Source organism: Lynx rufus, unplaced genomic scaffold (genome assembly GCF_022079265.1).
Source record: "Lynx rufus isolate CCGP_SWC_20201006 ecotype Redwood Valley unplaced genomic scaffold, mLynRuf1.p SCAF_13, whole genome shotgun sequence".
NCBI lineage: Eukaryota > Metazoa > Chordata > Mammalia > Carnivora > Felidae > Lynx > Lynx rufus.
The window spans coordinates 41,345,835-41,417,923 of NW_025814827.1; the positions used below are offsets into that span (position 1 = coordinate 41,345,835).

The following is a 72,089-nucleotide window of genomic DNA, read 5'->3' on the forward strand; positions in this document are numbered from 1 at the left end:
TTATTGAACCAGCAGATGGAAAAGAGCTTACTTTTGACATTTGTGGGGACAGGAGAAAAAATGGAAGCCTGTAAGCCATATGTTAAAATATTTGAGAGTTATAAATCAAGGTAACAAGATCTTGAACACAGTATGTTCTATACTTCTATATTGATAAATATATTTTTTCTTCTTCTTTGGTATCTTATTACAAATTTTTAGAAACTTTGGTTGCTTTGGCCAAACCCAAAGGTCCCTAGGGGTAAAGTCCCTTGATCCATGGGCTCCTTCTAAATTCCTGCCTGCAGTGCCACTTGCTCACTGTTGTCTGGAACTATTAATTAGCTTTATTTCTACACATGGCAGGATTTTGTGTCATTTTGTGTTAAAGAATGAAGGAAAATCTAAGACTCCATGAAAATGCTCTTTTATATATACAGGTAAAATGGAAAGATGATAATAAATTTAATAATAAGGAGAGCTCTAGTGTCAGACATGATTATGTTGTTGGAATTGCTATGAAAATGAGTCATATCCTCGAGTACATGAGTGTTATCCTAAAGCAGAGTAGATGGCATCTGGGGTAACTAATTGGCTAGTAGTGGAGGATAATTGTGACAAAGGGTATTGACATGTTGGAGGTTAGCTGACCTTAACTTTTAACTAGAATCACACAGTGATATGATCATGTGAAAGATATTAGAAAAAGTTAAATGGCTTTATAATGTTTAGGATTCAGCTCTCTGTTATCAGTGATGATTATATAAATGATTCTTATCCCATGCAATTTGACAAACAGGTAAGAAATACTGGTGACACACATAACTAAGAAAACAAGGGTTGTTGTGCTATCCATTAGCTTTTCAAATAAGATGAAGTATAAACTTATTTTCTGTGAAAAGGGAAGCAAATTTATAAGGTACTTGAAACATTCGTAAGATGGAAAAGAGTCTCATAAATCACTAAATAGAGGAGACACCCAAAGACCCAAAGCTAAACAAATTATTTCCAATGTAAATATCATCTTAAAATATGCTGTGAAAAATTTAAAAACAAAATGAAAACTACCAGGAGATCAAATTAGTTCTGCTGTCCTCTGTGCTTTAGAATTTTAGAGTGTTTTACATTAATTTTATAAACTGTAAGTAGAATGTGGAAGGGTTTAGAGAAAGTTGAGAAATGTGATTTTTTGTTTTTTGAGTGGGGAGTAGATGAGAAAGATTATAAAGGGAAATATGAAAGGATTTAAGTTTTTAAAAATTAATTTTTTTTTCAAGTGTAACTAATATACATTGTTTTTTTTAATGTTTATTTGAGACAGAGAGAGAGAGAGAGAGAGGGAGAGAGAGAGAGAAAGAGAGATACAGAATTTGAAACAGGCTCCAGGCTCTGAGCTGTCAGCACAGAGCACGATGTGGGCATCGAACTCAACAGCTGTGAGATCGTGACCTGAGCCGAAGACAGACGCTTAACCAACTGAGCCACTCAGGTGCCCCTACAGTGTTATATTTATTAGCCTTAGGGATACAATATAATAATTCAAACTTTCTATGTATTACTCAGGGATCATCATGATAAATGCACTCTTAATCCTGTTCACCTATTTCACCCATCCCTCCATCCCCCTCTCCTCTGGCAACTACCAGTTTGGTTTTTTTTGTTTGTTTGTTTGTTTGTCTCTTTTTTGTTTCATTTCTTAAATTCCACATCTGAGTGAAATCATATGGTATTTGTCTTTTTCTGACTGGCTTGTTTAACATTCAGAAAGCTAACAGGTGACTTAGCTTGTTGAAGTTATGTATATAAAAAGTTAATTGGCAGGAATAAAAAGCATAGCATAAGGAATACAAAAAAGTTAAAGGGACACAAAAAACTATTCATATTGCACACAGTTATAAAAAGTAAAAGAAATTGTTTTAAGTTAGGAGAAGCATACTTTTACTTAGATATTAAAAAGGATTTTGTGGTAATTTGAAAAATGAAGTGCAGGATATTTTAGCTGATGGAGGTTTTAACCTCTCAATATTTTTAGATTGGAAAGGAAATTTATATGAATGATGGTTTTGATTTTCAAACCTAGGAGATGTGGCTACCTTTAAGCTGGATAATTCTATCATTTGGAACCCCAGCTGCCAACATTTCTTTCATCTATAAAGGATTCAATATCTGGGAAACTGTTTCTGGATGATTGATAAATTCTGTATGGGTCAAGAAAAAGGGTTAATCACAATAAAAGGCAAAGAGTTATGCCTTTTCTTTTTTATCATGGATATTTAATTAATTAAAACAGATGGTTATAATTAATGTATTTGAGAAAAACAATTTAGAAACTTTCCCTTTTGAGCACAGCCACTTTATGAGAAGCTGGTTTCAGAATATAATCAACCTGGAGGTTGATTGTAGGTATCTGATGACTTCTAAGTGAATAAATATCATATGCTGGTGTTTCCATCTAGAATCCTGTCTATGACTATTGCTCAGGGTGGAAAACTGGATCCTGACTATGCCTCAAGTGGATATAAAACTTTGATGTGTGAATTTCTATATTCTCTGATATTTGTTTATGCATTTCTCTTCCTTTTAGTACATCCGGTAAAAACTAACTTTTGACTTCTATTTTTTCCCCCCAGTACACATTTGAGGGTAACTAAAGAATACTCAGAGTTGTCCTATTAGGTCCCATATTTATAACTCCTTCCCCTTTAAATTCACGTTTCCTCAAATTCCTAGTTCTTGTGTAGTGGAAGGGGATTGGAGAGCCGAAAGGCAAATAAATTCACTGCTAGGTGTATGTAACTGATATAACTCATGGAGAAAGTCTTCTAAGAGACTAAGCACTTAAAAGACACCTACAGACTGGGTGGCTCGGTCAGTTAAAAGTCCAACTCTTGATTTCGGCCCAGGTCATGATCTCATGGTGGTGAGATCAAGCTCTGTTATCAGGACTCATGCTCAGTGTGAAGCCTGCTTGGGATTCTCTCTCTCTCTCTCTCTCTCTCTCTCTCTCTCTCTGTTCCTCCCTCCTCACGCTCAAAATAAATAAATAAAACATTTAAAAAAGACAGTTGCACACATAATGCTATAAGGCATTTATAATTACAGAATTTTTGGAGAGTGGGTTGAGAAAGTAATATAAATCATATCTGGTAATCTACCTCTTAAAGTGTGCCTTGTGTTCTCTTTGTCATTATATACTTTTTTTTTTAAATTTATTTTTGAGAGAGAGAGAGAGAGCGAGAGCGTGAGAGAGAGAGTGAGCATGACCTGGGTAGGGGCAGAGAGGGAGGGAGAGAGAGAGAGAATCCCAAGCAGGCTCCACGCTCTTAGCATGAAGCCTGATGCAGAGCTCAATCCCATGAACCATAAGCTCATGATCTGAGCTGAATTCAGGAGTGGGAAGCTCAACTGACTGAGCCACTCAGGTGCCCCTACGCTTTTTTTCTTCATTCTTCTTCCATTTTAGTGTTAAGTTTGATATCATTTTTTATTTTTCCTTAATTCTTTTTCAACCTTTATAATCTATTTTCTATTTTCTTCTGTCTCTTCAGAACTCTTCCCAGTCTTTTCATCAGGCATATTTTCATGTTTTTAAAATCATCCAGTTTTATCCTTTCTATGTTTGTTGAATCGTGATATTACAAATATAAAGCTTGCTATACCTATTACTATTTCAATTGCAATCTGATTTTCCCATGTTGAAGGCCACCTTTATTATGTCTAGGTCATATTTTCACATCATTGGAACCATTAACCAATTTTGACAGAGGCAATATCTTTGGTATTTCTCTCCATCTTTTTTTATTTTAACATGTGTTAGCAGTTGAGATTACAAAAAAGGATAAACACAATTCCTCCCCTCAATCCATTTACATATAAAACTAACTGTAATGTAAGGTGGTGAATGATGCTTAGGGGCCTGAATAAAGTGCTATGAGTGGGAACATGGACAAGAATGGTATATATCTGCTTAATGTGTGAAGAGGTGATGGGGAAAGGAGTATAAATAAACATTATAGCATGGTTTACTTTGAAGTATGGATTGTGTTCTTCCAGAAAGAAGAGCAGTGGGTGGAAATGGTGGAAGGTAAGTTAAAGAAGAACCAGTATATTTGAAGGCATGGGGGCATATGTATTATGTGGCATTGTCAGATAATAAATAGATATTGCTGGATCATAGGGTACAAGAATGGATGTAAGAAAATGACATAGAAAATGAGGTTGGAAAGGCCCAGACTCCAGACTAGTTTGAATGCTTTATTAGGAGTCTGTGGTTCACCCAGAGGCAAAAGAGGACTCATGAAATACTATTAGTACTATGACCAGGGTTGAGAGCAGATAGATTTTTATTGGAGGAGCAGAAACATTTGAAGGAGAGGATCTTGATGAGGCAGTGTGGTAGATCTAGTGATAACTGTTGAAAGGAGGGGCAGTGAGAACAGAAAGAAGCAAATACATGGCAGATGTATTAAATTAAAAATGAAATTGTGAAACATACTTCAACCCTTTGAAAAGTACTCAAAACGGTATGATTGGCATATAACTTCAAGATTTAGCAAGAAACATCTGTTGTTTTATCAGATTTCTTTTGAGTAGTAAATCATTACAAAAGCAACTGAAATCACTCACGTTGTCAGATTTCTCCCTTTCCCTCCCCAGAGAAAAACACTATTCTGAAGTTGTTAGGTAGATATCCTTCTTTTTCAAACTTTTACACTTCTACTACCTATATATTTATATTTAATATGTAATAATTATTGAGGGGTTTTGGAATTAAAAAATTATTTCATTTTATATATATGATTTTATAATTTTATTTTTTCATTCAATGTTATATTTTTGAGATTTTTCCATGGTGACAAATATATAGCTGATTCATTCACTTATTTTCCAAATAATTCATTCAATTGTATTAATTTACAAGAATTTACTTATATATGACCTCACTATGGACATATAGGTTATTTCCATTACCACAGACATTAAAGAGAAAGAATTAACTAGATTTGGTGACATGTATTTTCTCATATGCTCAGTTCTTTTTTTTTAAATATTTTTTTTTCAACATTTATTTATTTTTGGGACACAGAGAGACAGAGCATGAACGGGCGAGGGGCAGAGAGAGAGGGAGACACAGAATCGGAAACAGGCTCCAGGCTCTGAGCCATCAGCCCAGAGCCTGACGCGGGGCTCGAACTCACGGACTGCAAGACCGTGACCTGGCTGAAGTCGGACGCTTAACCGACTGCGCCACCCAGGCGCCCCTCTCATATGCTCAGTTCTATAAGATATTAATTTTCTCCATTTTGCAGATGGGAAAGGGCTCAGATGAAATGTTATTCAAGGTCACCAAGTTATTAGGTGACAGAATGTGAAATATTGTTTTTCAGATATTGTGGCCTATTTCATTATCCCATGTAGCTTCTTTAAAAAGTAATAGAGGGGCGCCTGGGTGGCTCAGTCGGTTGAGCGGCCGACTTCGGCTCAGGTCATGATCTTGCGGTCTGTGAGTTCTAGCCCCGCGTGGGGCTCTGTGCTGACAGCTCAGAGCCTGGAGCCTGCTTCAGATTCTGTGTCTCCCTCTCTCTGACCCTCCCCTGTTCATGCTCTGTCTCTCCCTGTCTCAAAAATAAATAAACGTTAAAAAATTTTTTTTTAAAGTAATAGAAATAATCCTTATAAAATTTAAGAGCTAAAACAGAGATGAATTCAAAGAATGATGCAATCATAAACAGAGCCTATACCTGGGGTGCCTGGGTGGCTGAGTGGATTAAGTGTCCAACTCTTGCTTTGGCTCAGGTCATGATCTCACAGTTGGTGAGATTGAGCCCCACATTGAGTGCCGAGCCTGCTTGGGATTCTCTCTTTCTCTCTCTGCCCCTCCCCACTTGTGTGCACACACTCTCTCTCAGAATAAATAATTAAATATTAAAACAAACAAAAAACCCAGAGCCTACATTTAACATGAAGTCGCAGATGAAGTCTGGAGTCCCAACATCTACATTGAGATTAATGATCAACTTTAATCACTTGGACTCAACTTTAATCACACTTGGACTCAAAAGAGACACTGAAGCTTTTTACAGAAGACCTATTATGTCCCCAAGCATTATTGTAGGTACTGTGGGTTTGTGAAGAAATATTATAGGTAGAGTGGTCCTATAGTTCATTTGTGAAGTTAAAATGAAACCCTATGAACAGAAAGCTACCCAGGTTGGAGGAGTCAAGAGTGATTTCATGAAGGAGGTAAAACTTGAATACAGACAACATTATGGCAACTTCTAAGTAGTTCACTCATGATGGACCCTGTTCAAGGGTCTCAGCCCCTCCAGGGAAGAAAAGGTTGAGTGGAACAGGTTAAACTAGCATTTTATATCATGAGTTCATCCAAAAAACATTTGTTCCAAGTAAGAGTATTTGCCTGAACAATTAGAATAAGAACAAATGCTTTAGAAAACAGCCAAGCTTTCCAAGACACTGAGGTACATTAATTTGTTGATAGACAGTTGTCAGGGATGATTAATCATGGAGACTGAGGTATCACTTACCAGCACGACAATAAAGGGAAGTCATCAGCTACGAAGGGCTCATCTTTCCTCCAACAATATCTACCATCACCCTGCCACATGTTTTTGCTCGGGCTGTATCCTCAGTAAGTCACAGATAAATGAAAGAAAGCAGGGAATTGGAAAAAGGGGTGATCTTGGAGTCAGTAGACCTAGGTTCTAATACAGGCTCTAACACTAGGTAAATTTATGGTTTTGGTCAAGTAATTTAACATATTGGGGTATTTATTTTCTGATCTATAATGACTAGAGACTTTTCTAAATTGGAAATATTCACTTTATCAGTATGTCCCAAAGTTGACTTCACTGGTTTCAGTCTCTTTGACTTCACTGAATGTTTCCTTTTAGTTATATTCCTACTTTGTTTTTTTTCTTCAGACAAAATTTTCACTTTCCTGAATTTCTTTCTTTACTCTTACGGTCAGTCTCTAACCCAAACAAGTACATTTTATTCACCCTTTCAGCAAATATTTATTTGCCTTTGTTATGTATCTGGAGTGGTTCTGAATTTTTCATACATTGGGTTGAGGGTTGAATAAGACAGATGTGATCCATAACTTCATGGGGCTTGCAGCCCAGTTTGGAAGGATAAATTAAACAAATAATAATTTACCTTCATGGTAAGTACTATTAAGAAACAGTGTTGAGAGCAAATCAACTGCATTTGTATAAGATAGTTTATTTTTTGCCACTAAGAGAATGTGATTACTATATTAATAATTATTGAAATATAATATATTTTATGATATGGAAGTTTGATGCTCCCTATTGGTCAACAGTATTTTATTTTCTCATTCATTCATTCATTCATTCATTCATTCATCATGTCTCAGGCGTTCGTTGAGTGCTGTTATGAGCAAGTGAAATAAAGAGAAGTAAACTTAGCATTGCTGAATACTTAACATAGCCATATGATTAAGATACATTAATTATTTTACTAATTGCTGTTTCATAAATGAATACTGAAGCTCAAAGACTTTAAGTAACTTGCCCAAGATCAACCTATTAGTCGTGAGCATGTTTTTTTTGTTTGTTTGTTTGTTTGTTTGTTTTTTGAGAGAGTGCAAGCAGGAGAGAGGGGCAGAGGGCTTGAGAGAGGGAGAGAGAGAGAGAGCATGGAGTCCATTGCAGGGCTTGATCCCATTACCCTGGGATAATGACTTGAGTTGAAATCAAGAGTTGAACTCCTAAACTGAGCACCCAGGTGCCCCCAGTTGTTGAACATTTGTATAAATTTTCAAAATCAAAATCCAAAACCCACATTCTTTCTACTAAGCCATGCTGTATCTCTAAATAAAATAATTATACTATAATGTAATTAGTTTTTTAGAGATTTCATAAAATTATTTCCATTACATTATGATCCATTTCATAGTTTTAAGCTTTTCACATCAAGTATAAAGTATACTAAGGCAGTGTTGCTTGAATTACTTGTGTTGAAGTTTAAACTTTTATCTTTTTTCTATAAAAAATATTTATTTAAGTAATCTCTACACCCAATAATCTCAGGGTCATGAGATCAAGAATCACATGCTCCGCTGAATGTACCAGCCAGGCGCCCCTCAATTTTTGTCTTTAATGGACTAACACTTTTATAAAATACACAATTAGAAACTTGGGTATCACTCTAATATCAAATATCTAGAGAAATTTCTAAATACTCAAAAATTTTGGAATATGATATTAATTGATAACATACAGTTCATAGACCAGCCCCACTCTGCGGACATTTTCCACTGCTTCAGGAAGTCCAACTATGAATAAGTCATAATTCCTTCTGTCAAGAAGCTCATAGTTGAATGGGTGAATTAGGATTGTTCTCAGTTCACTATAAACAAGGGACAGTAAACTAAGTGCTACGACTAATAAAGGAAGATTCTGTGGATGTGGTTAACATTTCAGTAATATTAAAGATGAATATATTCCCAGAGGTGGGGACTGGGATGGAAGAGAAGAAGGGTCTGTGTGTCAGATGAAGTTTTACAGACTTGGAAGGGATTGCAATAGTGATTAGTTCTGTGTGACTGGAGCCAGATTGTATTACTTTGGGACCCAAAATCAAAAGCTTTGGCTCATGTTGACTATCTTATATCTCATGAGTAATTGCAGCACCAACCATGGAAGGAAGCAGAGAGTATCAAATGCAGAGACAACTTAGTGGTAGAGAGCAGCTCCACATGACAGTCACTGATTTTTCTGGGTAATCACATTCGAGAGGCCATGAGCATATTAGGTCAGTTCTAATGCTAAAGTAGAAACAGGCTTTCATAATTGTGGCCATCTCTCCTAATATATTAACGTAATTATCATCATTTACATTTTCTCCTATTGTCCTTCTTCAGGTAGCTGTGCCAACAACGCCAATGGATGCAGCGAATCACTCTGTGGTGTCAGAGTTTGTGTTCCTGGGACTCACCGATTCCTGGGAGATCCAACTTCTCCTCTTTGTGTTCTCCTCCACGTTTTATGTGGCAAGCATGATGGGAAACTCCCTCATTATGCTCACTGTGACCTCTGACCCTCACTTACACTCCCCCATGTACTTTCTGCTGGCCAACCTCTCCTTCATTGACCTGGGAGTTTCTTCTGTCACTTCTCCCAAGATGATTTATGATCTTTTTAGAAAGCGTAAAGTCATCTCCTTTGGAGGCTGCATCGCCCAGATCTTCTTTATCCACGTCATTGGTGGTGTGGAGATGGTGCTGCTTATCGCCATGGCCTTTGACAGATACGTTGCCATATGTAAGCCTCTCCACTATCTGACCATCATGAGCCCAAGAATGTGCCTCTTCTTTTTAGTGGCTGCCTGGATGACTGGCCTCATCCACTCCATGGTTCAACTGGCGTTTGTGGTAAACTTACCCTTCTGTGGTCCTAATGTGTTGGACAGCTTTTACTGTGACCTTCCTCGGTTCATCAAACTTGCCTGCACGGACACCGACCGACTAGAGTTTATGGTCACAGCCAACAGTGGATTCATCTCTGTTGGCTCCTTCCTCATGTTGATCATTTCCTACATCATCATCATTCTCGCTGTTCAGAAACACTCTTCAGCTGGTTCATCCAAGGCTCTGTCCACACTGTCAGCTCACATCACTGTGGTATTCTTGTTCTTTGGTCCTTTGATTTTTTTTTATACATGGCCGTCTCCCTCCATACACCTGGATAAGTTTCTGGCCATCTTTGATGCTATTCTCACTCCTTTCCTAAATCCGGTCATCTATACATTCAGGAACCAAGAGATGCAGGTGGCAATGAGGAGAGTATGCAGACAGCTAGTGAATTACAGGAAGATCTCTTAAGGAATGTCTGATGTTGTGAAGAGCCCTTGTTGATTACTGATGTCCATTATTGATGGTCAAACTCAGTGAGAAGCTCTTGTTTGTCTTACCTTGCTTTGATTATACACACTGGTACTGAGTCTATTTTTCTCTTTCACTCAGGAGGGAGGGACATTTACTTTTGAAAAAGAGATAGTTACACAGGAAGTATTTTTAAAACAATGATTATAGTAATCTCAAATCTAAATTCCTAAGGAATAACATTTATATGAAGTAATTTTTAGAAATATAAGGAGGCATACTTCCTTAAGGCCTTCACAACAGGGGGAGTTATTTCCCAATCCACCTTAATTTAGTATGACTTCATCTTAACTATATCTGCAGGGAATATTTCCAAACACAGTCACATTCACAGGTATTGGTGGTTAGGCTTTCAACTTACATATTTGGTAAACACAAAACAACCCATAATAGCGGGATAGGTAGGAGAGGTTCTGAGAATGAGAATGGTTATAGCATAGCCACTTATTAATCAGAACAAAAATATATTTAAAATAAACAGTAGAAAGAATTTAAGCTCTTTCATTGGCAACTATGTTTTTAAAAATGATGGAGCATATAAAGTCAGTGTAAGATACAAAAATCAGAGAAAGACTAATACCAGATGATTTCACTCATTTATGGAATTTAAGAAATAAAACACATGAATATAGGGGAAAGAACAAAAAAGGAGAGAAGGAAGGAAACCATAAGAGACTCTTAACTTTAGAAAACAAACTGAGGGTTGATGGAGGAAAGTGGGTGGGGAATGGGCTAAATGGGTGATGGGTATCAATGAGGACCCTTGTCATGTTGAGCACTTGGTGTTATATGTAAGCGATGAATCACTAAATCCTACTCCTAAAACCAATTTTACCATTCATGTTAACTAACTAGAATTTAAATAAAAACTTGAAAAAAACCCAAAAGACAACACACAAAAAGTTATTATTATGAGCTAAAGGATCTCTGCTAAATTGGAAGATTACACAGAAGGTAAAGAATAACATTTACTGCCTTTAGTCAAGAGTAGAATGAATATACCAAAAGAAATTTCTCAGGTCCATGTAACAGAGAGAAACCAAGTCTAGCTGTGTTTCAATATAGTACTTGGTCATAAAGCATTCCTGTTTTAAAAAACAAACCATTTAAAGCTGAGCTTTGCAAGTTGCCAAAATATTAACATATATCATTGTTTATTTTCAGTCTCATTATTTAAAAAATATATGAAACCAAGGCAAATAGAATTTACTTCCTGAATCTTCTACTTTTTTTTTTTTTTAATCTACATTGGTTGTGTCTTCCTCTTTCAGATTCTGGAATAACCAGACATTCTATCTTAGAATAAATTTATCCATTTCCCCCACTGGATAAACAAAACCAGATCCTATTACCTTGCAAATCAACCATATTTTTTGGCTATTATTACTTCTCATACAAGTCTTTTAAAAAATGTTTACTTATTTTGAGGGAGAGGGTGTGTGCAAGCAGGGTAGGGGCAGAGAGAGAGAGAGAGAGAGAGAGGGAGAGAGAGAGAGAGACAGAGAATCGCAAGCAGGTTTCGCGTTGTCAGTGCAGAGCCCGATGTGAGGTTCATTCTTATGAATCATGAGATCATGTCCTGAGCCAAAATCAAGAGTTAGATGCTTATCCAACTGAGCCATCCAGACATCCCATACTTCTCATACAGTCTTAATCATCTATTTTATGACTTTAAGTAATTAACTTTGGTTTCACAGACAGTATTCTACTAAAAAAAACCAGAGCCTGACAGTAGTTTAAGTGGGAAAAACTGGTTTTAACAAGAAACATTTAAAATAGGGGAAAAGAGACCTCAGTATAGAACTAGACTTACCTTCCAAAACAATTAGAACAAGTGGGGATTTATAGCCGAAGAACAGATGCGGAGGGGTGGTTGGTGGACAGAAATTACTAAGAGGAGATATTAAGCATAGGGAGACTTCTTGTTAAACTGACCTAACAGGATTCTTGCTAGAGGCAAGTCAGAGTGATCAGATATTTAGAGTAGGGGTTTAGAAATTTGACTAGCTATCAAAGGTGAGGAGTTTTCTCTAAACTGACTTACCAGGATTCTAGTTATAATTGGCCTGTGCAAGCCCAGCAAGGATGGGCTCCAGGTTGAAGCTTAATGGAGAAGAGTGCTCCGAGGAGCCTGACTAAAATTTGATCAATGAGATGAGTCTGTTAACTTGTGGGTAACTGACAATTGTCTGTCATATATTATTATTTTAGTAGACTAATAAGGCTCAGGAATGCTCAAAATCTAATCTCCTATTGTCCCAAGCATCCAGTTACAAATTGTTAAAGGTAATAAACATTATTCTTAGGGTAGTAAAAATGAACACATTTACTAACATGATCCAAAGATATACCCTTATAAAGGTATAAGCAACACACACACACACACACACACACACATTCCATGACAAATGTTTTAATACTCAATCTCATTTAAAAATTGCCCAATGAATACCCACTAATTACTTTACTAACACTAAACCAAAATCTTAAAACAACTAAGGATCTTAGAAATTATATTTCAGGGGCGCCTGGGTGGCTCAGTCGGTTGAGCGTCCGACTTCAGCTCAGGTCATGATCTCGCGGTCCGTGGGTTCGAGCCCTGCGTCGGGCTCTGTGTTGACAGCTCAGAGCCTGGAGCCTGTTTCAGATTCTGTGTCTCCCTCTTTCTCTGACTCTCCCCTGTTCACGCTCTCTCTCTCTCTGTCTCAAAAGTAAATAAACGTTAAAAAAAATAAAAAACAAATTATATTTCAGTAGACTCATTATAAAACTGTATTCCCAAATGACTGAACACCTGATTTTACATTTCCAATAATTTTAAATGGTTCCTTTATGCTTCATTCTGATAAAATCACAAAAGACTGCAGCTATTTAAAAAGCATCTTATCAAACCAGTATGTGTTCAAAAATTTATTTTGATTATTTGTATTTGGATTCTCATATAAAAATGGTCTGAGATACAAAAAAGTGTTCAGAGCCATAATTTCTATGAGAATTTTTCTCTGAAAAACATGGCATATATGAAACAGTAGAAATTCAGCTGTCTTTATCTTTTTGGGACTTAAGTACTTAAGTAGACTTAAGACACCACTTACTAATCTCCACAAGCAAGGCTAACATAACTCCTTTGGAAGGCATTTATATTTAACTAATTAACATATCCTTCAAGTAGAAAAATATTTCACAATCATAAAATGAGAGGAAAAGGCTCCTCAATTACAGAAACATAGTCACATATAAAACTACTGGGTCAGTTCTATAATTTCAGCTACTGATCAAGGCTCAGGTTTACTAAAAAATTAAAAGCATAGATGGATACACAAAATCTCATACTATATATCTAATGGAACTTTTTTTCTATTTCTACTGGAAATGAGAAAAATTCTACATCCAATGGAAACAAGACTAACAGATTGAAAAAAAAATGAAGATAAACAAATTAAAAAAAAAAAGCCAACTAACCAAATTTTATCTTTCATCTCTCATCTGGTAGAGAATAGGTCCTTACTATCCCAATAGAGATTACCAGATGATCAGATCATGAAACTAAATTCCCATTCTCTGTTGCAACCAATGAAAAATAATCTATCAACCCTCTACAAACAAGGATTGGAACCAAATTTGGCCAAGAAACAACAATAAACAAATAAAAACTACCAAAGCAGAAAAGCAAAATAAAGATCAGAGTGTCAGTGAAGGTAATGTTTCAGTGCTGGTTGGGATTCATTATACAAATCAAGAAGAGATATACCTGGCTTAACATCCCATGAGGAGCATTCCTTGGGAACCACTTTATTGGTTCCAGAAAGTGAGTCCACTTGGATGTCTTGATGGAACCTTGAGAGTGGTCAAAGTACAATTTTTAAAAAGTTAAAAACATAACTCATATAAAGTGATGTGTGTCAATTATTTATAGAAGTTACTAATGAGGGAACCACAAGGGGGTAAACTGGTTCCAATCAGGTTTTGATAGAATCCATTTCTGACAGACTGCATCCACTGTCAATGATCCTTAAGGTCTTGATTTCATCAGTTCCATGATTCTGATTTGTGCTGGTGTTATATAAATGAGCTGAGGCACTGTGACCACTTCAGCTCTTTTAAGAGACAAACCCGAGGGAAAAAGCTAGAGTCAGATTATCTCTTATTTACAAAACATTTTTAAGTTACATTTTCCTCATTTACTCCATTTTAATATGGAATTTTCTCCTGGTGAGACCCTAACTGATGTAAGTATTTGATATACAAGACATAGAAGCAGTTTACATTTTAAAATATTTTAAAAGTTTAAAATAAAGTAACATTATGAATAATACTGAACTTCATTATTAATTAGGGAAATTAAAATTAAACAGATTCTCTAGGCTGAAAGCCCATATGTGTTGTGGTACATATGTAGAAATTTCCCCAGCTTTGTGGCACAAAGATTCCAGTCTTAAAATCTGGAAACAAGGTCCAAGTGATAGGGAAATTAGAATGTAGGCTTACTGGCTAAGATGTTGGTACATTTTTCTGGGTTCATAAAGGATTCAAGCCCTATAATGATAACACCCAATGCTTCTCTGATCTGGTATTTCCACTCCTTATGGGTCATGAGTCCACCAACCCAGCAGAAAGGATGGCATCAATAAACTCTGTGCATTATTAATATAATTTATCCTTTTCCTAATTGATAAGTCTCTCATATTACTAAATATCTGAACGTATTCTTTCTGTTCATCAATTAAATAGTTGTGGTCTTAGGACTTCCACGTGGTCAAGGAACACAACAGTATATATTAAAAGTGAAACTGTGCATAAAATATTTCCTTGAAACTCCATTTCTCATTACCTATACTTTGGAACCACTTGGACACATACATAAGAACATACATAACAATATTTGTTATTACTTTATAAAAACAAACATTTGGTAAAACCCAGATGTTCACATATGTGAAAATGTTAAACTGTGTGATAGCTATTCTCTAATTGTCTTTGCGTATCTAATTTTCACTCTGTCAACTCTGCTCTGTGCCCTGTAAAACTGAACTTTAGGGACTGCATTAACCAGTGGCCCTGCCCTTTGGCTTCTGCTAATGGAGGCTATTGCCAGGATGCTAATAGCTAATGGAGGCTACTGCCAGGATGTGGAGGACATGAAGAGTGAAACCAGGGTTTCCCTCAGCTTCCTCCCTTCTGAACTTTGTGTCGACAATTACTGCATTCCTCCACCAAAGCTCTCAGCTCTTGTTGGTGGCCTTATTCTATTGCTATAGCTCTTTCTTTGGTTTATGGTAGTGTTCCCGCCCATTGCCTATCAGCTTTAGGGATAGCAATGGCATCCTAGAGTTACAAGTCCTGGATACTTTAACATTTTTTGCTGGTTTTCATTAATACTGCTGACTCCCTTGTACATTATATTTTCCCCATTTATTCCATTTGAGTGAGACATTTTTTTCTTGGTTGTATAAAGAGAAGTCCCAGGAAACAGCCCCTCACAGTGGGATATGGGGAATGGTTGGCTCACATAGAGGACTACCTGTATATCTTGTCAGGGGGATATGGGACTTTTTTATTAATTTTTTTTAATGTTTATTTTTGAGAGAGAGAGAGAGTGAGCGAGCAGGGAAGGGGCAGAGAGAGGGAGAAACAGAATCAGAAACAGAAACCGAGATGTCAGCACAGAGCCTAACATGGGGCCCGACACATGAAATTAGGAGATCATGACCTGAGCTAAAGTCAGATACTTAACCGACTGAGCTACCCAGCCTCCCCTATCGGATTTTGATCATATGTGACATATACCCCCAGACAAGGAAGATATATTTACTCAATTTATCAATTACATATTTACTCAAATTATCACTTGTGCTTGAATGAAATGAAGTTAAGTGAAAGGCAAAGCTATAATCCATATACAAGCAAATGTCACAGTCACTTGAAATTTCACAGTCACTTGATTTCCCAACTCCTTACCCTTTTTCCTCAAAGAGAAATATCTTCATTGAAGATTGAGTGAACAGTATTTCCTTGAATAAAAATAAATTTTTGGCTTTACCTGGAACTGTTGTGTCTAAGACCATTACAAGAGTTAGGTTCCAAAATATTCTCAGAGACAAATACAAGGACTGTTCTGATAATATATAGTTTTGCACTAAAAGAATTGTAGGATCTTGCCAATATTGGCAAAAGTCTGGGGAACATGTATGTGAGTGAATTCTAAGATTATTAGGCTGAAAAAGACAAAATGTGAGACAAAATCAGGTAGGGTTTATTTATAGATGTACTCTCTTAGTATTCAGATATTAATGTATTGACCTACCTGGAGTGTTGTAAATGGACTGCTAGATTTGGTTGATTAAATCCTATATGTAATGAAGACACTTTCACATAAAAGCCAGTAGAGGATATCCATTTTAGTGAAGACTCTTAATTATTAGTTGGATTAGATACCCATCCAGTGGATTTCAGCTAGCCTCTGCCTCTAACCATTCCAGTGCCCGCTCACTGGGCTCATGTGCAAAATGGTTATGATAACAGAAATGGAGGCTATGCATGGATTCACTTCCACGGACCTCCCTTCAACAAAGCGATCTATCTTACTACCATTGTTGGGTCCCAACCTGCCAATGGCTGATATCAATTTGGCACCATTCCTTGGGGGGATTAGCTAGTTGCCTGGTGGCACACTGAATACATTGGATTTCTTTTTATCGTGGACGCAGTGATTTATCCTAGCAGGAATAGATACATATTTCACAATGGATTTGACTTATTAGTCTGTTGGCATGGCTTCATACTCTGTCAACTTAGCTAAAGCAGAACTGTGTTTCCAGAATTCCCTTCCATGTATGTTTCCATGTTAGAGTTCACCACAAGAAAACTTTGAGATTTGCAAAGTGGAAGCGAAATAGTAGACATCTTTGGTCTAAAGGACAGTATAGGATGAGTAAAATTATAGCTCACACATGTTGCTGGCTTACCTTGCTAGTGTGGGACAATAACCTAGGCCTGTGGCTCCTTTAGCTCCTACTGGATCTCCATCTTTAGTTTCTCCAAGTCCTGAGCCATATGAAAATGAATCTTTATAATGAAGGGCATCAGTTTATTCAGGTCACCTGCATCATCAAAATTGGAAACAGTGAGAGACAGGGTTCAAGTTTGTCCTTGATATTCCTCACATCCTGTTCATTTTCCCTTTCAGACTGCTGTTTCTGCCGGCTTCAGGCCCAGCATGACATTCAGTGGCAACAAATTTCCCTTAACAGTAAATTAAGACTGCTTAGCAGTTTTCACATTGCACAAATGTCTAATCCCCATAGAAAATCCCCTATTGTATTTTTGAGAGACAGAGAGAAAGAGCATGAGTGGGGGAAGGGTAGAGAGAGATAGAATGAGAGTCCCAAGCAGGCTCTGTGCTGTCAGGGCAGAGCCCCATGTGGGGTTTAATCCCATGAACTGTGAGATCATGACCTGACCTGAAATCAAGAGTCAGGCACTTATGCGACTGAACCACCCAGGCACCCCAAGAAACCCCTTATTTTAAATCACTCATAGTGGTTCCACTGCTCTGATCAAACTCTTGAGTGATACATTCTCAACATGTCTGACAGCCTAGTCATTTGCAGATTTATAGGATGCCTTATTATTACTATATCTATACAACACTGCATCTTAACCCGGGAACACATGTTAGAGCAAATGAAGTGTAATACTAAACTCACATACATATGGAACTCATCAGTCTACCTACAAGCTCCATCACTGCTAGAGGAGTGGAATGACCTGCTGTGGTGCAGTTACCATGCTGGTTGGGGCACCACTCCTTTGATAACACTGCTGAACTACAGGATGTGTCATCAGCCTGTGGTAAGTGACAGAAGCAGTTATTTCCACAGCTGCTTTTGGGTCACCCTCTTCTCCAGCTACAGATTTTAGTTGTAGTCTTAGAAACCATTTCTTTCCTATCTTCTGTAGCCCCAGGGATGATAAGAGCTCACTGCTCTTGCCAGCCCTGGGTGCCTTTAGAGTGTTGGTTCTTCTAACTCTGCCTTGTATAGAATCCTGTAGTCAACTCGCTTCAACAATCAATTTTAATGTGACATCTCTTCCTGTCTGGACTTTGATCAATACCCTGAAATAGATATAAAACACTGAGAAGAAATGAACTAGAACCTATGTATTTACATGGGTAAATAGATATAAATGTAGAGCATAGAAAAAGTCTGGAAGTATCATTTGCTTATAAGACAAATTACTATCTTATTAACTAATATACACTTTTTTCCTAGCTAAATTAAGTAGACAATTACATTGTTTAGGACTGTTCTGTTTCAGACTACTCTAGGACTTAACGATCATGTTTATAGGCTGATTACAGGCTCATTGCATAAAGCATATGCTATCTGTCTTCCTAGATACTTAAAAGGGAGTTTGTGGGTCATGGACATGAATGGCCTTTGGTGAGACACTGAAAGAGAGGTTAATATTTCAGCTTTTGTCTAATTTTATCCCTAATGGTTTAGTTTTGCTCAATTCAACATATTCTTAAACTCGCTAAGCACCAGAGAGTATACAAGGCACTGGAGATAAAGAGAAAAATAGGGAAGCATCCCCGCCAGTGAGGAGCTTCTCTTCTGTGGGACACAGAGAAAGAGTTTCGATGTTATGAGGTAAGTACAGTGATGAAGGGATGTCTTCCCAGGTGGCCTCAACCCCTACCACCCATTCGCTCCTTTCTTAGTCTCTCCCCAAATGGTACATTGCCTGGGAAATCTGCTCAGATTCCCCCAGGTAGATTTAGGGCTTCTTTCTTCTAGGTTAGTATCCACTGCATTGAATGTACATTAGTATAGCTATTATCCAGATTAGATTAAATTGCCTTGTTTGCATGTGTGTGTCTCCTCATTGGGCTCCAAGCACCTTGTTGAGGAATTGGCACATGAGTAGTTGTGAAAAAATAGGCTGAATGAATAAAAATGCTTAAATCCTGGCATTCAAGAGACTTGGAATCTAATGCAATTTTTTCTCCCTCAAATAGCTTTAGATGTTCATTTTGGAATGGCACCTGTTTGGCTCTGTGGGTTAAGTGCCTGACTTTGGCTCAGGGCATGATCTCACAGTTTGTGGGTTCGAGGCCCACATCAGGCTCTGTGCTGACAGTGTGGAGCCTGCTTGGGAATTTTTGTCTGTCCTCTCTCTGTCCTTCCTCTGCTCTTGTGCTGTCTCTCTAAAATAAATAAATAAGCATTTTTTTAAAAGAAAGACAGAATTGGGGGCACCTGGATGGCTCAGTCAGATAAGCAGCCAAATTTGGCTCAGGTCATGATCTCGAGGTCTGTGAGTTTGAGACCTGCCTCGGGCTCTGTGCTGCCAGCTCAGAGCCCAAAGCCTGTTTCGGATTCTGTGTCTCCCTCACTCTCTGCCCCTCCCACGTTCATGCTGTCTCCCTCTCTCTCCCTTTCCCCCCCAAATAAATAAACATTAATAAAAATTTTAAAAATTGAAATGTTGCCATTTGCAATGACGTGGATGGAGCTAGAGTGTATTATGTTTTGCAAAACAAGTCAGAGAAAGACAAATACTGTATAATTTCACTTACATGTGGAAGAAACAACACAGATGAATGTATGAGAAGGGGAAAAAAAGGAGAGAGGGAAGGAAACCATAAAAGACTCTTAACTATAGAGAACAAACTGAGGTTGACAGGGGAGATGTCGACAGGGCGGTATTAAGGAAGGGACTTGTGATGAACACTGGGTGTCATAAGTGATGAATCACTTTTGTGAATGTTTAATTTTGAGTGAGTGAGTGAGAGAGAGACAGACAGACAGACACAGACAGACTGGGAGGGGGGCAGAGAGAGGGAGACAGAGATTCCAAAGCGGGCTCCATGCTGACAGCAGGGAGCCCTAGGCTGGGGGCTGGAACTCAGGGACCCTGAGATCCTGATCCCAGCCGACCACCAGTGGACAACTGACTGAGCCACCCAGGCGCCCTGAATCACTAAGTTTTATAGAGAATTGTATCACATATGTCCACTGACTAGAATTTAAATAAAAACCTGAAATAGCAAAATAAAAGAAACGCAAATACAAACAGTTTTATGGGACCGCAGACGGAAGCGTTGTGAACCAGTGCAGGCAATGTGGAGTTGTCCAGAGCAGCAGTCCCAAGAATTGGGGCTCCAGCCGAGTGTATAAGCCATCTGTGAGACAGCGGTGAGCTGTGGGGAGGCCGAGGGAGAGAGCCAAGAGGGGCGCACCTGCTGACATTCCCGCGGAACAGGAGAGCACGAGAGCGCACCCAACATAAGCCTTTACACCTGCGCGCGACCTGAAGCGCGCCCCTCAGGTGGAAGCTCCAGGGCGAGCAAATAGGTCTTTTTCCCAGAAAGCCTGGGGTGTGTCAGCCTGCGCAGCCTGCTAAGAACTACCGTCCCGTGGGATCCCGGAACACAAGCCTCTGTGGTCATCAGAGCCACGAGGAGGGCAAGGGCATCCCCGGGGCAGCGGCCGCCAAACCCAGCACCCGAGTTGCAAGAACAAGCTCGCTCCGCAGAAGCAGCTGGTGCTCGGGCGCTAAGGACGCCCGCCAGCCTCCGCGCCAGAGGGTGGCTGCAGCAAGCCCCCAAACGTGTGTCAGATCACAAGTCTGCGCCTCCGGCTGTTGCTCGAGTCCACAAAAAGCAAGAGCTTCTCCTACACAAAGTTCAGCTGTCCCTGCATCTTCTGCCTCCACGCTGGGCCCTGAGGCGGTGAGTCCAAGGGCAGGAGCCCTTTTAGAGCTGTTGTTCAGGCCACTCTAACCTTGTGGGTCTCGTGGATGCCAGCTTTGGCGTTTTCCAAAGCTACGTGTTTTGGGGGCTTCGCAGGTGCCGGTCTTCAAAGTTGGGGTGATGGATGTGGGGTTCAAACGCTCAGCGCCTTAGGGAAGAGCTCAGGGTTTTGAGTTCCTTCTCTTGCTGTGCTGGGGTTGGGGTTTATGGCTACATCGTGTCCCAGCCTCTGTGACCTGTTTAGACGCGGGCCTTCTCATGTTGGCGTCGGCGTGGCTCAGCCAGTTTTCAGGGTTGTTTTCAGATGCAGTGGTTCCATAAGTAATGTAGATAAGGTGTGTTTGTGGGAGGAGGTGAGTTCAGGAACCGTTTACCTCACCATCTTGAACTGGAATGGGGCGACGACCATCTTTCTATATAGAACTGAGTTTTCACTCCCTTCCTCCCTCCTGGTGGGTCTATTTTGTTCTCACTGAAATGGGTGACATTCTTTCCTGGAAGGAAAAAAAAAGGGAACTTTTGTGTTAAAGATGTAGAAATCAAAGATGAATTAACCCATACTTTTCATTTCCCAATTAACCATGCCAATAATACATTACACACATATTAGATAATGATGTAACTAAGTTTGTTTCTCAGGATAACCATAGCACTGATTTCAGGCTATCCTGTCCTATGACTGGTATGTTGGTTAAGGTCATGCTTTATTCTCAGGAGCTCACATCTCCCTTGCACTTGTTCCGCGTTGTTATGCCTTTTGGCTATGGGTAGAAAGCAGCAATCATCGCTAAGAACTGTGGTTACTTACACATTGTAATTCACAATTCTTTCATGCTTTGTTCCATATGTTAAAAAAGTATGTTCTCAACCTTCTTTTCAGTCAGAGATGAGGTGCCGGCAAATGTCTTGTGTAAAGAGAGATAAGACAAAGAATTCCCTAAAAGCCTGAGATATAAGGGGAGCCGTCTACATTTCTTTCTAGGTCAAACATTATGAACTTTGTTTAAACCAAAAGCCTCATTTATGGCCCGCCAAGAAAACATGGTACACCTGCTTTGTAAGTGAGTAGCCTAAAGGAACACCGTCTTGTCTGTACGATACTGACGAATGTTCCTTCTCCCTGCACTCGTTGACATTAAAACTGCGTCTATGCTAATCTGTAATCTTTTCATTTTTTATGAGATGTAGCCAAGTAGAGAACCCTATGAAGGCACTTCAGTCTCTGGAGCACTTTCTTCCCTGTGAAGGCCGTGTTTCTTGGGCAGCTGTCCTAAGTTGGGCTTGAATAAAAGTCTCTTTCTTAATTTTAGAGATTCTAAAAGCCTTGTTCATTATGTGTCAACAAGGGCCAGCTTGTAAATAGTTTGAGATTTATGGGCTCTAGGATTAATTTGTTGCAGTCATTCAATTCTGCAGTGGTAGTATTGAAATAGCCGTAGACCTCACATAAACAAATAGGCATTGGTGAGTTTCAACAAAACTTTATGAAAAAAAAAAAAACCATGAGGCAGGCCATATTTGGGGTGCCCAGTATGTAGATTTGCCTATTCCCCCAAATAGCACAGTCTTTGTCTTAGTACAAGTCTAAAACCAAAGGCAGAATAGCATTGCACAAAATTTGCAGTTGTAATTCAGAGATTTTAGCCCCAACAGCACCAACTCTCTTGCTATGTTTTCTTCCCTAAATCCCTTAACCTCTGTGAATTTGTTTCTTCAAAGGTTGCACCAGAACTCACAGGTTATGGTTATGACTAATTGAGCTGATATTTGGAAAGGCTGTATCAACTAAAAAATTAGCCTGGGCTCCTTTCCTGATGTGTAACCATTTGACTGGAGTCTATCAGGTTAAAAATAAAATTTGTTTTATCTTCTTTTTTTTTTAAGTTTATTTTAAGAGAAAGAGCAAGAGTGCGCAAGAGAGCTGGGGAGGGGAAGAGAGAGAGAGAGAGAGATACAGAGAGAGAGAGAATATCCTAAGCAGGTTCTGACCTAATGGCGCAAAGCAGGAAGCAGGGCTCGATCTAAGCCAACTGTGCGATCATGACCTGAGTCAAAATTAAGAGCCAGACACTCAGTCGACTGAGCCCCCATGTGTCCCTAAAATTTGTTTTATCTTTTAGTTCACATTAAATTTACGTTCTGATTCTCTGTCTTACACACACACACACACACACACACACACACACACACACACATACACATACATGCACATCTACACGCAAATATATTGTGATGCATTTTTATTACCTTAGTCTTTTCAGAGTATTGTGGTATATACTTTAATTGCTTTGTGTTAAATGTGAAATAGAAGATTTGGTAGGTTACTTCCTTCTTGAGTTCAGTGGTGAAAATAACAATGGTGAATATTTACAGATAGTATATATACACATAGATAGAATATTTAACATAGTATATATGTCAGGCACTGCTCTTAACTCTGCCTGCTTTAACTCATTCAGTCTTGGCAACAATCCTTGAGATAGATGGTGCTGTCATTCCTCTTTTACAGATTGGGAGTTGGAAGCCCTGAGAGGTTAAAAGACTTCTCTAATGTTGGTAAATGGTAGATTTGAATTTAAATCTAAGCTCTGGTTCCAGCGTCTGGAATTTTAATCATTATGCTTTTTGTTCTTTTTATAAAATTGATACAATGTTGATCGCTGGGAAGTTTTAGTTTGTAGTTTAGTTTCTTCACTTGGGACTAATTTGTCTATTGTTTCTCCCTGTATTTGTGTCAGTTGCTTGTTGATGACAAAAGAAATTTGAATTAATATGTTATATACATGTGGGCCAGCTACTATAAAATGAATATTTAATAACATGGAGGGTTGCTCAGGATAGATTGATAAGTGAAAAAGGAGGCGATAAAACAAGATTTAAAATTTGATCTATTTTAAAATTTATGTGTATAAGTTGAAATGTTAATAGTGATATTTCTTCTGGGGGGATACATATAGGTGTTTTTAAAATTACCTTCTTGTACTTGTCTGTAATTCATACATATTTTATAACAAATGTTGCAATAATGAGAGAAACTACTAACAGAGTCAAATACACTTAAAAATCTCCTAATCTTCGGTATTTTTCACATTTTTTTGATGTTGAACCTTGACAAAGGTATTTTGCTAGCTTCTATGTAAATCATAGTCACTAGTGGTAGTTTATTTGCCTTATAGTTGACCTCTAAAAGAATTCTAACAGGCATGGTTTTTAGTCTCAAAAATTGCATTGCCTTTCTCCTAGTATATCTTTGGTGAACTCATAGATAATTACACATTTTACCATCCTTTCTGAAAGGAAGTTCATCTTAATGGTCTCCAGATCCTTTATTCATTGAATGGGTTTGGGTCAATCTCTGAGTATGGTATCACTGGGGCTATCAAGACGCTTTCACATGCAATTGCTCTGCCCTTTAGATATGGAGGTTATGATGGCAATCCCTAATTCTCTGCGTAGCTTATGAGGAGATACTTTGGTTGATTCGAATTTTAACCCTGGGGAGTAGTTACTGTTGGAAATCAGAGTGAGACCAACTGGAGGAGTCACCAATAATGTCCTGTAGGCTGATTTAGAGCCAAGCCCTGAAAGTCAGTCACACAAAAGAAAGTTAAAATCCTCCTAGCATTTTTATAAAATAGCCAAATAGGACAATATTTACATGGGGAAAATGGCAGGTTTAGTGTAGATTTGGTCTACGTGCCTCTTAATTGTAGCTGACTGTCCACTCTCTATATAGTAGTGTTCCACGAGTTAAGGATAGATGGTATATGAATAATAGAAACTGCCCTTGTCCAAGAGAGTTGAGTCTTGGGAGAAAGAAAGTAGTCTATTTTCATTTTAAGTTAGTCTGTTGCCAGATTGGATTTAATAAAATGTTTCCATTCAACACTGTCTTCTGTCTCTTGATTTTCTTTTTTATTTCAGCACACCAACAAGATACAAATTGAGACTAGTTAGCCTCTAATTAGAGGCACAGGCAAGTTTTTGTTCAAAATGACTATAGTAGTGCCCCCCTGAACAAGTTGGAGTTTTCATTGAGACATGACTCAGCAAATGGCTTGTTAACCTAAGCGAAGGGGGTACAGCTTGTTCATTTTCAACACTCCTGTGATTTTTATTTTGTCTTGTCCCTTATGGTTCAGGGTGGTCATTGCTTGTGATTTTGTTTTGTTCCTTAGAAATTACTGTTCCTATTTTCTTTTCTCAGTTTCTAAAACTGCTTTTAGATACAGAGTCATCTAAAAGTTCCTGAGTGGAAAAATACAGCTTTTCGCAGCATCATATGACCCTGGATCCTTACCCAGTAATTTCATGAATTTCCTTCTCTGCATCCCATCGATACTTCCAGCAAATTTACAGGAAAAAAAAAGAGAACAAAACAGACTGTTTCTATCCCGAATTAGAGATTAGCTGCAGAGATGGGAGCTGTCACTGAAGCCCTGAAGAAAGGTTTCTAGCTCTCAGTTTTTGATGTACCTGTGATTCAGTGCTAAGCTGGTTTGCTGAAGTACCCTGTGTTGGAAGTTACTATCTGAGTGACAGATAGCATATTCTGAAAGAAAAGGACTTTGGTGTTCGACTTCACTTTACTTACATGGTTTAGGGCTACAAAGAGAATGGTGAATTTCGGGGCTGAACTTTTGTGAGTAGTAAGAAAAATCTATGAACCTTACTGGTGACTGATGTACTTATCACAGAAGTATTAAGCAGTTTTATAGCTTTAGTGAAACCAAATTCTAAGAACATGTATTATCACTTACATATGCCATTCTCTCTGGCTAATCTGGTTTCCTGATGAAATGATTACATTGATAGGTCTAGCTTCTTTTCAACGACCATAGTAAAGACAGCATCTTAAAATAAAAAAAAAATAGAGTATGTTTTATAGCTTTATTAAGCTGTTATTGATAGATATGTCAATTTGAAGTCTACAGGGTGATAATCTGATACCCATATATAAATCAATAAATGTGATATACCACCCTACTAGAATGAAAGATAAAAAGCATATGATCATCTCAATAGATACAGAAAAATAAGTTAACAATCTTCCACATCCTCTCCAGATTAACAGCTCTCACCAAATGGGTATACAAGGAATGTACTGAAGCATAATAAAGGCCATTTATGATAAAACCATAGCAAGCATCATACTCCATGGTGCAAGTTTGAAACCTTTTCCTGTAAGCTTAGGAACAAGACGGAGGTACCCACTCTAGCTGCTGCTTTGCGACACAGTGCTAGAAGTCCTAGCCATGGTAAATAGATAAGAAAAAGAAGTGAAAGACATCCAAATCAGAAAGGAAAAGTATTGTCTATGTGTGCAGATGATAAGAGTTTTTTAAATACAGAAAATCCCAAAGACTCTACCAGAAACTTAGAACTATAAATGCATTTATTTAGTGATGTTGAGGGATACAAAACCAATGTACAGAAATCACTTCATTTCTTACACTGAGAACGAGCTATCTCAAAAAGAAATAAAATAATCTAATTTACAATAGCATCAAAAGAATAAGATACTTAAACATAAGTTTAACCAAAGAAATAGACGATATATACACTGAAATTTCAGAGCAATTGATTATAGACATTGAGGAAGACACACAAAAAAATGGAAAGATATCTTGTGTTCATGGATTGAAAGAATATTTTAAAGTGTTTAAAGCTCGTCATTATAATTATTATTATAATTCTATAATGATTAATTCTATACTTCTATATATTCAATGCAATGCTTATCAAAATTACAATGGCATTTTTTTTACCAGAATAGAAAAAACAATCTTAAAATTCATATGGCTAAAGACCCTAAATAGCCAAAGCAATCCTGAGAAAGAAGGACCAAATTGGAGATCTCACACTTACTAATTTCAAACTTTGTTTCAAAGCTATATAATCAAAGTAGTATGGTGCTGGCATAAAAACAGACACATATATCAATGAAATAGAATCAAAAGCCCATAATTAACCCCTGCATATACAGTCAACTATATTTGACAGGAATACTTAATGGAGAGATGATAGTCTCTTCAACAGTTGGTGTTGGGAAAACCAGATAGTCACAGGCAAAAGAATGAAGTTGGACCCCTCTCTGCTTGAATCCCAAACAGACTCTGCACTGTCAGTGTGGAGCCCAACATGGCTTGATCTCACGACTGTGAGATCATGACCCAAGCCAAAGTCGAGAGTCGGTGGCTTAACCGACTGAGCCACCCAGGCACCCTGAATGTAAATCTTAAATGTAATCACCACACACAAAGTAATGATAGTGAGGTGATGGAGATGTTAATGAACCTTATTGTGGTAATTATTTTATCACATATATGTGTTGAATCATGCTGTATACTTATTAAACTTACACAGTATCGTATGCCAATATCTCCGTAAAGCTGGGAAAAAATTTAGGGTATCTGTAGGTACTTTTGCATAGAAACTCTAGTAAGATTGCTGAATTACAGATGTAACACTGGTTAATGTTCAATAGGCCATAAATATCTGGGGTTGTCTGTTTGGACGGAAAGTGTATGTGTCTCTACTGGGTAAAAATGTGTGAGGAAAAAAGGGAACTTCACTATGTCTATATCCTTTAATTAATACTTAATAGTGAAATGAATTAAATATATTCTCCTAGATACTCCTTGGATGGCCTTTGGCATCAGGTAGTATGGAAAGGACAAACACCAAACTTTTTGCCTCCAAGTTTTGTACTTTTCTTTTTTTTTTTTTTTAATTTTTTTTTTTAACGTTTATTTATTTTTGAGACAGAGAGAGACAGAGCATGAACGGGGGGAGGGGCAGAGAGAGAGGGAGACACAGAATCAGAAACATGCTCCAGGCTCTGAGCCATCAGCCCAGAGCCTGACGCGGGGCTTGAACTCACGGACCGCGAGATCGTGACCTGGCTGAAGTCGGACGCTTAACCGACTGCGCCACCCAGGCGCCCCAGTTTTGTAGTTTTCTATGTTTATTGGCCTTTTAATTTTTCTTCCTTTATGAACTGTCAATTCATTCTATTTTTTGTTTTCTACTAGTTCGGCTTATTTGACTTACCAGAGTAGAGGAAGGTATCTGTAATGATTAATTTATATGCTATTATTAAAAATGTATTTTATTTTCATGTTTTTCATATTTAACATATTTTAAATCCAAGAAAATTATATTCAGGGCCTTAGTTTGAATGCAATAATCTTAATGTACTTAATTGTGTGTTAACAGTTTTTGGGTGAATTATCTTCTATTTTTCCAATTTGCTGCACTCTGACCATTCTTTGGGTTGGTTTCCTATTGTTTCTGGGGGAAGGAAAGTGTTTGTGCCCACACCTCTCTATCTCCATCTCTCTGCCTTCTGTCCTAATCTGTTTGTACCCCAAGTGTTCACATCCTTCTCCATTATTCTGAGTCTTTCATATTTACTCATGCTTGCTGCTCTTAATTGTTGTTTGGACCTTTGAACACACAAGGAGACTTCGTTGACAAAATGTGTCAAGATTTCTAAGTTCTACAACTGTTTTCCTGAAAGTTTTGGAGTTTTTTTCCATTTAAAAAACATAAAATACATTTTTCCTTTCATTAGGGATTTCCCTGGATTATATCATAAAAAATCTAAAAAGTATGTAGCTCTTTATTTTGTATGAGAAAATCCTACACCTGTTTCCTCCCTCCCTGATAATCCTGTGAGACCGTTCCCTTGGACTCATGACCTCAGGCTGAGAATCCCAGAACTCTAATGCATCATTTGGTCACCACCTTGTGCTATAGCTAAATTAGGAGCCTTTCTCCAAATAGCAGAGGTTTGTTTAGCTTCTTGTCCTAGGGAGGGTGAGTGGAAGGATATGGGCAATGCTTATGCATGGGAGGAAATTCAGTGTGTGGAACTCTTCTGATTCCCTGACCCTGACCTTGTGAGGTCTTTTGACAGGTTAGGTAGGTGGTGGTGGTGAAGAGGGGTGGAGGGGTTGGTGGACCATACTCTATAAGAAGACTCTCCTTCACAGGTTCCTATGCTTCCAGAGAGGAAGTGTATACGAAAATGAGCAGAAGCAGGAATTGTACAGGAGGGAAGAGTTGGGGCAACTGTATAGAGAAAGGTATGGGAAAGAAAGTGAAATAGATTTTTCCAGCTTTATTGAGAAATAATTGATATACATCACTATATAAATTTAAGATGTAGAATATGATGGGTTGGTTTATGTATATTGTGAAATGACAAACACAATAGGTTAGTTAATATCCATCGTTTCATAGATTAAATAAAAGGAAAAGAGAAAAATTTTTCCTTTTGATGAGAACTCTTAGGATTAACTCCCTTAGGAATTTCTTGTAGATCATAGAGCAGTGTTAACTATAGTCATAATGTTGTACTGAAGTTGCTTTTTAATGGGAATCCAGATTTGAGAACGAAGATATGGGAGAAAGAGTAAAGTATAGAGTTACCACTGGCTTACAATTACTGTACCTGCCTTCATGCTCTCTGATCTGTATTGTGTTTTCTCCAGTTGTCAGCTCATCTGTGGCTCCGCTTGCTGCATTGCCCAGTATGTGATTTGGTCAAACAATTTCAATGTGACCTCAGGCCTCCAAGGGTCTCTTTCTTTCTTTCTCTGTCTCTTTTTTTCAAGGGAATGCATTTAGTTTGTTGTCAAGTTTGTAATTTTAATTCCAGTTCAGGTGTGCAATATCATGTTTCTGCAGTTCTGTACATTGCTCATTGCTCATCATGATAAATGTATGCTTAATCCCCTTCACCTATGCACCCATCCCCTCACCACCTCCTCTCTGGTAACTGCCAGTTTGTTCTCTATTGTTAAGAGTCAAAAGGATATATGCACTCCTGTGTTTATTGCAGCATTATTTACAATAGCCAAGTTAAGGAAACAGTCAAAGGGTCTATCTATATCTGAATGGATAAAGAAGATGTGGTAAATACATACACAATGGAATATTATTCAGCCATAAAAAGAATGAAACCTTGCCATTTGCAACAACATAGATGGATTGAGAGAGTATAATGCTAAGCAAAATAAGAGAAGGACAAGTGCCACATGATCTCGCTTATATGTACAATTTAGGAAGCAATAATAATGAACAAAGGATCTCTGACTGTTTTGATACCCCATTCTCCTTATTGTGCCAAATAATTACGCTGCTCTAAAATTCTGGGTATCAGTTTGTGAACATTTCTGAATGGTGTCACAAAAAGATTTCCTCTGGCTTTTGTCTAAGTTTGTGATAGCCAGCTTCATCCAGATCCTCAGAGTTGTTTGGAACCTCTTTATCTCATTACTGTAGATTTCTGTCACTCTACACGTTTTCTGCACATAGCATATTACCTTATCTCCCCATTCCCCCCTTCCCAAACCTCTTCCCCTAGATGATTGACATTATTTGTCAGTTCCTATTTGACTTTCTCCACTTTGGCACCATTGGTTATCTCCCTAAAATCATGATTTTCTCTGTTTTGATTTTCTCTGCTCTCTTGAATGGCACCAGTGGTAGCTCAGCCCTAAGTCTATGGCTTTTACTTAGTCTTCTCAATTTGATCACTGGTTAGCGTATGAAAGCTACCTTTCTACCTGATTTTTGTATATAGAAACAGGGCTTTTAAAAGGTACATAATAGGGGAGCCTGTGCTGACAGCTCAGAGCCTGGAGCCTGCTTTGGATTCTGTGTCTCCTCCTCTCTCTGCCCCTCCCACGCTCATGCTCTGTCTCTCTCTCTCTGTCTCTCTCTGTCTCTCTCTCTCTCTGTCAAAAATAAATACACATTAAAAAAAATGATAAAAAAGGCAGATAATATGTAAAAATAGTAGTACTAGCAATACAGTAATGATGATGACAAATACTATATATTCTTTTTTTGGCCATGCATGTTTCCTCCATTAGCTTTCTTTTATCTGTTTATATGTTATCCTTTAAACAAATATTTCTTTCTCATAACATAAATTTTGGATGGCTTCTATGTTTTTGTGTCTAGCTGGGATATTTCTTGTCTGTCAATCACCATGTCTTTTTACGAATAAATGGGCCAGACTTTGGTGAATCTTTGACTACCTCCAAAACTTTGGTGGATTTTGGTTTTTTCCCCCCATTGTCATCAGCAACCACCTTTCTCCCTTCCCTTAAACTTGTACACTAATATGTAGGTTTAAATCTTGTCTCTGTAGCTATAAAACCTTGGGTAAGTTAATTTATATATGTATTAAATGTTTATGTGGGTGGGATAGAATATTGTTCTGAATAAAATGGAATTCTTTCCACATTTACTGATATATAATGAGCTATAACCTTGTGCCAGTTTAAGGTGTACTTTTTTTTTTGTATTCTTGGTTAAAATTTATAGGAGGTATCATTGTTTTAGACCATGAGCCAACATCCATATTTTCTTGATGTAGTCAAGACAGCACTGGATTTGGAATCAGAAGACCTGGTATTTGATTTCAAACTAAGTAACTATGTTTTTAGGTAAGTTACTTTTTTGAATTTGAGATTTTTCATCTATAAATGAAAATAATTCTATCAGATATATCCACCCCTACAGATAATTACAAGCATCAAATATGTGAAAGTCCTTAGTAAATATGCGCTAATAAAATAACGTATACTTTTCCAACTCTAAGATTGCATCATTAAATATTTTAGAAACTTTTAAAATATGGTGAAAAGAATCATTATTTTTTTTCTGACTTTAACAATGGCATGGAAGATGACTACTAATTATATCGTGAAGCTTGGAAAATAGAAACTGTAAATTTCCTGATATCTTGGCTGTTACTGGAAACTGCCACCTCACACCTGGTCTTCCTTTTCCTTTTACGTGCTGCTTCTTGTTTTCTAAAACTTCATAAAGTTAAACCATGAACCATTATACGAGTTGAGATGAGGCTTCCCTATTCCCAAGTAGAAATTTATAGCAAGAATACCAGGCATCCTTTTGGGAGTGATTGGGAACTATGTTAATGCTTAGTTTTGAATGTGAAGAGTTCCTTTATGCATGCTGCACTTCATGGAAAAACATGGTAGATGAGAAAAACAGAAACTGAAAAATGATGGACTTGAGAAAATGGTTGTACTTCAGAGAAGTGTTATTAACTAAATAATCAGGATATCCTTGCTACTTATTTTGTATTTTAGGAAACACAAGAACCAGAAGAAATGGTCCTTTTCCTTTGCAAAGTTATAATATATTTGAGGAGAGAAAATCTGTAATTGAAACCATTGAGGGGGCACCCTGGGTAGCTCAGTGGGTTGAGAGTCTCATTTCGGCTTGGGTCATGATCTCACATTTCGTGAGTGGAGCCCCACATTGGGCTCTGTGCTGTTGGCTCTGAGCACACTTTGGATCCTCTGTCCCTCCTTCGCTGGTGCTCTCTGTCTCAAAAAGAAATAAAATGTTAAAAAAAATTGAAACCATTGAGGAATTATGATTAGTAGCAAAGGATTTGCTCTAATAAGAGAGCAGTTATTATCTCTTCTCAAAAGGCCTTCCTTTCCCCTCTTAGCTTATTAAACTCCTACTGGTTTTTCAAAACTGACAACACTTTCTCCTTTGTCAAGATGTCTCTGAATTTCACAGACTCTTAGGTGTCCTTCTTGGCCAAAAGTAGGCATCTGGAATGTCTCCTATGATGCCATATATTGTGGTTTATTTTTAATGTGGTTAATTATTATTTTTCCATTAAAGTTTAAATTTCCTGACTTCTAGGAATAAGAGAGAAAAGACGTTTGTATAAAGTGTAGTTACTAGGAAAGTTTTCATAGAGGAAATGGGATTTTGATTTACCTTTAAGGATGGGTAAGGTTTGAAGTGTTCTATATTGTACTACCCTATACTTAACGAGTAGCCATAGGAGGCTGTTGGGCACTTGAAATGTGGCTAGTGCAACCAAGGAAATAGGTTTTTAATTTCACTTAATAACCATATGGAAGGAGTGGCTGCTGTTTTGGACTAAGTAGATCTAGGTTTGGCATACCTCTTCTCACTTTATCATTTTTCTAGCATATGGAGTCTGAAGTCATTTGTAGACTAGAAAACCTGGATTCTGTGTAACTAGTTGTTTTTTCCTCCCTGGACTACTGTTTTCTCCTTTGTAAATTATTAGCTTGGACTAGGGAATCATGAATGAGTTAGTGGGATAATAATTTTTAATGTTTATTTTTGGGAAAGAGAGACAAGAGTGTGAGAGAGGGAGGGGCAGAAAGAGAGGGAGACACGGAATCCAGCACCGCGTTCGAACTCATACACTGCGAGACCATGACCTGAGCTGTGGACGCTTAACTGACTGAGCCACCCCGACGCCTCTGTGGGGTATTTTTATGACTGATTTCACTCATCATGCACAACTGAGGTGTGCACATGTGTGCATATATAAATACACATATTAAAGGACAAGGGGCACCTGGGTGGCTCAGTCAGTTGGGCATCCTACTTTGGCTCAGGTCGTGATCTCATGGCTTGTGACTTCGAGCCCCACATTGGGCTCTGTGCTGACAGCTCGGAGCCTAGAGCCTGCTTCAGATTCTGTGTGTCCCTCTCTCTCTGCCCCTCCCCCACTCATCCTCTGTCTCTCTCCTTCAAAAATAAGTAAAGAAAAAAATTTTTTTAAATAAAAGGAAAAGCTTTGGAATCCATTTTTTTTTTCTACTGCTAGGTTTTTCTTGCTCTTTCCTTTTGGTTCCAGTTATGAGGCTTTTTGTGCATTCACGTATCTTTATTTTACCAGTCCTTACTGTTTATTCTGCAACCTACCTCTTTTTTTCAGATCACCTCCCTTTTTAGCAGCAAATCTAAGTATTATGGGAACCAGAGGGCTGGAGATGCAGAGTTGGACACACAGGCAAGAATATGTCTCCTACATGGCAACATTTTAGTCTGAAAAAAATGGGTAACAAGTAGAGAGACTCATGTAGTCATGCAAAATTAGGGGCAGGGAACTGTCAGACTTGGCATTGGATCTCAGACAATGGAGAGAATTGAAAGGGAAGCCATGAGATAAGAAAAATAAAAGGCCTAAGGTTGATGGAAGAACGGGAGAGAGTCATGGTTATGTGGTAACTGTGACATTAGTGGGCATATCTTCATCCAAACTCCCAAAGCTTAGGGCTCCAATAACTATAACCAAGGTTCACAAACGTCAGAGATTATAAAGACTCTGGACAGATAAATGGCATTGGCTTCCTTAACTTCCCATAATACCCCATTCTCCTTGAACATCTCGGAGAAGTCCTGCTAACCATTTTTCTAGGTACTTATACTTTCTGGGTTTCATGCAAGTACTCTGTGCCATCAACATCTATTCTGCCCTTGGTCCTGGCATACACCCAAGTCACCTCTATATCCTAAGTCAGGTTTCCTTAGCTCGCCACTACCCTGTGGGCTTAGTGTGAATTGCAAAAGTGATTGTAGGTACTGGTATAAGACCTACTACAAGAGACATAATATGTGTCTGAGATGAGTTGAGGGTAAGAAATAAGACGACTTGAATGACTGAGGAATTGTTGTATGAACAGTTAAAATAGTACCAGCGAGGGGTGCCTGGGTGGCTCAGTCAATTAAGCATCCGAGTTTGGCTTAAGTCATGATCTCATGGTTGGTGGGTTCAAACCCTGCATCAGGTTGTTTGCTGGCACCATGGAGCCTGCTTGGGATTCTCTGTCTCTTTCTCCCTCTCTTACCCCTCCCCCCCCGTCCCTCCTTCTCTGTCTCTCTCTCTCTTTTCCTCTCTCTCTGCTCTCCCCCTCTGGTGCTGTCTCTGTCTCTCTCAGTATAAATGCATAAACTTAAAATACTAAAAAAAAAGCAATAGCAGTGAATTCTGGCAAATGCAATCTTTACCTCTTCTTTGTTTTTCTGTTTGTGTTGCATTGCACCAACTTGCCTGCCCCTCCCGATCCTTGCTATATACATCTATGTTTTCATATTTGCTTCATTTTCTTGTTTATAGATCCATAGTCCTGGCAGCCATGGTGTTAGGAATATTGCACGTGGAAGTGACTCAACTGCTCTAGGTGACCCCAGGTAAAATGCATATTTAATAATGACCCTGAGAAGGAATTGAGGGGATACCTTGTTTTCACAATGTGAATAGCCTTGATTGATTAATCATTTTAATGTAGAACTTTATTAACATTCTCATTTTAGTTTCTTGTTATTTTCTGCTGTCTGGAAACATTCTAGCGGATAAATCAATGGATAGAGCAAATCACTCTGTGGTGTCAGAGTTTGTGTTCCTGGGACTCACCGATTCCTGGGAGATCCAACTTCTCCTCTTTGTGTTCTCCTCTATGGTTTATGTGGCAAGCATGATGGGAAACTCCCTCATCATGCTCACTGTGATTTCTGACCCTCACTTACACTCCCCCATGTACTTTCTGTTGGTCAACCTGTCCTTCATTGACCTGGGAATTTCTTCTGTCATTTCTCCGAAGATGATTTATGACCTTTTCAGAAAGCGTAAAGTCATCTCCTTTGGTGGCTGCATCACTCAAATCTTCTTCATCCACGTCATTGGTGGTGTGGAGATGGTGCTGCTCATCGCCATGGCCTTTGACAGATATGTTGCCATATGCAAGCCTCTGCACTATTTGACTATTATGAACCGAAAAATGTGTATTTTGCTTACAGTTGCTGCCTGGGTAATTGGGTTGAGCCACTCTGTGATTCAACTGGTTTTTGTAATAACATTGCCATTCTGTGGCCCTAATGTGTTAGACAGCTTTTATTGTGACTTTCCTCGGTTCATCAGACTTGCCTGCACAGACACCTACCATCTAGAGTTCATGGTCATAGCCAACAGTGGGTTCATATCTCTGGGATCATTCTTCATATTGATTGTCTCGTACATTTCTATCCTGATCACTGTTCGGAAACACTCTTCAGCAGGCACATCTAAGGCCCTCTCCACTTTGTCAACTCATGTCATGGTGGTGATTCTGTTCTTTGGCCCTTGCATCTTCGTTTATATCTGGCCTCACCCCACCTCACACCTGGACAAATATCTTGTTGTCTTTGATGCAGTTCTCACTCCTTTTTTTAACTCAGTCATCTATACATTCAGGAACAAAGAGATGAAAGTGGCAATGAGAAAAGTGTGTAGTCGGTTTATTATTTATAGAAGAATTTCTTAAATGACACAAGTATTACAAAATTTCCTTACTGACTTGAAGTAACAATACATATCTATAGTTTGAATACCAGATTCCAAGTACCTTACTACCATTGAGTTGTCCCAGATTAACAAGGGTCTTAAAAAATCTTAACTGAGAGATTGTGTTGCTGCCTGCGGTTGGTTGAAGGAAGCATGTGGTGTGAAAAACAGTAGCTCCCAGAGAAGGACAATTGCTTGTCTCTCGGGAGACATTACCTTGATGAATTTACTGTGGTCTAGAATTGAAAATTGTGTCTCTTCAGTGTCTGAGTGCGTTACATAAGGGGATGCTGATTGACACTAAATAAATTGATACTAGATAGAAATATATACATATATCAAGATGCCAATTGATTAACTTGCTGTAAAAGATCAGCAAGTGGTCTGAACTTTCATGTAAGCCTAATTAATTCAGTGAAGGGAAATTTATGAGAAGTCAAGTGATGAAAGGACATTAATGAGGTGGGAATCAGAGTAAGAGGAGTCAGCTGGACACTCAAATAATCACATGAGATTGTGATGCCTTTGAGGATAGGCCTGCCATCAGAAGTGGAAAAATAATGGATCCTTAGGCCAGGCCACCTTTCTGTCTGGACAGAGCTGGTTGGTCTCACCAGATTTACCTTTTGACTTTTGTTTGTACTCAGTTTCAGACTATCTAACTCCTACGTTCTTTAAGATTCGTTCTCATTTTTTTTGTAACTAGCCAGGTTCTTCCTTTTTCTTCTTCTGAAATAATAGTATTCCCATTGCATTTACAGGATTTGAGTCATTGCAAGCTAAGTTTTAGTTTTGGAGGTGTTTTGTATATGACTGTATTATATTCTATAAGAATGTGGGATTTGCATACATGGATTTAGAAATTTCAGTTCATATCCACTTTACCAAAGAAGAACCAAGCTCATTCTCAGAGATGTAGTACAAATAACTCTGAACCTTATGTATCCTTACACATAGTCCTTAACCAGTTAATCAGTATTCCTATTGTCTTGTAAGTGGTCCTTATTAATGAAATTACAATGTCACTTGCTAATTTATTTGTGTTTTCTTTCAATTTCCATTGTTCTTTTTATCATTCATTCATTATTTTTAACACCCCGGATGGATACTTGGAAAACTGTTTAGTAGCTAGCACTTATACTCAGTCTCCTAAGATTTGTTTGGAAGTAGTGTTTTTACAGGGGAGATTCCAGGTTTCTCTTTTACTGATTAAATAATGTTCAGTAGACTAGCAGGGATTGCCAGATTCCTCTCTGATTTAAAAAAATTTCTACCCCTCCCAATCTTTTGTCTTGCTGCTCTTCTATCAGGTCTGTATGTATGATAAGACAGATGCACCAACTGCATAGTACCTGAAGATTTTCTGTATCACTTAATTCTAAAGGTCATTGTACTCTGAAGAAATAACTACTTTTAGTGGACATCAATTCTGTTATTTCCTCAAATCAGCAACCTGCTTCTCCTGGTAAATGTAGCTTTGTCTTGCTGTAACCATGTCATATGATTAGAAGGTGACAGGTAAATCCTACCTCTCTGACTACTTCTGTTTGCTTGAAGGATGCTTCTGAACCAAGTCTTGATGACACATCTGTTAGCCATAGTTGAAGGCTTCAGGTATGAGCCTCTGACCAAGATGGGCCAAATCTGAGCTTTTCCTCAGGATGGTAGACCCAAGAACAGAGAGAAAACAAGCTCATCCCTTTTTGAGCTGTGATATGGAGAAACTGCTGCCCATCATACTTCCTGCTGTCAAAAATCAAGTCTGGGATACTGAAACAACATATGTGGAAAAAGACATAGGATTTACAGATAGAAGCTTGGCAGTAGCCAGTTTCTTGGTTCCAACAGTCTTTGGCATTCATCTTCATTCTTGCCCACCAATGAATTTGGTGACCAGCTGAGCTAATAAATGGGCGAATACATTAACCTTCTTGCTTAAATTTGTTTGAGGTGTGGTTTTGTCCTGTATAATCGAAAGGGTATTGATAAATACATTTCTGGTTCTAAGAAGAGTGTATTTTCCATGATTTCTGATGTGAATTCCTCCATGTTTTATTACTTAAGAAAGTACTATTTTTTTGTAATACAATTTTTTTCTTCTAATAAAAAGAAAAGCTTCCTTTGAATTAGAGATGAAATAGAAATTACCCATAAAATCACTATGTGGAGATAATTAGTGGCAATATTTTGATATGCTAATTTGTAGTGTTTTTCTCTGCCTAAATAAAAATAGATATTATAAAAGGGACATTTAATGGTCTCTGCATTTTATCCTGCCTGCCTTTTTGACGAATATTACATTCAGAGAAGTTTTTCACATTATCAACTGTTGCAGTACAAAATAATTTTAAATACATACATACTACTGCATTATATGAGAATCATAATCTATTTGTTTTTCCTCTCTCATTGATCAATTAGATTATCTTTAATTTTGTGCTCTGCTTGAAAATTTTATATATGTTATCTGTATCTCAGATCACTTCCTAGAGATTGATAAATTTGGTATCAATAGGGGATCATAATCATTTAAATTTTTTATTCACATTTTAATTTCTCCCAAAAGATTTTTAACTGCTAAAAAGTATATCCAGTTAAAAATTTTTTTAATGTTTGTTTGTTTGTTTTGTGTGTGCATGTGTGTGTTTAATATGAAATTTATTGTCAAATGGTTTCCATACAACACCCAGTGTTCATCCCAACAGGTGCCCTCCTAATTACCCATCACCCACAATGTCCTCCCTACCACCCTCCATCAACCCTCAGTTTGTTCTTAGTTTTTAAGAGTCTCTTAAGGTTTGGCTCCCTCCCTCCCTCACTTTTTTTTTTTTTTTGTTTTCCTCCTTCCCCTCTCCCATGGTCTTCTGTTAAGTTTCTCAGGATCCACAAAAGAGTGAAAACATATGGTACCTGTAACACTCTACAGTTCCATCCATGTTGCTACAAAAGGCCATATTTCATTCTTTCTCATTGCCACGTGGTATTCCATTGTGTATGTAAACCACAATTTCTTTATCCATTCATCAGTTGATGGACATTAAGGCTTTTTCTGTAATTTGGGTATTGTTGAAAGTGCTGCTATAAACATTGGGGTACAAGTGCCCCTTGTGTCAGCACTCCGGTATCCCTTGGGTAAATTCCTAGCAGTGCTAATGCTGGGTCATAGGGTAGGTCTATTTTTAATTTTTGGAGGAACCTCTACACTGTTTTCCAGAGCGGCTGCACCAGTTTGCATTCCCACCAACAGTGCAAGAGGGTTCCCGTTTCTCCACATCCTCTCCAGCATCCATAGTCTCCTGATGTGTTCATTTTAGCCACTCTGACTGGCGTGAGGTGATAGCTGAGTGTGGTTTTGATTTGTATTTCCCTGATGAGGAGTGACGTTGACCATCTTTTCATGTGCCTGTTGGCCAACTGGATGTCTTCTTTAGAGAAGTGTCTATTCATGTTTTCTGCTCATTTCTTCACTGGATTATTTTTTTTTTGAGTGTGGAGTTAGGTGAGCTCTTGATAGATTTTGGATACTCGCCCTTTGTCTGATATGTCATTGGCAAATATCTTTTCCCATTCCGTTGGTTGCCTTTTAGTTTTGTTGATTGTTTCCTTTGCTGTGCAGAAGCTTTTTATCTTCATGAGGTCCCAATAGTTCATTTTTGCTTTTAATTCCCTTGACTTTGGAGATGTGTCAAGTAAGAAATTGCTGCGGCTGTGGTCAGAGAGTTTTTTTCCTGCTTTCTCGTCTAGGGTTTTGATGGTTTCCTGTCTCACATTCAGGTCCTTTATCCATTTTGAGTTTATTTTTGTGAATGGTGTCAGAAAGTTTCCTCATTTCATTCTTCTGCATGTTGCTGTCCAGGTCTCCCAGCACCATTTGTTAAAGAGACTGTCTTTTTCCATTGGGTATTGTTTCCTGCTTTGTCAAAGATTGGTTGGCCATATGTTTGTGGGTCCAGTTCTGGAGTCTGTATTCTATTCCGTTGGTCTATGTGTCTGTTTTTGTGCCAATACCATGCTGTCTTAATGATGACGGCTTTGTAGTAGAGGCTAAAGTCTGGGATTGTGATGGCTCCCACTTTGGTCTTCTTCAATATTACTTGGGCTATTTGGGGTCTTTTGTGGTTCCATGCAAATTTTAGGATTGCGTGTTCTAGCTTTGAGAAGAATGCTGGTGCAATTTTGATTGGGATTGCATTGAATGTGTAGATGGCGTTGGGTAGTATTGACATTTTAACAATATTTATTCTTCCAATCCATGAGCATGGACTGTTTTTCCATTTCTTTATATCTTCTTCAATTTCCTTCATAAACTTTCTATAGTTTTCAGCATACAGATCTTTTACTGGTTTGGTTAGATTTATTCCTAGGTGTTTTATGCTTCTTGGTGCAATTGTGAATGGGATCAGTTTCTTTATTTGTCTTTCTGTTGCTTCGTTGTTAGTGTATAAGAATGCAACTGATATCTGTACACTGATTTTGTATCCTGCAACTTTGCTGAATTCATGTATCAGTTCTAGCAGACATTTGGTGGAGTCTGTCGGGTGTTCCATGTATAATATCATGTCATTTGCAAAAAGTGAAAGCTTGGCTTCATCTTTGCCACTTTTGATGCCTTTGATTTCCTTTTGTTGTCTGATGGCTGATGCTAGAACTTCTAACACTATGTTAGACAACAGGGGTGAGGGGCGCCTGGGTGGCTCAGTCGGTTAAGCGTCCGACTTCAGCCAGGTCACGATCTCGCGGTCCGTGATTTCGAGCCCCGTGTCAGGCTCTGGGCTGATGGCTCAGGGCCTGGAGCCTGCTTCGGATTCTGTGTCTCCCTCTCTCTCTGCCCCTCCCCCGTTCATGCTCTGTCTCTCTCTGTCCCAAAAATAAATAAACGTTGACAACAGGGGTGAGAGTGGACATCCCTGTCATGTTCCTGATATCAGGGGAAAAGCTCTCAGTTTTTCCGCATTGAGGTTGATATTAGCTGTGGGCTTTTCATAAATGCCTTTAAGATGTTTAGGTATGTTCTGTCTATCCCGACTTTCTTGAGGGTTTTTATTAAGAAAGGGTGATGAATTTTGTCAAATGCTTTTTCTGCATCGATTGAGAGGATCATATGGTTCTTATCTTTTCTTTTATTAATGTGATGTATCACGTTGATTGATTTGCAAATGTTGAACCAGCCCTGCATCCCAGGAATGAATCCCATTTGCTCATGGTGAATAATTCTTTTTATATGCTGTTGGATTCGATTTGCTAGTATCTTATTGAGAATTTTTGCATCCATATTCATCAGGGATATTGGCCTGTAGTTCTCTTTTTTTACTGGGTCTCTGTCTGGTTTAGGAATCAAAGTAATGCTGGCTTCATAGAATGAGTCTGGAAGTTTCCTTCCCTTTCTATTTTTGGAACAGCTTGAGAAGGATAGGTATTATCTCTGCTTCAAATGTCTGGTAGACTTCCCCAGGGAAGCCATCTGGTCCTGGACTCTTATTTGTTGGGAGATTTTTGATAACCGATTCAATTTCTTTGCTGGTTATGGGTCTTTTTAATTTTCTATTTCTTCCTGTTTGAGTTTTGGAAGTGTGTGGGTGCTTAGGAATTTGTCCATTTCTTCCAGATTGTCCAGTTTGTTGGCATATAATTTTGCATAGTATTCCCTGATAATTGTTTGTATTTCTGACAGATTGGTTGTAAGAATTCCATTTTCATTCATGATTTTATCTATTTGGGTCCTCTCCCTTTTCTTTTTGAGAAGCCTGGCTAGAGGTTTATCAAATTTGTTTATTTTTTCAAAAAACCAACTCTTGGTTTCGTTGATCTGCTCTACTGTTGTTTTAGATTCTATATTGTTTATTTCTGCTCTGATCTTTATTGTTTCTCTTCTTCTGCTGGTTTTGGGGTGTCTTTGCTGCTCTGCTTCTGTTTCCTTTAGGTGTGCTGTTAGATTGTGTATTTGGGATTTTTCTTATTTCTTGAGATAGGCCTGGATTGCAATGTATTTTCCTCTCAGGACTGCCTTGGCTGCATCCCAAAGCATTTGGATTGTTGTATTTTCATTTTCGCTTGTTTCCATATATTTTTATTTTCTTCTCTAATTGCCTGGTTGACCCATTCATTCTTTTGTAAGATGTTCTTTGACCTCCATGCTTTTGGAGGTTTTCCAGACTTTTTCCTGTGGTTGATTTCAGGCTTCATAGCATTGTGTTCTGAAAGTATGCATGGTATGATCTTAATTCTTGTATACTTATGAAGGGCTGTTTTGTGACCCAGTATATGATCTATCTTGGAGAATGTTCCATGGGCACTCGAGAAGAAAGTATATTCTGTTGCTTTGGGATGCAGAGTTCTAAATAGATCTGTCAAGTCCATCTGATCCAATGTATCATTCAGGGCCCTTGTTTCTTTATTGACCATGTGTCTAGATGATCTATCCATTGTTGTAAGTGGGGTGTTAAAGTCCCCTGCAATTAGCACATTCTTATCAATAAGGTTGCTTATGTTTGTGAGGAATTGATTTATATATTTGGGGGCTCCCATATTCGTTGCATAGACATTTATAATTGTTAGCTCTTCCTGATGGATAGTCCCTGTAACTATTATATAATGCCCTTCTTCATCTCTTGTTACAGCCTTTAATTTGAAGTCTAGTTTGTCTGATATAAGTGTGGCTACTCCAGCTTTCTTTTGGCTTCCAGTAGCATGATAAATAGTTCTCCATCCCCTCACTTTCAATGTGAAGGTGTCGTCAGGTCTAAAATGAGTCTCTTGTAGACAGCAAATAGATGGGTCTTGTTTTTTTATGCATTCTGATACCCTGTGTCTTTTGGTTGGCGCATTTAGTCCATTTATGTTCAGTGTTATTATAGAAAGATATGGGTTTAGAGTCATTGTGATGTCTGTAGGTTTCATGCTTGTAGTGATGTTTCTGGTATTTTGTCTCACAGGATCCCCCCTTAGGATGGATCTCTTGTAGGGCTGGTTTATTGGTGATGAATCCCTTCAGTTTTCGTTTGTTTGGGAAGACCTTTATCTCTCCTTCTATTCTAAATGACAGACTTGCTGGATAAAGGATTCTCGGCTGCACATTTTTTCTGTTCATCACTTTGAAGATTTCCTGTCGTTCCTTTCTGGCCTGCCAAGTTTCAGTAGAGATATCGGTCACAAGTCTTATCAGTCTCCCTTTATATGTTAGAGTACGTTTATCCCTAGCTGCTGTCAGAATTTTCTCTTTATCCTTGTATTTTGCCAGTTTCACTATGATATGTCGTGCCTAAGATCTATTCAAGTCATGTCTGAAGAGAGTTCTCTGTGCCTCTTGGATTTCAATGCCTTTTTCCTTCCCCAGTTCAGGGAAGTTCTCAGCTATTATTTCTTCAAGTACACCTTCAGCACCTTTCCCTCTCTCTTCCTCCTCTGGAATACCAATTATGCGTAGATTACGTCTCTTTAGTGCATCACTTAATTCTCTAATTTTCCCCTCATACTCCTGGATTTTTTTATCTCTCTTTTTCTCAGCTTCCTCATTTTTCATAATTTTATCTTCTAGTTCCCTTATTGTCTCCTCTGCCTCTTCAATCTCTGAGCCATGGTCATCTCCATTTAATTTTTCAGCTCATTTATAGCATTTTTTAGCTCCTCCTGGCTGTTCCTTAGTCCATTGATCTCTGTAGCAAGAGATTCTCTGCTGGTCTTTATACTGTTTTCAAGCCCAGCGATTAATTTTATGACTATTATTCTAAATTCAGTTTCTGTTATATTGTTTAAATCCTTTATGATCAGTTCATTAGCTGTCAGTATTCCTGGAGATTCTTTTGTGGGGAATTCTTCTGATTCCTCGTTTTGGATAGTTCCTGGAGTGGTGCCGAACTGTGGGGCACTTCCCCTGTGCTGTCTTGAATAACTTGCGTTGGTGGGCGGGGTCGCACTCAGACCTGATGTCTGCCCTCAGCCCACCGCTGGGGCCTCCGTCAGACTGGTGTGTGCCTTCTCTTCCCCTCTCCTAGGGGCGGAATTCACTGTGGGGTGGCATGGCGCATCTGGGCTACTTGCACACTGCCAGGCTTGTGGTGCTGGGGATCTGGTGTATTAGCTGGGGTGGGTAGGCAAGGTGCACGGGGGCAGGAGGGGCAGGCTCAGCTCGTTTATCCTTCTTTGATCAGCTTTTGGAGGGGCCCTGTGGCACTGGGCGGGAGTCATACCCTCCGCCGCCGCCGGAGGGATGGATCTGCAGAAGCACAGGGTTGGGTGTTTGCGCGGTGCAAGCAAGTTCCCTGACAGGAACTAGTTCCCTCTGGGATTTTGGCAGGGGGATGAGCGAGGGACATTGCGCTGGCAGCACCTTTGTTCCCCACCAAGCTGCGCTGTGTCATCCTGGGCTCAACAACTCTCACTCAGGTTGTCCTCCAGCCCTCCTGCTCTCTGAGCAGAGCTGTTAACTTATAACCTCCCAGATGTTAATTCCTGCTTGCTGTCTGAACACACTGCGTCCTGACCCTCCGCTTTTGCAATCCAGACTCGGGGGGGCCTCTGCTTGGCCGGCGGGCTGCCCCTCCGCACTGGCTCCCTCCTGCCAGTCCGTGTAGCGCTCTCCGCCTCTCTGCCCTTCCTACCCTCTTCTGTGGGCCTCTCGTCTGCACTTGACTCCAGAGACTCCATTCTGCTAGTCTTCTGGCGGTTTTCTGAGTTATTTCGGCAGGTGTAGGTGGAATCTAAGTGATCAGCAGGACGCGGTGAGCCCAGCGTCCTCCTTAGCCACCATCTTCTTCCATTTTGCTAGCTTATATGTAAATCATAATCACTAGTGGTAGTTTATTCGCCTTTAGAGTTGACCTCTAAAAGAATTCTAACAGGCATGGTTTTTAGTGTCAAAAATTGCATTGCCTTTCTCCTGGTATATCTTTGGTGAACTCATAGATAATTATACATTTTATCATCCTTTCTCAAAGGAAGTTCTATCTTAATGGTCTCCAGATCCTTTATTCATTGAATGGGTTTGGGTCAATCTCTCAGTTTGGTATCACTGGGGCTCTCAAGATGCTTTCATATCCAATTGCTCTGCCCTTTAGATATGGAGGTTATGATGGCAATCCCTAATTCTCTGCATAGCTTATGAGGAGATACTTTGGTTGATTTGTATTTTAACCCTGGGGAGTAGTTATTGTTGGAAATCAGAGTGAGACCAACTGGAGGAGTTACAAATAACGGCCTGTAGGCTGACTTAGAGCCAAGCCCTGAAAGCCAGTCACACAAAAGAAAGTTAAAATCCTCCTAGCCTTCTTATAAAATAGCCAAATTGGACAATATTTACATGGGAAAAATGGCAGGTTTAGTGTAGATTTGGTCTATGTGCCTCTTAATCGTAGCTGACTGTCCACTCTCTATGTAGTAGTGTTGCACGAGTTATGGATAGATGGTATATGAATAGTAGAAACTGCCCTTGTCCAAGAGAGTTGAGTCTTGGGAGAAAGGAAGGTAGTCTATTTTCATTGTAAGTCGGTGAAAAGGAGACAAAGACTGAAATGAGAAAAAGACTTCCTTCATGTTGATTAACAACAGACGGACTGAAGCACGAAGTGACATTAGGATCTTCGCTCAATCTCTATGGTGCCAATTGATTCAGTTAATATGCTTTTCAAATCAGAGATACAGCCGAAGGGAAGACCTCATTAATGAGAATTTGTGGAATAATGTGAAAATCCCTAGATTTGGATCCCTAGGCACCTATATTTTTATCTCTTAGTAGTCATTTAATTAAAATGACTGTTTACAACCTGGAAATATGAGTCTGATGTATTTAATGTGACTCTTCTTCAGCTGTTATCTGCTAACATTTTTAGGGCCCTGATTCATCCATTCTGATCAAGGATTTGCAAACACCCTTCTTACTTGTATCCACACCAGATAAAATTTAAAGGAGCATGTAAATTAAAAAGCATTGCAATTAGTTATCTTATAAGGCAAATTTGACTAGTTTCCATTTGAGAATTACCTTCGTGTTTTCGACTAAGCCAGAAGATTGGAGATGCTAGGGACCATGGAGTTGCTGTGTAAGTGAGAATATGTTCCATGCAAGGAGTTATGGTAAAAAGCCCTTACAAAGTGCTTGTTTCTGTGATACTTCCCCTAAATAGGACTTTGGAGGAGTTTGAAAAAGTCATGGAGAGCCAAAATTCGTTTGGAACCTCAAGAAGGAATATTGGAAATGATCTGGATGTAGATTCCATGAAGATAATCTCTGTCACTTCCAGGATACATGTGTTGTAGTCCCTGATGATTTTAAGGAGAACTTTTTTTGACTCTACGTGAACTTACCCATCATAGTAAGGACAAGTTTACCATCATTGTAAATCAACACTGCTAGGGAAATTTTAGAAAAATCACGTAGAGTATCTCTAAGACATGCCTAGTTTCCGATGATATAATCATGGCAAAACTGTCAAGATTAGGCATATGTGGGAGGCAGAATCTCACAGACCATTTGAATACATCCAAACTGACTTCATATTATTACTCCCTGCAATGGGATATGAATATGTTTTATTTTTCTATGTTTGTTTTCAGAACGGTCAACATCCTTGTTAGCGATCTGTCTCTGACACTGGGAAGAGTATCCTCAGTTTCCCACTTGGGGAGTCACGACACTGTCATAAAAGACCTACGCAAGACCTTCTCATGTACATGAAAACTCCACTATTCATACCATCTCCCATCTTCTGGCCTAGGAGAAAAGACAAATGGAATTCTTTCTTTTCCTTTCCTTTTTTTTTTTTTTTTGACTTTTTAAAAAGTTTCTATTTTAATGCCAGTTACTTAACATACAGTCGTATGTTAGTTTCACGTGTCTACTGTAGTGATTCAACAATTCTGTACATCACCTGGTGCTTGTAAGACAAATGGAATTAATTTACAATTATTCAAACCTTTCAGAAATATTTCAGCTTCCTTACCTCATAGTCTATTGATGGCTTTGTAACAGGTCAATCTGTGCATCTTAGAATATCATCTGTTCTTAGACTCCATTCTGTTGCAAGCAGATATGGCCCAATACTACAAGGAACTAATGTACTACATTACTCAGGGGCTTTTGTTTGTTTTGTTTTAAATTTACATCCAAGTTAGTGCAACAATGATATCAGGAGTAGATTCCCTAATGCCCCCTACCCATTTAGCCCATTCCCCTCCCACAACCCTTCCAGTAACCCTGTTTGTTCTCCATATCAGAGAGTCTCTTATGTTTTGTCCCCCTCCCTGTTTTTATATTATTTTTGCTTCCCTTCCCTTATGTTCATCTGTTCTGTGTCTTAAGTCCTCATATGAGTGAGGTCATATAATATTTGTCTTTCTCTGACTGACTAATTTTGCTTAGTGTAATAGCCTCTAGTTCCATCCATGTTGTTGAAACGGCAAGATTTCATTCTTTTTGATTGCTGAGTAATACTCCATTCTATATATGTACCACATCTTGTTGATCCATTCATCCATCAATGCACATTTGGGCTCTTTCCATACTTAGGCTATTGTTGATAGTGCTGCTGTAACATTGGGGTGCACGTGTCCCTTGGAAATAGCACACCTGTATCCCTTAGATAGGTATGTAGTAGTGCAATTGCTGGGTTGTAGGGTAGTTCTATATTAATTTTAATTTTTTTTTAAAATTTTTTTTCAACGCTTATTTATTTTTGGGACAGAGAGAGACAGAGCATGAATGGGGGAGGGTCAGAGAGAGAGGGAGACACAGAATCGGAAATAGGCTCCAGGCTCTGAGCCATCAGCCCAGAGCCTGACGCGGGGCTCGAACTCCCGGACCGCGAGATCGTGACCTGGCTGAAGTCGGACGCTTAACCGACTGTGCCACCCAGGCGCCCCTATATTTATTTTAATTTTTAAAAAATATTTAAAGTTTATTTTTCACAGAGAGAGAGAAAGTGAGAGAGAGCATGGATGGGGCAGGGGCAGTTGTATTTTTAATTTTTGGAGGACCTCCATACTGTTTTCCAGAGTGGCTGCACCAGTTTACATTCCCACTACCAATACGTAAGAGATCCTCTTTCTCTGCATCCTTGCCAACATCTGTTGTTGCCTGAGGTTTTTTCAAAATTTTTTTAATGTTTATTTATTTTTTGAGAGAGAGAGAGAGAGAGAGAGAGAGAGAGAGACAGAGACAGAGACAGAGACAGAGTGCGAGCAGGGGAGGGGCAGAGAGAGAGGGAGACACAGAACTGTAAGTGGGCTCCAGGCTTCACGCTGTCTGCACAGAGATCGACATGGGGCTCGAACTCACACACTGAGATCATGACCTGAATCTGAGTCAGATGCTTAACCGGCTGAGCCAGCCAGGCGCCCTGCCTGAGTTGTTAATGTTAGCCATTCTGACAGGTGTGAGGTGCTAGCTCATGGTGGTTTTGATTTGTATTTCCCAGATGGTGAGTGATGTGGAGCATTTTTTCATGTGTCGATTGGCCATCTGGATGTCCTCTTTGGAGAAGTGTCTGTTCATGTCTTTTGCCCATTTTGTCACTAGGTTCTTTGTTTTTTGGGTGTTGAGTTTGATAAGTTCTTTCTAGATTTTGGATACTAAACTTTGACCTGATATGTCGTTTGCAAATAGCTTGACCCATTCTGTTGGTTGCCTTTTAGTTTTGCTGATGGTTTCCTTCATTGTGTAGAAGCTTTTTATTTTGATGAAGTCCTAATAGTTCATTTTTGCTTTTGTTTCCCTTGCCTCCAGAGACATGTTCAGTAAAAGTTGCTGCAGCCACGATCAAAGAGGTTTTTGCCTACATTCTCCTCAAGGGTTTTTGATGACTTCCTATCTTACATTGAGGTCTTTCATCCATTTTGAGTTTATTTTTGTGTATGGTGTAAGAAAGTGGTCATTCTTCTGCATGTTGCTGTCCAGTTTTCCCAGCAGCACTTGCTGAAGAGACTGTCTTTGTTCCATTGATATTCTTTCCTGCTTTGTCAAAGATTAATTTGTGACATTACTCAATGGCCCTCCGTTCGTGGGTGTATTTCTGGGTTCTCTATTCTGTTCCATTGATCTGAGTGTCTGTTCTTGTGCCAGTACCGTACTGTGTTGATGATTACAGCTTTGTAGTACAGCTTGAAGTCCAGGATTGTGATGCCTCCTGCTTGGGTTTTCTTTCTCAAGATTGCTTTGGCTATTCGGGGTCTTTCTGGTTCTGTGCAAATTTTAGGAGTATTTGTTCTAGCTCTGTGAAGAACACTGGTGTTATTTGATAGGGATTCATTGACTGTGTAGATTGCTTTGGGTAGTAATGCCATTTTAATGATATTTGTACTTCCTGTCCAGAAGCATGGAATCTTTTTCTGTTTTTTTGTGTCTTCTTCAATTTCTTTCATAAGCTTTCTATCATTTTCAGTGTACAGATTTTTCACCTCTTTGGTTAGATGTATTCCTAGGTATTTTGTGGTTTTGGTGCAATTGTAGACGGGATCAATTCCTTGATTTGTCTTGTTGTTGCTTCATTGTTGGTGTATAGGAGTACAACCGATTTGTATGCATTGATTTTCTATCCTGCCACTTTGGTGAATTCATGAAACAGTTCTAGCAGTTTTTTGGTGGCTACATCACTCGGTTTTATCATCATCAGTTAGTAGCATCTTTTCCTCACCCTTCCAAGGAAATCTTGCATGACCTAACAACTGAAGAACTTCCTAGAGGAATCACTGATTCACTCTTTATGGTGCCATCCCTAAAGTGGAGATTTCTGTAAGTGATCATTAATTGGAAAACATGGCCAGAAAGGTATCATTAACCTCAGCTGAAGTTATAATGGGCTCTGATAGCTTTTGAGGCTGAATATGGAAGTCTAAGCATCATTTTAGCCTATGTAACAGTGGACCACACAATAGCTTTAGACTTTCTATTAGGTAGCCAAGTAAGTTATGTTTGTGCTTTTGCCAACACTTTTTGTTGCACTTGATGTAAGCCAGAAAGAACACTTAATGTCTAAACTGAAGAAGATGGTTTATCTGGCTTGCCAAGGTAGGTAATTAGATGCAAAGGTACATTGTTTAGGCTCGAGTTTGGTAATTTACAATTCTGTCTCTGAAGCATTCTGCAGTGTTTCATAATTATTCTGCTCTTGAATTTCTGTGCATTGCCACTGCAAGTAATTTCCAAAGTTTTAAGGGCTGCTGTATAGTCGTATCATACCACGTGACCCAACAACCCATCATTCAACAAAAGGAGCATATTGCTAGGTTCCTAATTGGACTCCAAACTATTGTTTCTGTGACATCAATGCCATCTAGAAATTCTGACGGTGATGTAGTCAGGAGTGAGGCTACTTTTTTTCTGACCCTCTGAATTGGCAAAACACAGTCCTCAATCAGTCATGCATGACTGAGAACTAGAACAACCACCTCCACCAATTGTGTAATTGTAACCAGAACACCTTGTGATTCACATTGCACTTTCTTTATTTTTGCCCCAGTCTCTTGAATTGCCTGTATCAACCCTGGCTTTAAAACACAACCAATCTCAAGATTTGCCCAGTTTTTGATAGCCTGTTTTAATAAGTATGAATGAGATCGACCCTTATGCCGTCGTCACCTTGTTCCCACTTTGCCTAATTAAGTGCTACTGTTTTAGTAATATCATCGCAGATTTTTTTTTTATTGGACAAGGAGATTTTCACAGAAAAATCCTTGAACTTACTAATTAATGATTTAAAACATTTAGGAAATTACTAAGCTGAGAATAGAATTAATATAAATTAATGCTTGTCATGTGAGTTTTCAAATTCATCTCTCTTTAGAAAATAGTAGAAGGATGAGTGGCTATTTCTTTGACTTTCTCATATCAGAAACCACAGTAGCAATAGCCTCAAATCAAGATTCAAATGGGGGGCACCCGGGTGGCTCAGTTGGTTAAAGCTTGGACTCTTCATTTCAGCTCAGGTTATGATATCCCATTTGTGGGTTCTAGCCCCATGATGGGCTCCCCACCTCAGTATAGAACCTGCTTGGGATCCTCTCTCTCTCTGTCTCTGTCTGTCCCTCCTCTACATGCAGACACTCTGCCTGTCTGTCTAAAATAAATAAGTAAAAAAAACATTTATTTATTTGTTTTGCTTATGGGGGGGGGTGGCGCTGGGAGAGGCAGAGAGAGAGTCCGAAGCAGGCTCTGCACATGTGGGGCTCAAACCCATGAACTGTGAGATCATGACCAGAGCCAAATCAAGAATTGGTCGCTCAACTGACTGAGCCACCCAGGCCCCACGAAATAAAAAACTTTAAATGATAAAAAAAATTCCGTGGAAGCAGACAGTGTCTCAAACTTGTACCTGTACTTTCATCTTGTTTTCTTTATTCGATCTCTAACTGTACAGAATCAACTTGTGTCTGTCTTTGAGACAAGAGTTCTTCCTTTATTGAAATCAGTTGCCCTCAGTGAATTTTTAGCTTTTTTCTAACACAACAAACCTGAATTCCTCAACTTAATGATTTAATGAATAACTCAGTTTGTGATAACACAATTCAACTATTCTTAAGAACTTTAAAATCTAGTGTACGCAGAATGCACAAATTAGCCTAGAATGACAAAAGGCATCTAGCCTTTTTAAAAAACCAAGAAAACTTCTCAGACATTCATGCAAACCTTCTGTTTAGCTGCATTGTTTTCATAGGAGTATCCTTCAAACAAAAGTTAAGTGTAGTCCTCATTAAAAAGGGATAAATAGAATCAAAACAGAGTATTTTTAAGCTACATTCTTACAACTTCCCATCAATATCCTTGGCTTTTAACTCACTTCCTTTGCCGCAAGAGGATTTTTGTTGATTTTCAGGCTAAAACGAGAAAGATTTTATCAGTTAGTTTATGTTTTAAGTCAGTCTTTTCTGGTTAGAGGCCTAAAGATTTATTTGGTAATTTAGTTTTACTCTTTCTTCTCCTTCACGTCGTTATTACTTGTTATGTTTTCTTTTCTTTTTGTGTTTAATTTAATTTCAAGTTAGTTACCATACAGTGTAGTATTGGTTTCAGGAGTAGAACTCTGTGTTTCATCACCCACATATAACACCCAGTGCTCCCTTAATGCCCATCCTCCCCACCCCATCCCTCCCGCAACCCTCAGCTTGTTCTGTGTATTTAAGAATCTTATGGTTTGCCTTCCTTTCTGTTTTTATCTTAATTTTTCTTTCCCTTCCCCTACGTTTATCTGTTATGTTTCTTAAATTCCACATGTGAGTGAAATCATATTACAGTTGTCTTTTTCTGACTTACTTGACTTAGCATAATATATTCTAGTTCCGTGTAGGTTGTTGCAAATGGCAAGATTTTATTCTTTTTGGTCACTGATATTCCATTGTGATATATACATAAACACAGCATGTATATATCATTGTGTGTGTATAATATCTATGCATATATCCATATCTGTCTGTATATACCATATCTATACCACATCTTCATTATCTATTCATCAGACTTCTCTTTAGTATCTTGTTTTTAGCTTATTTCTGTGTTATCAGTATGAGCCTTACCTGCTGGCAACATCTCTACTGGTTTTTAATTTTCTATAGTTACGAATGGGAAGCAGTAACCTCCAACTAAGATATTCATTACCTGTAAATTTCTGGGCAAGTGGGAAAGGAAAAGGGGAGAAAATTGTGATTGTAAACAATTATTCCTATAGTTGCACCAAGAGCTCCAAAGGCAGGGAATTCAGTTATTTCTTGTAGCAAGAGAAAGACCAAGGGACAGGAAGGTGAATATAAACATACGTTGCCCATATTTTTTATAGTTTGTGCTGCGGTTTTTCTGATTAGGGTTCTTGTAGTCTTTGTGTATGCACTTTCTTTATGACTGTTTTGTCTTGAAAATTTGGCAATTTTATGTATATACATTGTTTTTGAATAATTATATACATGTCTGGAGCAAAATAATGCCACCTCAAGAAGTTGTGACTTGACAAGTTATAGAGATAGCTCTTCCTAGAGCTCCTCCTCCCCTTATTTCACACTCAACTTCTGTTGGTGCAGGAAGAGTGTTGGAGGTGAAGGCACTGAAAACACAATGACAATGTTCTGTTTACCTCCATTATATCACAGTCAAACAGAGAAACTTGAATCATACTGGGTCAGCCTCAGGACTGAGTTTATTTCATAAAAAGCTTACTCAAAGCACATCACTTTGGGACAGCACTCCAAATGTTCTTGCAGACTAGTTTCTCTGCAGGGAGCCAAGTAGATTGGAGCAGTGAATAACCAAAGGCGAATTTTTCCTCTCCTTTGAATATCATTTGATTGCACTGCAGGGAAGACTGTTTTTTTGTGTGTGTTTGTTTTTGTTTTGGTGTGTATGTTTTGTTTTCTTCTTCTGTCCGTTTTTAACCTCAAATAGTTGTTGCTCTGGGAAACAGGTAAATACTGACTAATAGGGAAAAATTGAGAATGGCTTGGAAATGGGCAAAGAAATGACTGGGTGCCTTTTCCATGGAATACTGGGCATTGGCTAGGGGATCCTCTGGGATTATGTGGTTGTATAGGAATGTGGGCCTTTGGCTTTGATTATGCTCTTAAAAATTTTTTTTTACTATTTATTTTTGAGAGAGACAGAGTATGAGCAGGGGAGGGGCAGAGAGAGGGGGAGACACAGAATGTGAAGCAGGCTCTAGGCTCCCTCCAAGCTGTGAGCACAGGGCCTGATGCGGGGCTGGAACTCATGACCTGGGAGATACTGACCTGAGCCTAAGTCAGATGCTTATCTGACCTAGACACCTGGCGCCCCCACTTGAATTGATTTTAACACATGTTAGTTTGCTTGTTAATTAATGACTTTGTAGGAATGTCGTGATTTTAGCATTTTGAAAATTCTATTTTCACTTGTCTATTCTGTCCGACCGGCCCTGCAGACACCTGTGTGTCCTAGACTCGGACGCCTCATCTGCAGTGGAGCACAAACAGCGAGCCCAGCCGCGTAGGGCTCACCTCACCCGCCTACCCGGATGCTGCCAACCGGGTCAACAAAATTCAGAGATTGCTTTCCCCCTATGGCATGGATCATAGACTTTTGGCTTGAACGCACTTAACTCCTTTTCTTCCCATTTCCTTTGAACTACTATCTTTGATTTTTCTAGTCTGTTGCCGGATTGGATTTAATAAAATGTTTTCATTCAACACTGTCTTCTGTCTCTTGATTTTGTTTTTTATTTCAGCACACCAACAAGATACAAATTGAGACTAGTTAGCCTCTAATTAGAGGCACAGGCAAGTTTTTATTCAAAATGACTGTAGTAGTGCCTCCCTGAGCAAGTTGGAGTTTTCATTGAGACATGACTCAGCAAATGCTTGTTAACCTAAGTGAAGGGGGTACAGCTTGTTCATTTTCAACACTCCTGTGATTTTTATTTTGTGTTGTCCCTTATGGTTCAGGGTGGTCATTGCTTGTGATTTTGTTTTGTTCCTTATTACTGTTCGTATTTTCTTTTCTCAGTTTCCAAAACTGCTTTTAGATACAGAGTCATCTAAAATTTCCCGAGTGGAAATATACAGCTTTTTGCAGCATCATATGACCCTGGATCCTTACCCAGTAATTTCATGAATTTCCTTTTCTGCATCCCATCGATACTTCCAGCAAATTTACAGGAAAAAAAAAAAAAACAAAACAGACTGTTTCTATCCCGAATTAGAGATTAGCTGCAGAGATGGGAGCTGTCACTGAAGCCCTGAAGAAAGGTTTCTAGCTCTCAGTTTTTGATGTACCTGTGATTCAGTGCTAAGCTGGTTTGCTGTAGTACCCTGTGTTGGAAGTTACTATCTGAGTGACAGATAGCATATTCTGAAAGAAAAGGACTTTGGTGTTCAACTTCACTTTACTTACAGGGTTTAGGGCTACAAAGAGAATGGTGCATTTAGAGGCTGAAGTTTTGTGAGTAGCAGGAAAAATCTATGAATCTTACTGGTTACTGATGTACTTATCACAGAAGTATTTAAGTAGTTTTATAGCTTTAGTGAAACCAAATTCTAAGAACATGTTGAATTACCACTTAAATATGCCATTCTCTGTGGCTAATCTGGTTTCCTGATGAAATGATTACATTGATAGGTCTAGCTTCTTTTCAACGACCATCAGTAAAGACAGCATCTTGAAATAAAAAAGAGTATGTTTTATAGCTTTATTAAGCTATTATTGATAGATATGTCACTTTGAAGTATACAGGGTGATAATCTGATGCCCATATGCAAATCAATAAATGTGATATACCACACTAATAGAATGAGAGATAAAAATCATACGATCATCTCAATAGATACAGAAAAAGAAGTTAACAGTCTTCCACATCCTCTCCTGATTAACAGCTGTCACCAAATTGGGTATACAACGAATGTACTGAAGTATAATAAAGGCCATTTATGATAAAACCATAGCAAACATCATACTCCATGGTGCAAGTTTGAAACCTTTTCCTATAAGATTAGGAACAAGACGGAGGTACCCACTCTAGCTGCTGCTTTGCGACACAGTGCTAGAAGTCCTAGCCATGGTAAATAGATAAGAAAAAGAAGTAAAAGACATCCAAATCAGAAAGGAACGTATTGTCTATGTGTGCAGATGATAAGAGTTTTTTAAATACAGAAAATCCCAAAGACCCAACCAGAAACTTAGAACTAATAAATGCATTTGTTTAGTGATGTTGTGGGATACAAAACCAATGTACGGAAATCACTTCATTTCTTACACTGAGAACGAACTATCTGAAAAAGAAATAAAGGAAATATTCTAATTTAAATAGCATCAAAAGAATAAGATACTTAAACATAGGTTTAAACAAAGAAGTAAAAGATATATACACTGAACATTCAAAGCAATTGATTATAGACATTGAGGAAGACACACAAAAAAATAGAAAGATATCTTGTGTTCATGGATTGAAAGAATATTTTAAAGTGTTTAAAGCTTACCATTATAATTCTATAATGATTAATTCTATACTTCTATATTTTCAGTGCAATGCTTATCAAAATTACAATGGCATTTTGTTTTTACCAGAATAGAAAAAACCATCTTAAAATTCATATGGCAAAAGATCCTAAATAGCCAAAGCAGTCCTGAGAAAGAAGGACGAAGTTGGAGATCTCACACTTCCTAATTTCAAACTTTATTTCAAAGCTATACTAATCAAAGTAGTATGGTGCTGGCATAAAAACAGACACATACATCAATGAAATAGAATCAAAGGCCCATAGGGGCGCCTGGGTGGCGCAGTCGGTTAAGCGTCCGACTTCAGCCAGGTCACGATCTCGCGGTCCGTGAGTTCGAGCCCCGCGTCGGGCTCTGGGCTGATGGCTTGGAGCCTGGAGCGGTTTCCGATTCTGTGTCTCCCTCTCTCTCTGCCCCTCCCCCGTTCATGCTCTGTCTCTCTCTGTCCCAAAAATAAATAAACGTTGAAAAAAAAATTAAAAAAAAAAATCAAAGGCCCATAATAAACCCCTGCATGTACAGTCAACTAATATTTGATAAGAATACTTAATGGAGAGATGATAGTCTCTTCAACAGATGGTGTTGGGGAAACTGGATAGTCACATGCAAGAGAATGAAGTTGGACCCCTCTCTTACACAAGTAGAGAAATGAACTCAAAATGGATTAAAAACTTAAATATACGACCCTAAACTGTAAAACTACTACTAGAAGAAAGCATAGGGAAACATCTCAACATTGGTCTTGGCAACCATTTTTTGGATAGAACACTAAATGACAGTAACCAAAGCAAAAATGAAGTGGGACTACATTAAACTAAAAACCTTCTATATAGGAGAAGAAAAGCTTATAGAATTGGAGAAAATATTTGCAACAAATTACAAAGGGTTACTACCCAAAATATACACAGAACTCCTAGCAAAACAAAGAATCCAATCAAAAAATGGGCAAAGGAATGAATAGACATTTCCCCAAAGACATACAAACGGTAATAGACACATGAAAAGTTGCTCAGTATCACTAATCATCAGGGAAATGCAAATCAGGTAGTATCTCATACCTATTAGAACGGTTATTATAAAAAAAATAAGAGATAACAAGTATTGGCAAGGATGTGGAGAAAATGGAACTTGCGTGCACTGTTGGTGGATGTGAATTTGTGCAGCCACTATGGAAAACAGTCTGGAGGTTCCTCTAAGAATTAAAAATAGAACTACATATCAGGCAACAATTTCACTTGTAGCCATATACTTGAAGGAAATGAAATTACTATGTCAAGGAGCTATCTGCACACCTGTGTTCATTGCAGCATTGTTTGCAATAGCCAAGGCATGGAAGCAACCTTAGTGTCCTTTGGTAGAGATATGGATAAAGAAGCTTTGGTACACACACGCGCGTGCACACACACACACACACACACACACACACACACAGGAATATTTCTCAGCCATCAAAAAGGGAAATCCTGATTTTGTAAGAGTATAGGTAGACCTTGAGGCATTATGCTAAGTGGAATAAGTCAGGCAGAGAAAGACCAATACTATCCATTCTTTGTTACGTGTGTTGCATCCACACGACTCCTGAAACAGAATGCTACGGGCACCAGTGACAGTCACAATAAAGTTTATTACAATGAGAGGCAAGGGTGACCGATCGGGACAACACTCTTGAGAAGCGTGCGGCCCCGAACAGCCGGGATACAGAGTTTTTATAACCGATCACATCGTTTTATCATCACCTGGGAACAGAACAAAGAAACAGGTTCCAGATGAGTTAGAAACAGTGCCTAATGAGGTGTTTACTTTAGACTTTCTGCCTCTAAGTTGCAACCAGTGGATCTCCTTGACCCTGCCTCTGACGCTCTTTTCTTTGAACTTTTGTTTCCTTAATTGATGAAGCCTAATTTACAAGGGTATGAGGCATAGTTTACCAGAGCAAAGCAAGGCTGTTATCTCTTAACCTTCAGTGTCAACACAATGCTGTTATTTTTCAAGCTAAGCATTAGCCCTGCACTACAATTTAACCCTTACACGTGGAGTTTTGAAAAGTCAGACTCCTAGACACAGAGAGTAGAATTGTGATTGCCAAGGACCAAGGGGTAGGGGAAATGGGATGATGTTGTCCAAAGGGTACAAACTTGCAGCTATAAGAAGGATAAGGTCTGAGGATTTAATGTATAGCATAGTAACAATAGATAACAATTTTCTGTGTATAATACAGTAGTTTTGAGTGTAAATCTTTTTTATAGTGTTTATTGATTTGAGAGAGCACATGTGTGCACGCACATGACGGAGGAGCAGAGAGAATGGGAGAGAAAGAATCCCAAGCCGACTGTCAGTGTAGAGCCCAACATGGCTTGATCTCACGACTGTGAGATCATGACCCGAGCCAAAGTCGAGAGTCGGTGGCTTAACTGACTGAGCCACCCAGGCACCCTGAGTGTAAATCTTAAATGTTATCACCACACACAAAGTAATGATAGTGAGGTGATGGAGATGTTAATGAACCTTACTGTGGTAATTATTTTATCACTTATGTGTATTGAATCATGCTGTATACTTCTTAAACTTACACAGTATCATATGCCAATATCTCTGTAAAACTGTGAAAAAATTTAGGGTATCTGTAGGTACTTTTGCATAGAAATTCTAGTAAGATTGCTGAATTACAGATGTAACACTGGTTAATGTTCAACAGGCCATAAATACCTGGGGTTGTCTGTTTGACTGGACGGAAAGTGTGTGTATGTCTACTGGGCAAAAATCTGTGAGGAACAAAGGGAACTTCACTATGTCTATATCCTTTAATTAATACTTAATAGTGGGATAAATTAAATACATTCTCCTAGATACTCCTTGGATGGCCTTGGGCATCATGTAGTGTGGAAAGGACAAACACCAACTTTATGCCTCCAAATTTTGTACTTTTCTATGTTTATTGGCCTTTTAATTTTTCTTCCTTTATGAACTGTCAATTCATTCTATTTTTTGTTTTCTACTAGTTTGGCTTATATTTATTTACCAGAGTAGAAGAAGGTATCTGTAATGATTAATTTATATGCTATTATTGAAAATGTATTTTATTTTCATGTTTTTCATATTTAATATATTTTAAATCCAAGAAAATTATATTCAGGGACTTAGTTTGAATGTAATAATCTTAATGTACTTAATTGTGTGTTAACAGTTTTTGGGTGAATTATCTTCTATTTTTCCAATTTGCTGCACTCTGACCATTCTTTGGGTTGGTTTCGTATTGTTTCTGGGGGAAGGAAAGTGTGCCCACACCTCTCTATCTCCATCTCTCTGCCTTCTGTCCTAATCTGTTTGTACCCCAAGTGTTCCCATCTTCTCCATTATTCTGAGGTTTTCATATTTATTCATGCTTGGTGCTCTCAATTGTTGTTTGGACCTTTGAACACACACAGAGACTTTGTTGACAAAATGTTAAGATTTCTAAGTTCTACAACTGTTTTCCTGAAAGTTTTGGAGTTTTTTCCCATTTAAAAAACATAAAATACATTTTTCCTTTCATTAGAGATTTCCCTGGGTTATATAATAAAAAAGCTAAAAAGGATGTAATAAATAAACTAGTAGCTCTTTATTTTGTATAAGATAATCGTACACCTCTTTCCTCCCTCCCTCAAAATCCTATGAGACCGTTCCCTTGGACTGATGACTTCAGGCTGAAAATCCCAGAACTCTAATGCATCATTTGGTCACCACCTTGTGCTATAGCTAAATTAGGAGCCTTTCTCCAAATAGCAGAGTTTTGTTTAGCTTCTTGTCCTAGGGAGGGTGAGTGGAAGGATATGGGCAATGCTTATGCACGGGAGGAAATTCAGTGTGTGGAACTCCTCTGATTCCCTGAGCCTGATGTTATGAGATCTTTTGACAGGTTAGGTAGGTGGTGGTGGTGAAGAGGGGCAGAGGAGTTGGTGGACCATACTCTATAAGAAGACTCTCCTTCATAGGTTCCTATGCTTCCAGAGAGGAAGGGTATACGAAAATGAGCAGAAGTAGGAATTGTACAGGAGGGAAGAGTTGGGGCAACTGTGTAGAGAACAGTATGGGAAAGAAAGTGAAATAGATTTTTCTAGCTTTATTGAGAAATAATTGATATATATCACTATATAAATTTAAGGTGTAGAATATGATGGATTGGTTTATGTATATTGTGAAATGACAAACACGGTCGATTTCTTTAGTTAATATCCATCTTTTCATAGGTTAAATAAAAAGAAAAAATTTTTCCTTTTGATGAGAACTCTTAGGATTAACTCTCTTAGCAATTTTCTTGTAGATCATGGAACAGTGTTAACTATAGTCATAATGTTGTACTGAAGTTGCTTTTTAATGGGAATCCAGATTTGAGAACGAAGATATGGGAGAAAGAGTAAAGTATAGAGTTACCACTGGCTTCCAATTACTGTACCTGCCTTTACGCTCTCTGATCTATATTGTGTTTTCTCCAGTTGTCAGCTCATCTGTGGCTCCGCTTGCTGCATTGCCCAGTATGTGATTTGGTCAAACAATTTCAATGTGACCTCAGGCCTCCAGGGGTCTCTTTCTTTCTTTCTTTCTTTCTTTCTTTCTTTCTTTCTTTCTTTCTTTCTTTCTCTGTCTCTTTTTTTCAAGGGAATGCATTTAGTTTGTTGTCAAGTTTGTAATTTTAATTCCACTTCAGGTGTGCAATATCATGTTTCAGAGGTTCTGTACGTTGCTCAGTGCTCATCATGATAAGTGTACGCTTAATCCCCTTCACCTATGCACCCATCCCCTCACCACCTCCTCTCTGGTAACTGCCAGTTTGTTCTCTATTGTTAAGAGTCAAAGGATATATGCACTCCTGTGTTTATTGCAGCATTATTTACAATAGCCAAGTTAAGGAAACAGTCAAAGGGTCTATCTATATCTGAATGGATAAAGAAGATGTGGTAAATACATACACAATGGAATATTATTCAGCCATAAAAAGAATGAAACCTTGCCATTTGCAACAACATGGATGGATTGCGAGAGTATAATGCTAAGCAAATAAGGGAAAGACAAGTGCCACATGATCTCGCTCATATGTATAATTTAGGAAGCAAAAATAATGAACAAAGGATCTCTGACTGTTTTGATACCCCATTCTCCTTATCGTGCCAAATAAATACGCTGCTCTAAAATTCTGGGTATCAGTTCGTGACCATTTCTGAATGGTGTCACAAAAAGATTTCCTCTGGCTTTTGTCTAAGTTTGTGATACCCAGCTTCATCCAGATCCTCAGAGTTGTTTGGAACCTCTTTATCTCATTACTGTAGGTTTCTGTCACTCTACACATTTTCTGCACATAGCATATTGCCTTATCTCCCCATTCCCCCCTTCCCAAACCTCTTCCCCTAGATGATTGACATTATTTGTCAGTTCCTATTTGACTTTCTCCACTTTGGCACCATTGGTTATCTCCCTAAAATCATGATTTTCTCTGTTTGATTTTCTCTCCTCTCTTGAATGGCACCAGTGGTAGCTCAGCCCTAAGTCTATGGCTTTTACTTAGTCTTCTCAATTTGATCACTGGTTAGCGTATGAAAGTGAGCCGTTCCTTAATTCTTTGACATTCCTTTCTACCTGATTTTTGTATATAGAAACAGGGCTTTTAAAAGGTAGATAATAGGGGAGCCTGTGCTGACAGCTCAGAGCCTGGAGCCTGCTTTGGAATCTGTGTCTCCTCCTCTCTCTGCCCCTCCCACGCTCATGCTCTGTCTCTCTCTGTCTCTCTCTCTCTCTCTGTCAAAAATAAATACACATTAAAAAAATGATAAAAAAGGCAGATAATATGTAAAAATAGTAGTACTAGCAATATAATAATGATGATGACAAATACTATGTATTTGTTCTTTTTTGGCCATGCATGTGTCCTCCATTAGCTTTCTTTTATCTGTTCATATGTTATCCTTTAAGCAAATATTTCTTTCTCATGACGTCAAAGTTTGAATGGCTTCTACGTTTTTGTCTCTAGCTTGGATGTTTCTTGTCTGTCAATCACCATGACTTTTTACGAATAAATGGGCCAGACTTTGGTGAATCTTTGACTAGCCCCAAAACTTTGGTGGATTTTGGCTTTTTCCCCCCATTCTGGTCAGCAACCACCTTTCTCCCTTCTCTTTAACTTGTACACTAATATGTAGGTTTAAATCTTGTCTCTGTAGCTATAAAACCCTGGGTAAGTTAATTTATATATGTATTAAATGTTTATGTGGGTGGGATAGAATATTTTTCTAAATAAAATGGAATTCTTTCCACATTTACTGAAATATAATGACCTATAACATTGTGCCAGTTTAAGGTGTACTTTTTTTTTTTTGTATTCTTGGTTAAAATTTATAGGAGGTATCATTGTTTTAGACCATGAGCAAACATCCATATTTTTGTGATGTAGTCAAGACAGCACTGGATTTGGAATCAGAAGACCTGGTATTTGATTTCAAACTAAGTAACTATGTTTTTAGGTAAGTTACTTTTTTGAATTTGAGATTTTTCCTTTATAAATGAAAATAATTCTATCAGATATATCCACTCCTACAGATAATTACAAGCATCAAATGTGTGAAAGTCCTTAGTAAATATGTGCCATGAAAATAATGTATACTTTTCTAGCTCTAGGATTGCATCGTTAAATATTTTAGAAACTTTTAAAATATCGTGAAAAAAATCATTATTTTTTTTCTGACTTTAACAATGGCATGGAAGATGACTACTAATTATATCATGAAGCCTGGTGAATAGAAACTGTAAATTTCCTGATATGTTGGCTGTTACTGGAAACTGCCACTTCACGTCCGGTCTTCCTTTTCCTTTTACGTGCTGCTTCTTGTTCTCTAAAACTTCATAAAGTTAAACCATGAAACATTACAACACTTGTGTTGAGGCTTCCCTATTCCCAAGTAGAAATTTATAGCAAGAATACCAGGCATCCTTTTGGGAGTGATTGGGAACTATGTTAATGCTTAGTTTTGAATGTGAAGAGTTCCTTTATGCATGCTGGACCTCATGGAAAAACATGGTAGATGAGAAAAACAGAAACTGAAAAATGATGGACTTGAGAAAATGGTTGTACTTCAGAGAAGTGTTATTAACTAAATAATCAGGATATCCTTGCTACTTATTTTGTATTTTAGGAAACACAAGAACCAGAAGAAATGGTCCTTTTCCTCTTCAAACTTACAATATATTTGAGGAGAGAAAATCTGTAATTGAAACCATTGAGGGGGCACCCTGGGTAGCTCAGTGGGTTGAGAGTCTCATTTTGGCTCGGGTCATGATCTCCCAGTTCGTGAGTTCGAGCCCCACATTGGGCTCTGTGCTGCTGGCTCTGAGCCCACTTTGGGTCCTCTGTCCCCCCTCTTTCTCTGTCCCTCCTTCGCTGGTGCTCTCTGTTTCAAAAAGAAATAAAATGTTAAAAAAAATTGAAACCATTGAGGAATTATGATTAGTAGCAAAGGATTTGCTCTAGTAAGAGAGCAGTTATCATCTCTTCTCAAAAGGCTTTCCTTTCCCCTCTTAGCTTATTAAACTCCTACTGGTTTTTCAAAACTGACAACACTTTCTCCTTTGTCAAGATGTGTCTGAATTTCACAGACTCTTGTGTGTCCTTCTTGGCCAAAAGTAGGCATCTGGAATGTCTCCTAAGATGCTATATATTGTGGTTTATTTTTAATGTGGTGAATTATTATTTTTGAATTAAAATTGAAGTTTCCTGACTTCTAGGAATAAGAGAGAGAGGACATTTATGTAAAGTATAATTACTAGGAAAATTTTCATACAGGAAATGGAATTTTGATTTACCTTTAAGGGATGGATAGGGTTTGGAAATGTTCTTTATTGTAATGCCCTATACATAACCACTAGCTACAGGATGCTATTGAGCACTTGAAATGTGGCTAGTGTAACCAAGGAAATAGATTTTTAATTTCACTTTATAACCATATGGGACTGTTTTGGACTAAGTAGTTCTAGGTTTGGCATACCTCTTCTCTATGATTTTTCTAGCATATGGAGTCAGAAGCCGTATGTAGACTAGAAAATTTGGATTCTGTGTAACTAGTTGTTTGTTCCTCACTGGACTACTGTTTTCTCATTTGTAAATGATTAGCATCGAGTAGGTAGTTATTAATGAGCGTTGTGGGGTAATAATTTTTAATGATCATTTATTTTTGTGACAGACAGATGTGAGCGGGGGAGGGGCATAAAGAAAGGGAGACACAGATTCCACCACAGAGTTTGAACTCATAAATTGTGAGACCATGAACTGAGCTGTGGATGCTTAACCAACTGAGCCACCCAGACGTCTCTGGGGTATTTTTATGACTGATTTCACTCATCATGCACAACTGAGGTGTGCACATGTGTGCATATATAAATACACATATTAAAGGACAAGGGGCACCTGGGTGGCTCAGTCTATGGGGCGTCCTACTTCGGCTCAGGTCGTGATCTCATGGCTCATGAGTTCGAGTCCCACAGCGGGCTCTGTGCTGACAGCTTGGAGCCTGGAGCCTGCTGCAGATACTCTGTCTCCCTTTCTCTCTGCCCCTCCCCCACTCACGCTCTGTTTCTCTCCTTCAAAAATAAAGATTAAAAAAATTTTTTAAATAAAAGGAAAAGCTTTGGAATCCCATTTTTTTTCTATTGCTAGGTTTTTCTTGCTCTTTCCTTTTGGTTCCAGGTATGAGGCTTTTTGTGCATGTATCTTTATTTTACCAGTCCTTACTGTTTATTCTGCAACCTACCTCTTTTTTTCAGATCACGTCACCTTTTAGCAGCAAATCTAAGTATTATGGGAACCAGAGGGCTGGAGATGCAGAGTTGGACACACAGGCAAGGGAATATATCTCCTACATGGCAACATTTTAGTCTCTGAAAAGAATGGGTAACAATTAGAGAGATTCATGTAGTCACACAAAATTAGGGGCAGGGAACCGTCAGACTTGGCATTGGATCTCAGACAATTGAAATAATTGAAGTGGAAGAGATGAGATAAGAAAAATAAAAGTGCTAAGGTTGATGGAAGGATGGGGAGAGTCAATGGTTATGTTGTAACTGTGACATTAGTGGGCATATCTTCATCCAAACTCCCAAAGCTTAGGGCTCCAATAACTATAACCAAGGTTCACAAGCTTCAGAGATTATAAAGACTCTGGACAGATAAATGGCATTGGCTTCCTTAACTTCCCTGACTACCCCATTCTCCTTGCACATCTTGGGCGAGTCCTGCTAACCATCTTTCTAGGTACTTATACTTTCTGGGTTTCATGCAAGTACTCTGTGCCATCAGCATCTATTCTGCCCTTGGTCCTGGCATACACCCAAGTCACCTCTATATCCTATGTCTGGTTTCTTTAGCTCGCCACTACCCTGTGGGCTTAGTGTGAATTGCAAAAGTGATTGTAGGTACTGGTATAAGACCTACTACAAGAGACATAATATGTGCCTGAGATGAGTTGAGGGTAAGAAATAAGACAACTTAAGGGTCGCCTGAGTGGCTCAGTCGGTTAAGCGTCCAACTTCGGCTCAGGTCATGATCTCACGGTTTGTGAGTTCGAGTCCTGCATCGGGCTCTGGGCTGACAGCTCAGAGCCTGGAGCAGGCTTCAGATTCTGTGTCTCCCTCTGTCTGCCCCTCTGCTGCTTGCCCTCTGTCTCACGCGTTGTCTCACAATTAAATAAACATTAAAAAAAATTAGAAGAAAAAGAAATAAGACAACTTGAATGACTGAGGAATTATTGTATGAATAATTAAAATATTACCGGTGAGTGGTGCCTGGGTGGCTCGGTCAGTTAAGCATCCGAGTTTGGCTTAGGTCTTGATCTCATGGTTGGTGGGTTCAAGCCCTGCATCAGGCTGTTTGCTGGCACCATGGAGTCTGCTTAGGATTCTCTGTCTCTTTCTGCCTCTCTTACCCGCCCCCCCCCCCACATCCCTCCTTCTCTGTCTCTCTCTTCCTCTCTCTCTGTTCTCCCCCTCTGGTGCTGTCTCTGTCTCTCTCAGTATAAATGCATAAACTTAAAATACTAAAAAAAAAAAGCAATAGCAGTGAATTCTGGCAATTTCAGTCTTTACCTCTTCTTTCTTTTTCTGTTTGTGTTGCAGTGCTCCACCTTCCCTGCCCCTCCCGATCCTTGCTATATACATCTATGTTTTCATATTTGCTTCATTTTCTTGTTTATAGGTCTGTAGTCTTGGCAGCCATTGTGTTAGGAATATTGTATGTGGAAGTGACTCAACCTCTTTTGGTGACCACAGTAAAATGCATGTTTAATAATGACCCTGAGAAGGAATTGAGGGGATACCTTGTTTTCACAATGTGAATAGCCTTGATTAATTAATCATTTTAATGTAGAACTTTATTAACATTCTCATTTTAGTTTCTTGTTATTTTCTTTTGTCTGGAACATTCTAGCGGATAAATCAATGGATAGAGCAAATCACTCTGTGGTGTCAGAGTTTGTGTTCCTGGGACTCACCGATTCCTGGGAGATCCAACTTCTCCTCTTTGTGTTCTCCTCTACGTTTTATGTGGCAAGCATGATGGGAAACTCCCTCATAATACTCACTGTGATTTCTGACCCTCACTTACACTCCCCCATGTACTTTCTATTGGCCAACCTCTCCTTCATTGACCTGGGAGTTTCTTGTGTCATTTCTCCGAAGATGATTTACGACCTTTTCAGAAAGCGTAAGGTCATCTCCTTTGGTGGCTGCATCGCTCAAATCTTCTTCATCCACGTCATTGGTGGTGTGGAGATGGTGCTGCTCATTGCCATGGCCTTTGACAGATATGTTGCCATATGCAAGCCTCTGCACTATTTGACTATTATGAACCGAAAAATGTGTATTTTGCTTTCAGTTGCTGCCTGGGTAATTGGGTTGACCCACTCTGTGATTCAACTGGTTTTTGTAATAACATTGCCATTCTGTGGCCCTAATGTGTTAGACAGTTTTTATTGTGACTTTCCTCGGTTCATCAAACTTGCCTGCACAGACACCTACCGTCTAGAGTTCATGGTCATAGCCAACAGTGGGTTCATATCTCTGGGATCATTCATCATGTTGATTGTCTCCTACATTTCTATCCTGATCACTGTTCGGAAACACTCTTCAGCAGGCACAACTAAGGCCCTCTCCACTTTGTCAACTCATGTCATGGTGGTGATTTTGTTCTTTGGCCCTTGCATCTTCGTTTATATCTGGCCTCACCCCACCTCACACCTGGACAAATATCTTGTTGTCTTTGATGCAGTTCTCACTCCTTTTTTTAACTCAGTCATCTATACATTCAGGAACAAAGAGATGAAAGTGGCAATGAGGAAAGTGTGTAGTCAGTTTATTATTTATAGAAGGATTTCTTAAATGACACAAGTATTACAAAATTTCCTTACTGACTTGAAGTAACATTACATATCTATAGTTTGAATACCAGATTCCAAGTACCTTACTACCATTGAGTTGTCCCAGATTAAAATAACAAGGGTCTTAAAAAATCTTAACTGAGAGATTGTGTTGCTGCCTGCGGTTGGTTGAAGGAAGCATGTGGTGTGAAAAACAGTAGCTCCCAGAGAAGGACAATTGCTTGTCTCTCGGGAGACATTACCTTGATGAATTTACTGTGGTCTAGAATTGAAAATTGTGTCTCTTCAGTGTCTGAGTGCGTTACATAAGGGAATGCTGATTGATGCAAAATAAATTGATACTAGATAGGAATATACGTATATCAAGATGCCAATTGATTAACTTGCTGTGAAAGATCAGCAAGTGGTCTGAACTTTCATGTAAGCCTAATTGATTAATTCAGTGAAGGGAAATTTATGAGAAGTCAAGTGATGGTAAGGACATTAATGAGGAGGGAACCGGAGTAAGAGGAGTCAGCTGGACACTCAAATAATCACATGAGATTTTGATGCCTTTGAGGATAGTCCTGTCATCAGAAGTGGAAAAATAATGGATCCTTAGGCCAGGCCACCTTTCTGTCTGGACAGAGCTGGTTGGTCTCAACAGATTTACCTTTTGACTTTTGTTTGTACTCTGTTTCAGACTATCTAACTCCTATGTTCTTTAAGATTCGTTCTCATTTTTTTTGTAACTAGCCTGGTTCTTCCTTTTCTTTCTTATGAAATAATACTATTCCCATTGCATTTACAGGATTTGAGTCATTGCAAGCTGAGTTTTAGTTTGGGAGGTGTTTTTTTATATGAATGTATTATATTCTAGAGGAATAAGGGATTTGCATACATGGATTTAGAAATTTCCATTCATATCCATTTCAACAAAGAAGAACCAAGGCTCATTCTCAGAGATGTAGTACACATAACTCTGAACCTTATATATCTTTACACATACCCCCTTAACCAGTTTGTCAACATTCCTGTTGTCTTATAAGTGGTCCTTATTTCCCTCATAGTTTATTTCACTTGATAATTTATTTGCCTTTTCTTTTGATTTCAATTGCTCTTATTCATTCATTTTTTTTGAGCCCCCTTTTGGATCCCTGGAAAACAGTTTACTAGCTAACCCTTATGCTCTGTCTACTAAGATGTGTTTGGAAGTAGTGGTTTTAAAGTGCAAATTCTACTCAGGTTTCTCTTTTACTGATTAAATAATGTTCAGTAGGGCTAGCAGGGATTCCTAGATTCCTCACTGATTTAAAAAAATGCCTACCCCTCCCAATCTTTAGTCTTGCTGCTTTTCTGTCAGGTCTGTATGTATGATAAGACCGATTCCCCAGCTGCATAGTACCTTAAGATTTTCTGTATCACTTAATTTTAAACATTATTCTTTGTACTCTGAAGAAATAACTGCTTTTAGTGGACATTTAGTCTGTTGTTTGCTCAAATCAGCAATGTGTTTCTCCTGGCAAAGGTAGCTTTGTGTTTTCATAACCATGTGGTATTATTAGAAGGTGACATGTAAATCCTACCTCTCTGACTACTTCTGTTTGCTTGAAGGATGCTTCTGAACCAAGTCTTGATGACACATCTGTTAGCCATAGTTGAAGGCTTCAGGTATGAGCCTCTGACCAAGATGGGCCAAATCTGAGCTTTTCCTCAGGATGGTAGACCCAAGAACAGAGAGAAAACAAGCTCATCCCTTTTTCAACTGTGATATGGAGAAACTGCTGGCCATCATACTTCCTGCTGTCAAAAATCAAGTCTGGGATACTGAAACAACATATGTGGAAAAAGACATAGGATTTACAGATAGAAGCTTGGCAGTAGCCAGTTTCTTGGTTCCAACAGTCTTTGGCATTCATCTTCATTCTTGCCCACCAATGAATTTGGTGACCAGCTGAGCTAATAAATGGGCGAATACATTAACCTTCTTGCTTAAATTTGTTTGAGGTGTGGTTTTGTCCTGTATAATCGAAAGGGTATTGATAAATACATTTCTGGTTCTAAGAAGAGTGTATTTTCCATGATTTCTGATGTGAAATCCTTTATGTTTTATTATTTAAGAACATATTATTTTTTTGAATACAATTTTATTCTAATAAAAAAGAAAATTTACTTTGAATTAGATGATAAAATAGAAATCACCCATAAAATCACTCTATGGAGATAGTTAGTGGTAATATTTTGGTATACTTATTTCTAGTGTTTTTCTTTGCCCAAATAAAAATAGGTATTTATTAAAGGGAGATTTAGTGGTCTCTACATTTTTTCCTGCCTTTAGATGAATATTCCGTTAAGAGAAGTTTTTCACATTATCAAATGTTGTAGTACAAAATACTTCTAAATACATACATCGTACTGCATTATATGACAATCGTAATTATATTTCTAATTCCTCTGTCCTTGATCAATTAGATTATCTTTAATTTTGTACTCTGCTTGAAAATCTTACATATATGTTATCTGTATTTCAGACTACTTCCTTTAGAGATGGATATATTTGGAATTAATAAGGGATCATAATCATTTAAATTTTTATTCACATTGTAATGTCTCCCAAAAGATTTTTACCTGCTAAGAAGAATATCCACTTTACTGCCTATCCCAAAGGACTGAATATGACCATTTAGTAAAAATATTTGCCAATTTAATAGACAAAAGAGGTATGTCTTGGTGGCTCAGTTGGTTAACCCTCCAACTCTTGATTTTTGCTGAACTAGTATCATGGTTCATGAGACTGAACCCCATGTAGGCTCTGTGCTCACAGCACACAGCCTGCTTGGGATTATTTCTCTCCCTCTCCCTATGCCCCTCCCCGTTTGTGTGCGTGCGCATGCTCTCGCTCGTTCTCTCTCGCTCTCTCGCTCTCTCAAAATTAATTTTAAAAAAAGTGAAAAGGATAAAATCTTATTTTAAATTGCTTCAAATTTTATACGCTTGTAATTTTTCAAATATTGTTATTAACCTGACTTCTTTGAATTAATGTGTTAGGAATCCAGTCAAAACTACGTTAAAATAACTGAAATAATAAAGGTATATTTTTTGCAAGAGGAAAAAGATCTAGAGATGTTGTACAACATGGGCAATGTCAATACACTTAACATTAGTGAATTATACACTTTAAACTGCTTAAGATGGCAAATTTTATGTTATGTGCATTTTTAAAAACCACAGTTAAAAGTAAAAAGGATTTTACAAAAAAGGAATTCATTGACTCGGCTAACTACTGGGATGTTCAGTAGTGGCATCCGCTTTGTGAACTTGAGGGATTCACTCAATTTCACACTTTTAGATTTTGCTTTCCATTGACTTTCTCTGGTTCTTCTCTCCATTTCTTTCTCTCCACCCTCTCTCTTGTGACTCTGTTTTTCTTTATATATTGGTCTCATTTTCTTGTTTTGCATGTGGATTTCTTTATGTATGGTGTTGGGAGAGAGGAGAGGCTGCAAATAGCTCCAAGTTTAAATCATTCCAGCAGAGCAACCTTCTAGAAAGGGGAAAAGTTTTGTTTCTTAGTGTCTGTATTAAAACCCAGTGAAGGGATCCTAACTGGCATGATTTTTGCTCCATGACAGCTCTGTCATGGGCCAGGTCTGGGTCACATGCCCACTCAAGTGGGCAGGGGTGAAGGTCATCTGGCTGAGAGCCTCCCAAGAACTACATGAAGTTGAGCAGGAGCATTTCCCAAATGGAGGAGATGGAGAACAGCCATCAGTGGAAGGGAAAAAGTAACTTAGGGTGGGCAAAAAAAAATTGTCACTTCTTTTTTTCTTTTTTTTTTTTTATTGGAAGCAAAACCCTTACTGAGGTGTTATTCCTCCCCATCCCCATAGATAGAATAGTGTTTTGTCATACTGGTTTAGCAGGCTCACATATATGTTGAAGACACTAACTCCTTTATTATCATATTTGTGTTGAAATATCTCTCCCAATTGTTTGTTTCTTTTTGATTTTCCCTATGATATTCTGCAACATTAAATTGTGGTTTTTGTGACTCCCAACTCCATGGAACTTTATTTTATTTTATTTTATTTTATTTTATTTTATTTTATTTTATTTATTCATTAAAATTTTTTTACTGTTTATTTATTTATTTTTTTGAGAGAGAGATATAGAGACAGAGCATGAGCAGGGAAGGGGCAGAGGGAGAGGGAAACACAGAATCTGAAGCAGGCTCCAGGCTCTGAGCTGTCAGCACAGATCCTGATGGGGGGTTTGAACCCGTGAATCACAAGACCATGACCTGAGTAGAAGTTGGATGCTCAACTGAGCCACCCAGGCGCCGCATCTATGGAACTTTTAAATTGTAAATTTTTATTTTCTTCTTTATTGTGGCTAAGTTTTGTTCTTAGTTCTTTTCCATTCGAACACCTAATGAATATTCACTCGCATGTATTTCTAAAATAATTTATCCACCTTAAAATTATTTTTGGTGGAAATAATAGGATGGGATCTAAAGTTTTCAAATCTGCTTGCTGATTTTCTCAGTACTGTTTGGTGAGTAATCCTTTCCCTTCTGATGTATAACCATTTGATACTACATTATTATATAAAATACAGTCCTGGTGTCTTCTGAGATCCAGAATAATATGTGACATATCTAATGGCATCTCTCATATATCCTTTGACTGAAGAGACACAAAATGGTGCCTGTGATCAGCACTGAAAACTCCATCTCCTTAGAGATTCATCTATCCAGGCATGAAACCAAGAAACCCAGGTATGATTCTCATTCTTTCCCTTTTTAACCTCCACCTTCCCTTTTCAATTTTTCATTCATGCAGCAAGCATCAAGTGCCACTGAGTGCCAGACATTACTGTATGCATTTTGGATATCTCAATAAATTAAAAAAACATATATATGTACATATAATATATATATTACATATTAATATACATTAAATATATAAAATATACAT

The 72,089-nt window shown here is 38.4% G+C and overlaps 3 protein-coding genes across 4 annotated transcripts; all 3 read left to right on the forward strand.

The window, feature by feature from the left end:
• Nucleotides 1–8,905: 8,905 nt before the first annotated feature.
• LOC124508117 (olfactory receptor 4F3/4F16/4F29-like) lies at nt 8,906–9,844 on the forward strand. The gene has a single exon (XM_047074532.1). The coding sequence runs from the start codon at nt 8,906–8,908 to the stop codon at nt 9,842–9,844; it is 939 nt and encodes a 312-aa protein (XP_046930488.1).
• A 25,005-nt stretch (nt 9,845–34,849) lies between these two features.
• Nucleotides 34,850–35,788, forward strand: LOC124508118 (olfactory receptor 4F3/4F16/4F29-like). The gene has a single exon (XM_047074533.1). It carries the CDS (start codon nt 34,850–34,852, stop codon nt 35,786–35,788), a length of 939 nt encoding a protein of 312 aa, XP_046930489.1.
• A 30,408-nt stretch (nt 35,789–66,196) lies between these two features.
• LOC124508119 (olfactory receptor 4F3/4F16/4F29-like) lies at nt 66,197–67,735 on the forward strand. 2 transcript variants are annotated; one of them, XM_047074536.1, is made up of 2 exons: nt 66,197–67,098; nt 67,714–67,735. In XM_047074536.1, exons 1-2 carry the CDS (start codon nt 66,197–66,199, stop codon nt 67,733–67,735), a joined length of 924 nt encoding a protein of 307 aa, XP_046930492.1. The 2 variants fall into 2 exon arrangements, with proteins under 2 accessions (XP_046930492.1, XP_046930490.1); XM_047074534.1 differs by lacking the exon at nt 67,714–67,735 and having other exon boundaries at nt 66,197–67,135.
• Nucleotides 67,736–72,089: the final 4,354 nt, after the last annotated feature.

What these genes read in the sequence shown, in the direction of transcription:
- LOC124508118 (XM_047074533.1), top strand. Translation starts at nt 34,850, where the DNA reads ATGGATAGAGCAAATCACTCTGTGGTGTCAGAGTTTGTGTTCCTGGGA.
- LOC124508119 (XM_047074534.1), top strand. Translation starts at nt 66,197, where the DNA reads ATGGATAGAGCAAATCACTCTGTGGTGTCAGAGTTTGTGTTCCTGGGA.
- LOC124508117 (XM_047074532.1), top strand. Translation starts at nt 8,906, where the DNA reads ATGGATGCAGCGAATCACTCTGTGGTGTCAGAGTTTGTGTTCCTGGGA.